We start from the raw sequence: 71,567 nt of genomic DNA, 5'->3' as shown, positions 1-71,567 counted from the left end.
TGTAAAGGTGGAGACAATATAAGTGGCTTATGAATGAAATTTGAATTTCATGGCCCAATATCATTTAGAGTCAGTAATTGAGCAATATGTGTTTTCCATCCCTAAATTGACTTCTGCTTATCCTGATTTGACTGGTGAAGCAGCTGGGTCACGGGAATGACATCAAATAATACAACCATACATGTGTTCCCATCAACTATTGTGTTGCCGCTTCTTTGCAGATACCAAGGTCCTACCAGCTATATCTAGGAAAATGAATAAAAAAGATTGAAATATATCCCAGAGGACTAAACAGGAGGCTCCTGCTAGACATGATATATTCCCGAAAGAGATTCCCCTCAATGGAAACAGGTTATAGGGGTATAGCAGTGTGCTCCAGAAGTGGGTCAGCTGTTGACGTGTTACTTATTTAATGATACCTTTGTTTTTTTAAGAAATAAAACACAAGATTTCTTTACACAATTAAAGCACAATAAACAAGAACCTGAAAAAGTTTCTAGTGTCATAAATGAAATAAAATTAATAGAAAACAAAGAAGAAAAAACAAAACTGATGCTTAAGTACTTTTTAGTTTGTCTTCTTCGTCATAAGATGCACCTGTATGTATGTTTGTGTGGGCTGCTGATCCTTCTCTTGGAACTTGAAGCATTTTGAAAATAGTTTTAAAGTGATTTGAAGAGTTTTTTTATTCTTAGTCCCAGAGACAGCTCCTTTATATATGCTGCATTTCTATCTAATACCTGAAGCAAATTCAGTGCCGAATAGAGGTTCAAAAATGCTTTTAGTTTTACTTATTCTTTCATTCAAATCACAACACCCAGCAGTGCTGAAGAACTTTGATTGTAGAAGCCTTCACTCATCACATTAACTCAGTGGATAAATACATACGTTTTACCAGGGAGGACACCAGAGATAACAAGTTACCATTCCTGGACTGTGCGGTGCTTATCGAGGAAGATGGAAGCCTCAACATTGAAGTTTACCGGAAGCCCACACACACAGACCAGTATCTCCTCTTTGACTCCCACCACCCTCTGGAACACAAACTTGGGGTGATCAGGACCCTACAACACCGTGCGGAAAGTGTTCCCTCTAAGGCAGAAGGGAAGCATAAGGAACACACACACATTAAGAAAGCCCTCAAAACATGCGGTTACCCCAACTGGGCCTTCATCAAATCAGCTAAGATGCACAGGAATGAAGGCCAAACACAAACTACAGAGAATGGGAAGGACAAGAGGAACAACATTGTCATCCCATATGTGTCAGGCTTGTCAGAGAAACTCAGAAGAATTTTCTCCAAGCATGACATCTCAGTATACTTCAAACCAAGTCACACCCTAAGACAAAAACTGGTTCATCCCAAGGACAAACCCGCCAAACACAAGATCAGCGATGTAGTGTATGCTGTTCAGTGCAGTGAAGAGTGCTCGGACCTCTACATTGGTGAAACCAAACAGCCTCTTCACAAACGAATGGCACAACATAGAAGAGCCACTTCGACAGGACAAGATTCAGCAGTACATCTGCATCTGAAGGAAAAAGGGCACTCTTTTGAGGATGCCAATGTCCACATTTTGGACAGGGAAAACAGATGGTTTGAAAGAGGAGTGAAAGAAGCCATCTATGTCCACTGTGAACAACCATCATTGAACAGAGGAGGTGGATTACGTCACCAACTTTCCCCCGCTTACAGTGCTGTCCTGAGCTCCCTTCCCAGACGTCTCAACCCCCATTCACACCTTTGTTCCAGTGACCTCAATAGGCCACAGGAAACAATGGAGCGGAGTCCTAAGTTGGTTTCAACTGAAACCACTGATTAAATATGACCCACGCCCCCTTCACACCTGGGCACATGTGTTCAAGCACATGATCAATAGAGGGTCATAACCACCTCCAGGGGACTACGCCCACAGGGGTTTAAATACCTGGGTCTCTCCACCATTTGGTTGAGAACTGAAGAAGCCTTTCGGATGAGAGGTGAAACGTCTTCAAGAAACAAAAAGAAGTCCAGTCGCCTTTTTCAAGCTCCAGAGGCTTACTGATCACTTTCCATCCATCCATCCACCCATCCATCCATCCATCCCTCTGCTTATCCTGTTTGGAGCCTGTCCAAACTGAGGCAGGGTTCAGGTTGCCAGCCTGTTGCAGGGCTAACACAGAGTGACAGACAACCATTCAGACCTATGGCCAATTTAGAATCACCAGGTAACCTAACCCCACTAAGTGCATGTCTTTGGACTGTGGGAGGAACCTGAAGAGAACATGCAAACTCCACACAGAAAGGTCCTGGCCAAGGTGGATTCAAACCTAGGACCTTCTTGCTGTGAGGCAGCAGTCCTAATCAGCATGCCCTACAGAAAATATTATTAGTATATTTAGTCACAAAGACAAATGTTTATAAAAAATATTGGGTTTTAATGAACTAACCCTTTAATATCTTGCCATCATAATTCATAAATAAAGCTGGACTACAATAGCCTGTGAAGGTGAGGGCTCATCGTATAAGCACCTGGAATTCAGAGGGCGGGAACACTTCCTGGCGTCTTGGCAGGGCCGGCGAGCTCTCCACCGTGAAGGATTACTGAAATAAGGCATAAGGATGTCCCTGTGATGTCTTGGATATTGCCTCCCGCTGGTGCTTAGCACAGCCTCGTCAGTCACATTTATGATTACCTCTGAGCTGTACCCAATCATAATTAAAGCGATGACATTCTGACTAAAGCACAGCTGACGATGAGCTGTGTCGCTGAATTGTGGACGTGACGGAGAGAAGAAAACTTTATCAGAAGAGCATAAAAAGCATGAAGCAAACAATATGTTTAGTGAGAAGGAAAAAAATGCACCTGGGCTATCAAAGGCTATTGTTCAGCACATACTAAAGAAAGGCAATTTGATGAGGGAAAAGGTGCAGGGAGCTGTTTCAGATGTGACCACTGTGTCTCCAGGGGGGTGATTTCTATTTCATTTTTCCACCACCAGCTGAATAATCTTCCTCTGAAGCACCTAATAGGAGTTCATAATTAAAACCAGATATGGAGAGAAGTAGGATGAACATGAAGTACTCTCCGGAGGATGGAGGGTCTGAACATGATTCGGCAACAGTGAAATGACATCTTTTTGTGAACCACAGCCAGTGTTTTGTCACAAAAATACAGACAATTTTTTTTTTAAATGTTTCAATAAAATAATCGTTCCAGGAAATCAAACAGCTGATTCTTGTTGTTCTCTATTCATTTTTTCCTCTTTGTCTTTACTGAAGAGGACAAAGATAATAACCATGACTTTTTACTGAGCATGTGAATCGATTCCTGCTCTATAAATTTATGGAGTATGAAGTAATGCAGTAGTTCTTCTTTAAAATCTGACTGGGAAAAAAAAACATTGAGCCCACAATCAGCTCCTACTCTCTGCAATTGTCTAGTTAATGTGGGAGTTATTCAAAGTAATGACAAATTACTCTAAAACTCTGATTCCAGCATGATCTGCACTGCAATCATTCAGTCAAACACAGCAAATTCATATACGGTTGTTTTTACGATGGTAATTTTTAGTATTTGGCTGTCAGAGCCCGATGCATGGTCTGAGGTGGGAATGCTGGAACATGTAACTAGTTCCCACAGCCAACAAACAGAAGGGAAAAAGCACTGAACACCACCTGATGTCTAAAACCTGAGAACAGCTAATGAGCGACAAGGTGCAGCGGGGCAGACAGGTGAGCCAAATCCAGTGATTAACTAAGGAAGAAAAACATGAATGATACAACCCAGCATCACTGCAGATGCCCATACACATTCCCATCAAAAACTAATGTCCCATCAGCTGATCAGCCCTCAATCTGTTGCTTAGACTTTAAAAACAAGGTGCTAGAGGGTTGGCAGGTATGTTACTGTACTTCTGTGCTCTTAGAATCCCCACTAAAACACTGTGATAGATAGATACATGTAGGGGCTCATATTTCTATGTATGAATATGGCCTGAATCACTTGCATGTATGGTGCATCTTTATGTTGTTGTGGATGACAGCTGCTTGTGGAAATGATTTCCTCTTAATGGGTTTGAATTGGGGATAATATCCTGCTGCTAACATAAAATCCTGATTAAACCTGTTTTTTTGGTTTTTAGCAGTGTTTGGTTCACACCAAGCTGCTTCATTATCAGCATAACGGCGGCTTCTTAAACTCTCTAAAGTTACATAAATACAGTTTAAGGCTTTGCAGTTTATCTACAACTAGATCTTGAATTCTTTTGGGGAAAGATTGTTTTTTGTTATTTTTGCAGCAATCTGCAGTCTTGTGTTTAGGGCATCTGCTTCTGCATAAAATGCATAATTTCCATCCTCTAAAGGTTCTTCTGTTTCCTCTTCTCCGTGAACCATGCAGCAGCCACTGCAGCTTGTTGTTTCCTGAATGTAAAGTAGAGCGGAGTAAGCATGTTGTATCACAGAAACTGTGTCTCTCACACAACCGGGTTCTTATCTGTTTAATGCACCACTCGCTAAATAATTTCTCACCAGGAAAGAAATGATAAATCACACAATACGATTATTGTAAAAAACCAGTCAGACATTCACAACAACAACAAGAAGAAAAGAGGCGTAGACAAGAAAATATGTGATTGATTTCCATGTATACCGACCGGGAGTTATAGATTATCGAATAATACATCATATTTGACTGCAGACAGGGCTAACCTTTATTCCTCTGCCAGAAGGTTTCCATGTGGTGCATGATAATCTATACTCATTGGACTGATGCTCCCCCATCTCTCTCTTGGTCACTGACTGCCACTGTGTGGTCATAAATATTTAACACAGTTCTGCTGCAGTCTCTTTTACTTTACAAGATTTTAAAAAATTAGCTTCCTGCAACCCACTTATCAGATCATAATACGGTGTACTGTAGCCACGACTGAGATAAATTAGAAACACTTTTATTGAAATATCACAGAAAGAGGCTGAAATATACCTGGGGAAAGACTCTGCTTTTCTTGTGGGCCAAAAATGCAATCTGCCTTGGCCAAATAATACTGTTGCACCAACAGCACAGCCTCCATCATCCATCATCATTAAAGAAAGAGGGAAAAATGAAACGCTTTAATGCTGTTTGATGAAAGCAGCCACTGGCAGTGTACTTCTTGTATTTCTGATCTCGTGTTATTGTTTGATGGCGTGTTTTACCCTATTCTCCTATAAAGCCGTGACACTCAGTGACAGTTTGGCTGACATGGCATCAAGTTTTGAAATTTAGACTTGGGCTAACATGTTGCTTTTCATCTTTTTCAAACATCAGTGAATGTCAGACTGTGGCATCAGTCAGGGATTTTTTTTTTTTTTTTCTAAAGCCTGTCATTTTTAAACCGCATCAGAAGTCCTACAGAAAGATCTGGGGCACCCAAATTTCAGCAGTCGCCTAAAAAGATCCGAATGCTGTGCAGCCATAATAAATACAGACCCACAGAATCAAGTTTTAGACTAGGTGACTTCTAAATGCTTACAGTGAACTAATAAATAATGCTCAGACTCATTCTTTGGCAGCAGTTGAAACTTTTCTGGAAAGTTTCAGACGTAATGCAGTTTCTAATGCTTTTAAATGAATTGATACACACATTATTTTTGCCTCAGTTGTACATATCCTGTGTGGGTGACACTGGCAGCACGCTGCGGTGATAAGAAAGCCCATACATGGGGCTCATCCCTGTGTGGCGGAAGCTCTCCACCTTGCCAAACTGTCGCAGATGGAAGAGAAGGGTGAGCTTTCGGGTCATGGTCCTGAGTGCCAAGAAGGAGGCCAGGATCTGAGCGAGCAGGAAGAGGAGATAGAGGGAGTGGACCGCTCTCTCCAGAGGAAGGATGATAATTCCTTCATCGGTCAGGAAGAACAGCAGCACTGGCAGCTGGAACATGAAAGACAGGAGCCAGAAGGCTGCCAGCTCTGGCACCTGATGACAGGGAGGAAAGGAGAGAAAATTTGGGTTGGTGCGCAGAAAACGATGAAAAGATACAGCAGTCGGCCATCAAATGCTTTGGTTGAATCCACACGAAAGCAAAGACAGACACACACACTAGAACTCAGTGGGCACTTGTAGCCAGGAGCTGACTGTTTGCACACGCAGGTAGAACACTTGGCTCCTTCCTCCTCTGTGTTTTTCAGGGTCCATGAAAGAGCTTTGTGTTATGGTTCAGAGCAAGATGGACTTGAATTACTTTTTCTTTAAGGTTGCCAATGTAGCCCAGATAAAGTCGAACCACCTCGATAACTGTCAGGAGGACGATCCCAGTAATGAGCAGAGCCTGATAGTACCCAGGAAGATAGAAGAACTGGAAAAAGAGAAGAGCTGAAATTAGCTTGTGTGGTCATCCACGAGGAGGGAAGACTGCGTGTGCTAGATTTCTGTAAATAGTTTTTTTCATAATTATTGACGAACAAGTTTTGTTTTTCAGAAAGACGGAGAACGTGGAGTTTACTGCTTATGTCTCTTTTACATTCATTTCAATGCTCCTCAGTACATGTTGAGGGACTTACTGTGGAGTGATTTTTGAAGGTACCACTAGATGGTGCCAAAGTCGCATTTTTTTTCAGTTGACGCACTGGTTTGAAAAGTGCATTTAGTTCATTAAAACCGTAACTTTTGACTACAAGAGAGATACTTACTAAATAATTAGTCACAAAACGCTGTCCAATAAAGGATCTGGTTATATTCGTGCATACTTATAGCTTTGGATCATCAGGAGAACCAACCTAAGTAATGTTTCTAAAGTTAAGAAGTCAACCTAAAACAAAGGATGTTCCAATATGTGAAAACAGTTTACAAATGTTTCTCTTATGTGTGTTTTATGGACTAATCTGGAACTAACCTTTACTTCCAGCATGAACACAGCTGAGAACCACCAACAGGGAAAGTAAAACATACTGAAATAGAGGAGCATTTGAAGGGGGAGGTGAGAAACCAGCTCATTGACCACTGCAAGGGAAACAACAGTACACAGAATCATTTAGTTGATACTGCTCACCACACTGTAATCAGTAACTAACAAACTGAAAGTAAAATTTGAGCTGCAGAAGAACCTTTAATAGTTGAAGTTACACAGCTAAAAAGAAGTGATCTTATTTTAAAAGATGAAAAAAGACCTGAAACTTTTTTGTTATTGACTTTAAGAAATATAGAACATAAACTCTTTTTCAGAATGTTCCTTGGTTATGCACACTGGTGATTTACATGAGAATATATACAGTAGCTATAGTAGTCTATACAGTACATTCCCCAATTACATGACACTGTACTGCATCATAATTATATTACAATGAAGTTCCAAGCAGTCTTTGGAAGCAGAAACTAACCAGATGCATCCTCTTGCTCCCTGGTGAAGTCACTGTCTGCTGTCCTGTTGTTTGTGAACACAGAGCCTCCCATATAGAGCAGACCCAGCGGCAGGTTTTCGGGAACAGGCGAGTAAAACACAGGCATCGTTGATGGAGGTGGTGACCATGACAGAACCAAGAAGTCGGGAGATGTACGAATCCCAAAATATGTTTTCAGTATCTGCTAATTCTTGTTGTCTGAAGTTACACAAATGCACAATACCAGGCAAGAAGAGATACAAGTGGACACATAAAGACACATGCAGGGAGGCACTGCTGCTAATCAGATTATTGGGAAGGAGGCGGGTTGAGGATTAGGCTGAAACAGTAGCATGGCAGTTTGCTGGACGTTAGTGTCCTTCTGTGATGCTCAGTTAATTAGATTTTCTAATTAATTAAATTAAGAAATTATGCTTATACTCTATTGGGATGTATCCATCTACTCCATGCACTGCATTTGAAACCTTTAAATTCATTATACGCATATTTAAAACAATAATTCACTCAAGCATAACTTTTTTATTTATTTAAATTTAGCAGATAAACACAGCGGCATGACGACTAACACTCTGCTCAATGCACCCGACCAACGAGTCATCAGAGTGGGGCCTGGCTTATGTTGGCCTTGGGGCCTCACCCGTCATTATTGTGACCAGGGTGCAGAGACAGCATTCAGCCACAAGGTGTCATCACAGCTCATCCCTTGGGGCGCGCAGGGGGAAATGCTGGAACTCCTCTGGCACCTCTTCCCCCTTCTTGGACCTCTTGTAGAAGCCGAGTGAGTCTAACAAGCTGCTGATCTCGTCTGCCTTCATTTTCTTCACAGGGACAGTCTGATGTGTGAGACACACACAGGATTACAGACATGCATCCTAAACTGGTACTTTACACTGATAGATGCAACATAATTTACTAAAACTAGGTTTTTATTCTAAAGTGTTTGGCCACTGCAGAGGTAGAGGCTCCTCCTGCATATATAATATTCAATAATTTAGTTTCTCCATATTTAAAGTCAAATTTCAATCTCCCAGAGGCCCTAAACGAAGCAAAAAACTAAACTCCCACATACGCTTTATATGGGAAAATAAAAGGCTTTACTCAAGAAAGCAGTAAAATATAGGGGCAGTTTATTTATAAATCAGTGTAGTGGCTCTTTTTACTTGTAGGCCAGCATTAAGAAAAATCATTGTTATCGGTTTTAATGGAGAGTTTTATTGGGCAATAAGTGCAGCAGGGGTTTTTCTACACCGACAAAAATAAATGTCTGTGAGAGGCACACAGTGTTCACAGTCACATCAGCTCTCCTGTCTCAGTACAGAAACACAACGCTCCTTTTTCCAGAATCCCCACTTCATATACTGTATGTATTTATTTATAACTCTTTCACTCATTCAAATACACTCTGCAACTTGGTGTCTGACAGATGATCTGATTTCAGATGTAGCAATATTCAAACTTCCCTTCATGAATCCTGTTTGACATCCTGGCAGTCGCTTGATAAGCTCCATCACACGGCAGCTGAGTAAGAGACCCCCTGTGCTCACTTCTCACCTTAACAACCTCGTCCTTTTCGTTATAGAATATCAGACGGGGTTTCTTCTCCTCTGACGAATCATATTCCAAGTTGTGGCTACACAGGAGAAAGCAGATCAAGGGAAACAGGTAGGAGGTGTTGTGAAGAACAAGGCATATCCATCTGTTTTGCTATTTTTAGGCTCACTTAACATGATTTTTTTTTTTTTTTAACTTGGAGCTCCCACAGAGCTGGCACTGAACTTGGCAGCTTGCTAGGAATAATGTTTTGTTTACAAAAGAGGTCATGAGAAAATCAGTAGTGATTTTTGTGCAAGGCTCAGAGCAAAGCAAAGAATCCTGAGGAACATAAAAGCAACACAAGGATACTATAAAGCCATTCGCTCCATGAGAAAATGATAGAGCTCAGGCATTTTCTTTATGCCTCATCCGACCACACTGGGAGCCTGCAGGGATGACAGGAGGCATTTGTTAAAAGAGCCTGACAAAGAGGACTATACATACCTCAATCTTTATGTGATCGAAGGTGCCAAAAAAGGTTTCATATTTCAGCAGAAAACAAACTGATGTGACAGCACGTGACCCATCCATCATCGTACCTATGATTTCTATTACTATGGCTTTAAACGATTTCCTTTAAAAAGCCATTGAGATAAAAGGTGCTTAATGCTGATTTCTGTCTGTACTCACCAGCAGTTTGGCTCTGGCTACAACAAACGTTTCTTCACCTGTTGTGTCGTTGTTAGCGTCGGATAACCTAAGAACAAAGGTGAGAGTCAGCACCAAGAAGGCCCACATCTTACTGTACGGCAATGCAATTTTCCTTTTAATATTTGGGTGCTTTAGTCTAAGTTACACCAGCAAAATGTAACTCTTTAATACTCTTGGACGGGTTTTTCAGAGTGGACAAGACCATGGCACACATCTAAAGGGGAGCAAGGCCCACCTGGGTTGACGTGTTTACCTCTTTCTTATGATTTTCTATCACAAATTCCTTTTAGTCTAAGAATTAGGTCAGTGGCTTGCCAAGTGGGTTACCATCATACACTTACTTGGCAACAGAGTTAGCTGTCAGAGTGTTTTTCTATATGTCAAAGGCTACACAGAGGGCCCCTGGTTTTATAGTTTATAGTTTCTTCCAGATCAAATATCACTGGGGGAACAGAACATCTGTACTCTTATCACTTTTTCCCATACAGTAAACTTGCAGGTGGTTAATGGTCACAGAGAGCCACAGTTCCTCCCTCCCTCCCCCAATACAGCTAACGCTTACAGGACTTAAACTGGTTCATGTCTTATGACTGAAAACTTGTTTGACTTGTGCACCAAAAACAATTTTTTGTTCTTCCTGTTTTTGTTTCTGTGTTTTTTGTTCTGCCATCTGTCCATCACAGGGATAACACAGAGTGATGATGTTAGCTCACATCCACATCTGTAACCTCAACATGTAAAAAACCCACACAGACTCAGGGAAGCACACAGAAAGGCCCCCACATCTCATATTTATTGCCAAGTAAGTTGGCTTGGTAATTACTGATTAACACAGAAGATGAAAGCAAGAGCAAATACTGCAAGTTAATTACAAATGCAAACATCTACAATTTAAAACAAACAAACAAACAAAAAAACAATTTGATGTCTAGAAACTTTACTATTTATGCACATATTCTAATGACATGGAGCAAAATTATAATTTATATGCAGCTTTAGCCACTTTGGGATTGTATTGGCTCCTAATAAATCCTTTTATCTGTGACAGCCAAAGTAGCTACCATACCCTACTTCCAGTCATTGTGCTAAGCTAAACTATTACCTTTCAGACATGACAGTGTCAGGGATCTTCACACGCAACTCCCTTCAGTCTCGGTCATATCCACTGGTTCTGCATTGTTTAGGATTTTGCACAAAATGTTTCACATTTGTTAAGTTCTCATATTTTCTAAATCCTGTAGTTAAGTTTGCTGAACAAAAACAGAAGCTCTTCTCTGATCCAGTAAAGCGACATGGCACCCAGTGTTTTTCTTTTTCTTCCTATGAAATGTTTAATACATTGTGCTCTCTGTGTGAAATCAGGCCTTGTGACAGCGTAGCGCGTTTGCACTGTGTTAACACCCTGGGGGAAGAAAACATCTCCAAATTTACCCAACTGCTTTGTATTGTGTAAAACTCAAATTCATTAGGTCACCATAAGAGGGCGGTAACGCCCACATGTACACTTCCTGGCAGTTTGGCGGGTAAAGTGTACTTCCAAATCCTAGCCACAGACAATTATGTTTCCAACAAAAATAAACCATTCCTGCCTGGAATGCTGAAGCAAAAACCATCTTGCTGTCTCTGTCTTTTCCAGACACAGAGCGCTGCAGTTCAGAGTCTCTGCGTGTACTGTTTGGGATTATGTGTCAAACAGCAATAAAACAGTCCCTTTTTTTTTTTTTTTTTGACAGGGTTTCCTCCCCTTGGCAGCTGCTCTAAGTCTGCATGCTTGTACCCTTGCAGGAATTTTATGTTTGCATCTCTGTATGATAAAGTTCCAGTTCTCTTTTCCACGATGCCAGCTGGACACGAAAGAATTTAAATATGCAGAAGGGAAAAAGGATGGCTGATGTAAGAGAGGAGGAAACACAATGAGTGGTGGGGGGTGGGGTGAGGAGGCTGACTCCCCAGTCTATACGTGTGGATGCATACCATATGTATTCACATTCAGCATGTTTCAGCTTACATCACGTGATGCATGCCAAAAGCGGGCTGTTGTTATTATTACTCTGCTGACAAAGGGGAAATGCAGTCATTAATAACTGGAGGGCTATGGAGCATAGACAGCAGCAACAAAGTTCATACTGAGCAACTTTTTCCAGTCGGAGTTTTAAAAATTGCAACTCTGGCAGCAGCTGTTAAAAGATCAAAAGCTACAACACCTCACTGCAATCCTGCCTCCTTCAGAGAGCTTGTTATAAAGACACTTCCTTTTTCTCCAAAGCACCGGATGCTGCCTACCAGCTGGCAACCAACAATTACTCTGTGTTTCTGCTCTCTTATGATGTGGACAGTTATTTGTGGGTGTTTGTGACAAATGTTTGACTCCTGTGTCTTCTCTGTGCTCTAATGTTAATATCTATTTGAATGTTCAAGAATAAGCAGAGGAGATGGATAAAAATATATCTTCATTAAGCTGTAAACATTCAGCTCTGTGTGTGTGTGTGTGTGTGTGTGTGTGTGTGTGTGTGTGTGTGTGTGTGTGTGTGTCTGTGTGCGTGCTTATCTGTCTGGAGCCTCGGGGCAGCTGCTGCAAAGTTTGATGTCTGCCTGCCTGCTGTGCCCCAGTCAGCTTATAAAAGAGAGGCAGCACTGAAGGAAGTGAAGGAGGATGTGGAGGACTTTTAAAAAGATTATGATGCTAATGAGCGTGCTCCACTTCAAACATACAAAAACCTTCCTGTACAGTAGCATCAAATAGTCTGGCAGAATTTGTTCACCATGCTACTTGCGTGACTCCTGGGCAACTTCACACCACTCAGAGGTTCAATTTTAGAAAAATATTACAGATAATTATGAAATGAAAACAGGAGAACCCAGGGAAATGTCTATGCGTGACTGTAACTGTGAGCAAATTTACGGCTCATGGAATAAATGAGAACGTCACCGAGTTTGATTTAGCTTGTGGTTTAGCTTGAACCTACGACCTAAAATAAGTGGCTCCAATTTTCTCCACTCAAGGAGGCCACAAAAGGCTGCGGACGCTGCCGGCCTTGGCAGAGAATTTATCTCGTACAGGCATGAAACACAAGGATGGTTCGCTGCGAGGGTCCTTGTTTGCTGTGTGATAGTGAATGTGAAATAGGATGGCTGCTTTTCATTAAGAGTTTTTAATACCTGATTGATTGTGTACAATTTGACAATGACTTGTGTAAATAAAAGCTTTTAATCAAGTGTGCGCCTTACATTTCATTTTGAATGATGTTTACCGAGAAATTCAGTTCTGATTCACTTTTATTCTTCTACGTCGAATATGAGTGAATAGAAATGCTTTAAAAATGAAAACACAGTTCAGTCTTTACCGTGGTTAATCATGCAGCTGCTATAAACAAGGTGCATATGGCACAGGGATCAATTTTTATACCAACATATTTTGTGCATAATATTTATCTTCAAGAATATAAACCTTAATGCAGGATAGAAAAGTATATTCTAAATCCTTACTTCAATATTTTTACATAAAGTAATATTTTCACAGTTTGCTTTCTTACAGTACTTAGTCTGTACGTGGTGATAGATGGATTTTAGCCACAGTCAGAGTAACTGTTTTGCTTCGTTTGAAGTAAAGGACAGATATAATTGTGTCTTTAATCTTCTCGTCTAACTGAAAAACAAACAAAACAAAAAAACCTCAACAAGCACATTTTCCAAAATCTTGAACTGCTTGTCTGAGTAGCCACCGTGATGTTACACATACAAACTTGACTAGAGAAACATACCTCTGTCTCTCCAAAAGGACTACCAGTACATTCACTGGAAGGAGTAACCTTAGCTAACAGCATCTTATTGACTTGTGGGAAAAAAAAAAATTACTCAGTATTTCATGAATCCACTGATTCCCATTCAAAAACGATGTGTGGTGTTTTCTGGTGCTATTACACTTTAAACATATTTCCATGATGGCTTCACATAACTGACTTGGCTACATCCTTAATGACTATCACACTGGCATTTCCATCTGGATCTGATGTAGCACCTTCGGTCTGAGCCCACCCATTTTTCCTGTGAGCAAAAGTATTGGAACATGTGACTTACAGGTGTGTTTTGTTGCCCAGGTGTGTCCTGTTACATTGATTATTCAATAAATAAACAATAATAATTAAACAATAAATAGCTCTCTGTTGATTTGGATTTTGCCTGTGCAGACTGTGCATTTAGTTAGAAGAGTAACGAACATGAAAACCAGAGATCTGTCTGTGGGTGAAAAACAAACAGCTGTGAAGCTGAGAGAAGATGGAAAATCAATCAGAGCCACAGCACCAACATTAACCACAGCCAGTACAACCGCTTGAAATGTCCCGAGGAAGGAAGTCGTCGCTAAGTAAAAGATATCGATGTCATGATGCCAAAAGCAGACCGTGTGGAGGCGAGGACCCAAATGCAGGACTCAGGAGCAGACAGTCATAAATGAACAAAAGCGAGTCTTTATTGTAGCTGGAAACATGGACAGAATAAACACGGAGAATAAGAGAACTAAGGAAAACTAAACTAACCAGGAGCCACAAGGGACACAGAGCCGCCCAGGACACAGACACAACAAGACTCTGATGATACACAAGGGGAAGACTGAGACACTTAATACACAGGAGGGTGATTAGGGAAGTGGAGACAGCCGGGGCAGAACACTGAACAGAATGACACTAATGAGACAAAGGCAAGTAAAACTGAACACAACACACAGGGAACAGGAGACTGTCAAAATAAAACAGGAAGAAACCAAACATTAGACAATCGTAGACTTGACACAACATGGGGAATACAACTAAATGTAGAACACACATGAGACAAGGGATGATGACACAGAGGGACGAAACAGACACTGGAACACAGGCACGGGGAAGACGAGGGGAACAAGGAACACAAGAATGAAATACAAAAACTATAACACACTAATCTAAACTGTAAACACAGTTAGGAAAACATCAGGGATGCAACGAAAAACAGGACCTCACAGAAAAAACACAAAACACTGGGCAATCGGCCCAGGACCGCGACAATCGAAAGGTAGACTGAGGAAAACAACAGCAGCTGATGACAGAAACATGTTAGTGCTGTAAAGAAAGACCCTAAAATACCTGTTAGTGACATCAGCAACAACCTCCAGACGGCAGGAGTGAAGGTTTCACAACCTGCTGTTCACAGAAGACTTCATGAACAAAAGTACAGAGGCTTCACCAGAAGATGGAAACTATTAATTAGCAAGAGGAACAGGAAGAACAGGCTGGAATTTGCCAAGAAGTTCAGAGACAAGTTTCAGAAACTCTGGGACAAAGTTTTATGGACTGATGAGACAAAGATGAACCGGCTAAAGTTTGGAGAAAGAAAGGATCTCCTCATGATCCCAAACATACGAGCTCATCTGTGAAACACAGTGGAGGTAATGTCATGGCTTGGGCTTGCATGGCTTCTTCTGGGATGGGCTCATGAATCTTCATCGATGATGTCACGCCTGATGGCAGCAGCACAATGACCTAAGAAGTCTACAGAAACATTTTGTCTGTCAGTTTAAAGAAAGATGCAACCAAACTTACTGGAAGATCCTTCATCATGTAAGATAATGACCCCAAACACACCTAAATTACAAAGGAGTTCATTGTGGGCAGGAAGTGGAAGGTTTTAGACTGGCCTAGTCAATCTCCAGACTCTAGAATGTAGTTGTTACAAGCAGAGGATTTGCAACTAAATATTAAGTGTAATTCATTGAAATGTTTTAAGTTCATCTGTTCCAGCACTTATGCTCACAGTAAAATGGGCGGCTTCAGACCAGAGGTGCCACCTTCTGAACTTTGTATCAGATCCAGATAAAAATACGTGGAAACAAAAGCTGAGATTCTGATCGTTTGTTTCCAGTTTACAGCAACAATAGAGGGATTGGCTTCACTGTTCCAATACTTTTGGAGGGGAGGGTAATTTGGTATCTACTGATTTTTTTTTTGTTTTTAACTGGAAGCAGTTTTTGTTTTGTCTCTCACTCCCCTTACTTACAGTACAGATTAGTATCCTGGACATGTGGGTGATTCTATAAAGATTCAATCATTATTTTCATGAAAAAAAAAAAGTACTGTGATGCATTTTGCCTCCTCGGGGGGAAAGGGTTCTTCTAAACACCATCTGGTTCATCAAAAGTGATGATGAAAAGTTAAAAAATAAAAAGCTTACCTGCAGAAACTCAAACTCCACTGGCAGAAAATGCAAATTAAAAACCTGAAAAAACTGGCAACACTCTCTTGATTAATTATGTGTCAAAAGTAGAGCAACGTTGATTTTCTCTTCTTTCTTTTGTGGATGCAATCATTTAAAGCTTTCTCCATCCATCCATCTAATCTCTTCCGCTTATCCTGTTCAGGGTCGCGGGGGGGCTGGAGCCTATCCCAGCTGTCATAGGGCGAGATGCAGGGTGCACCCTGTACAGGTCGGCAGCCTGTCGCAAGGCTAACACAGAGACACAGACAACCATTCACACCTATGGGCGATTTAGAGTGACCAATTAACCTAACCCCAGTAAGTGCATGTCTTTGGACTGTGGGAGGAAACCGGAGTACTTGGAGAAAACCCACACAGACACAGGGAGAACATGCAAACTCCACACAGAAAGACCCGGGCCAAGGTGGAATCAAACCCAGACCTTATAGATGTCATTGTAGCTGTGAGGCAGCAGTGCTAACCGCCGTGCCACCGTGCTGCCGAGCCTTGTATAAATAAATAAATATTTTTAAAATTGTATAAAAAGTAATTTAACTTGCAAGAAATTGTGACAATCCCAGAAAAAAATGTGATTGATGATGAATCCTTTATGTATTTTGTGCACTCTGTTGGTCACTGGTTAATCGCTCCAGTCTGACAGTTTGGGTGCAGGTGCTGTGACAACATATACAGTTGTGGTCAGAAGTTTCCACCCACTCACTGAGGGCATCAGTGTCACGGTGGGCTCATAATGATTTCTTTGAATGGTCGTACAGCACACATCTTTAATGACTTTCAAAGCTTTAAAAAGAATTGTGTGCACAAGTTTGAATTTTTTGTTTCTAATATACACAGGGTCAAATACATACACGCACTCACTTAAATCATTTCATAAGTGCTGAAAGTTCTACAATGTACTTTAGCTTGACAAGTCTATTAACTTCTCTTAGTGATCATGATTGACTCTAACTGGTAGTTTCTCTTTGCCAGCATAAAAATGACAGCACTCATTGGACTGACCACAGAACTCAGAGGAAGATCTACTATAAGAAGGAGCATTGTAGATTAACACGAGTTGGGAGGGTCTCTTGGAGCCATTTTTAAACAACTGCAGATTCCAAGATCATCAGTTCAAAAAAACTGAACATGAGTACAACTTATTCTGATGTGTCACTAGTTTTCCAAGGTCTGGAAGAAGACCCAAACTGTCACCCTCAGATAAGAGAAAATTGTTTAAGATGTTCGGGAACAACGCAGGAACCACCAAAGCTCAAGCCTGCCATGAATGGGAAACTTCTGGAACGTCAGGATCGCTGCCCACAGTGAAGCAAGTTTGACATGGCCGTGGACTGAGAGGGTGCCGATCAAGAAAGAATCCAAAATCAAGGATATCAAGCTCGAGTGAAATTTGCAGCTGCCCACACGGATGAGCCAAATGGCTTCTGGAGAAAAGTTTTATGGTCACATGAGACAAAAACTACAAGAAGTACGTTTGGAGGAGTAAAGGGGAAGTTTTCGAACCTAAGAACGCTGTACCAGCTGTCAACCACGGTCATGGTACCATCATGCTCTAGGACTGTTGTACTGCCCGTAGTACTGGAACATTACACAGTGTAAGGAATAATGAAGAAGGAGCACTTCCTCCAAATTCTTCAACTTTACCTCAAGTCAAGAATCAAGTTGAAATCAAGCTGTTTTTATTCTAATTATTTGAACTTAAATATAGTAAGGACAGTTTAATGTTAACCAAAGAATCTAACAACTTCTAAATACTGAATTAAAATTTAAAACAGGACCGATCAGAGTCAGCATCGAGCCTAACTGTTGCAAGCTGGTGACGCTCAGCCTCCATTTATCTCAGCCTCTAAATTGCTTAAGCTCTTAGCATCCAGATAGCATCTTTGGACCAATAAAGTGCTGCCAAATAGCCACGAAATCAGTGGTAGGATCACAGCAGAGGAGGTGATGGTCTTGTTTTCATGTATACTATTTCTGATAACAGCCGACTAATCATTTCCTTATTGTTTTAGTTCTGAATTAGTGCTGCATTGCTGAACAGCTTCAGTGTGTTTCATATGATTAAGAAACTTCTCAGAAGTGCCTGGCCGTCATTCTTTTGCTGTCTTAAAGTTCTTTATTTTATTTGCTAAATGTCCAAAATACAGTGAGATTAGATGAAATTTACTAAATTTAAATTTGTCTTTCACAAATGCAAAATGTGATGTTATGAATAATTTAAAGTTGCAGAAATATTTTTCACCCAAGGTTACTTGGTCCATTTCAGTACACTGAGTCTTTTGACATCATTAGAGGAAAGTTACAGCTGGGTGAGTATCGTGGATCTTATCCTTTGTTAGGAACTGGGAACCATTGCTGAGATGGCAAAAGGTGCTTGATTAATCACTGAAATGATACAGTCCTCCCTTGTGAACTCTCTGTTTCTTGAGTTTAATGGACAGTCCTTTCATCTATTGAGATTTATGACAATCTTCTGAGCTGAAACCTCTCAGCTCCACAACCTCGATTTACAAAATTCCTTCAACTTCTCTGCTTTACACTTTTGACCAACAGACAGTCTTTGATCATTTACAGGTTTCAAAGGGAGATCAACTTATTTTTATCTAAAAACATGTCTGGAAGGACATGTTGGGTTTGCTGACAGAATTTCTGCATACATAAAAGGCCGATACCGTGACCGTTGAAACTTGGACAGAATTGGGTGAACCAGCAGTGACAGTGATCACAAACTCTTATCAATACTGGTTTGGGAATGGATAAAGCAGGATAACATTCTGGCATGGCCTTCCCAACGCTCCGACCTCAACTTGATTGAAAATTTGTCGACTATACTTAAAAACTGGGTCTGTGCCAGGAAACCAACCAATTTAAATGAACTCTACCAATTCTGCCAAGAAGAGCAGCCAACTGTCCGGCTAGAATTATGCCAGAAGCTCGTTGATGCATCTGCTCGAGGTGCAACTGAGGGACATTTGATCAAATATTAGAGGGAGTGCGTGTATATATTTGAGCCTGTGTGGATTAGAGAAAATCCAAAATAAATCCAAACTTGTGCATCCAGTTCTTGTTTTGTTTTTTTAAATAATTAAATATGTATGTTGTACAATCATTCCACCCTGGAAAAAGAACCCCAAATTGCCGTGACATTCATGCCCATGATGAGTTTGTATAAACTTCTGGCTGCAACTTCATTCACACTGGTGTCCTACTGCAGTTCATCACACATCCCTGAATCCTGAACTCCCTCGAGGGGCAGAAATCAAAAAAGACAATCCATGTGGAGATCAAATATATATATCACACTGCTAAAGCAACAACAAACATCACACTGCTGTCCTCTGTAGTAACAGATAACTACAAGAGCACATTTTCAAGAGTAACATAGTGAGAGCTTTTGGCACTGTAAGTAGGTCAAGTAGGAATGTTTTAACGGAGATTTATTTTCAAAGTTCAACTGGAAACAGGATAAGGTGATAGATGGCAGTGGAATCATGACTGATGTGGGAAATGTTTGTCCTGGAGGTGGGAATTGGGTGAGGGTGGTGACGGGATTTGCCCCGATCAATGTCCTGTTACTGGCCACATCAGAGGAGCCGGTGGGCAAGCAAACAGCAAGCGCTGCTCCCCTCCCTCTAATCTGCGCCTCGGTAATCAGAAACACATGGCTCCACATAATGACCCCACTGTTGTCCCATGAAGCAGAACAAGGCTGTAAGGGTCACATATATGTGTCGCTGATGTGTATACACACTAGCACAAAGTCACAGTGATGGAAAATATATAGCTAACACTTCCTTTCACATGCCGGGGAACTGCAGTCACATGAAGTAAATAGATCCTGGCATCCATGTAGGCAAACAGTTCTGCTTTTTTAGGCTCTTACTGAAGTGTGTTCATCCAAACAGATTAGACGGGTGCCGATATCAGTGACTCGCTCTCTGATCGCACACACAAAAGAGATGCGATAAAGCAAATCTGATGTGGGTTGTAAATTGGAGAAATGTTTCGGCAGGGTGCAGTCAGTAAGCATGGCCAGACATGTTTCTGTGACTGCATTTGGTTTCAAAAATGGAGCGAAAGCATCTAAACAACAAAAAGCTGCGCAGTTTGTCGGTCACAAACAGGACTGATTTTGGGGCCGGCTGGGGTTCATTGCACAAAAACATAAACCATCTGTTTATTTTACTTGGGTTTGGGCGGACACAATGGGTCTTGTGATCATTTTCCATCCCAATATCTCTCTTTTTTGCGGCTCTATGATGGACTGAGTAAGAAGCAGCGGGGGAAAAAAAATCCTTTGGGTCAGCGTGTGGAATTATGTGAAAGCTGAAACCCCAAACCGTATTATGCAGTCTGAAGTCCCACTTTACTGTGCAGGTACTGGATGGATGGGACGGGGTGAATGGGGAGAAGGAGGAAGGAGTAAATGAAGGAGAAGGAAAACAGGCTACGGGCACAAACACAGGAGAAGAAGAGCTTGTTAAAAAGGAGAAAGAAATGAAAAAAAGATTCTGACTGATCTGCTTTTTATTAGCCATCCAAACCATGTCCCCTAATATGCCAGTTCCTTTAAGTTATGCTGACAAAGGCGGAAAAATTCAAGTTCTGCTGCTATGACTGAGATGCATGCGTTGAGCTCAAAGTGGTGTGAGAAGTGTCAGATAACGCAAAAACGGGTTTTCACATTGACTTTAAGAACAAAATCGAGATGTTTGTCAATCCCAAACTGAGCCCCAGCCAGTTTCAGCTCTTTTGACCTAGTTTCAGCACTTCACCGACTGCTCTAAGCATCTATTTGGGAGGTCGGCTTGTTGTGTGGTTGCTCTTAATTTGTGCATTAAGAGCGGCCTATTTTAGCTCCATGCCAATGCATGGAAGTCTTGGGTCTATTATAATGACAGTCTTAAATCGCAGAGTGTGTAGATGTCACTGGAAATCTATAAACACACTTGATGCTGGTGCCCCCCCCCCCCCCCCGCGGCCTGCCTCCCCACTTCTGGTTGCACGCTGACCTCAGTCTTCAGTGGTTTTGGCTCAAGAAAAGCACCAGCTCCATTTCCAGTAAATGTCATTTCATAGTTACTGCATTTCCACAGGGCTGAGAAACAACATTTAATGTGTAAGAAAGACTGCAATTAGACAGCGTTTCTCGCAGACAGACTGTCGACAGGGATAAGAGACGAAAAAAAAAAAAAGCCCATTTTTGAATCTCCTCTGGCCGTGTCTGATGCAACGGATCAGCCGGGGAAATGACAGCATTTGAGAAAATTGTGCAGACACAGTAATGTCAGACATTGTTTGAACACTCCAACAAAGAGCTACCGATCATTTGAACTTCAATCAAAAAGTTCATGAACACTGTGAGCATTTCAATAATAAACTTTAAAATCAAAAGAAGAGATTAGCACAGGCTGTTCCTTTTCTACGTGACCTCCTGCTTTTGCTGCTGCTGTGCACCCATGCACACAGACAGTACACGTTTCTTTGCCATGAATACTTCTCGTGAACGTATTCGGACGCTGAAAAACTGCTCGTGACTCAGGCCGTGGCTGAATTAATATCTTCAACCACTTTTAAGTGTAACTCGACTCCACTTTCTTTCTGCTTTGCATTGCAGAAAATATTTGTCTTTTTCCCCCTCACTCATAAATTTCTTTCTTCCTTTCCTTGCAGGGACTGAAATGGCTACCAGATGTGGTTCCAATCTGTTCCCGTTGCCATAGAGACGCAGGGACTGGAATAGGTTTTTTGAGTCCAGGGCTGTTGGCTGACTCACAGGCCTGAGTTTTAAAGCCTCGCTGTTTCTACAGACATGGCACACTGAGGGCGCCCCGGCTCCGAGTTATGTTTAGACTGACAGCCAAGATGTCACTGAACCCCCCCACCCCCCTTCCCACACGCCTAACCCTGACTTTTTGACCAAGTTTTGCATTATCCACTGTAGTTGCTCCTTTATGTTCAGCACCAAGTCAATAAATGAGTAAAAAAAAAAGACTTTTAGCTGATATGAAAAAAGCCAACTTCCATAACTGTAAGCCTCTTCTACTGGTGAGCAGCAGGCGCAGAACTCCATCAAAAGTCAAACACATGCTTAATCAACACAGTTTATCCTGCGATGCTGTGCAGTGGTGACACGCAACGCTCATTTCCAATCTGTGACTTTGCCACAACATGTCAGGGATGAAAAGACTGAGAACATGCTTCGGTATGCTCAGCGGAGAATCTTTTCCATCTGCGAGCCGAGGACGGGCAGATGGAGGCAGTTGTGCTAACATTCTTTTGTGTTCTAGCAGTAAATCTGACTTCAAGCTGGTGTCACATGAAAGATGGCTGTTTGGGGTGGGGGCGCTCATAGTGAGGGTGTACAATTCATTATGCAGTTTGGTTGACAATCCGTACAGGAAGTTAAAAATCGATAAAGGGAAATCAAGGTTGCGGCCAGCAGCTCTGTGGTTCTTTAAGCCTAATGCCAATATCAGCATGCTAACATCTGCTAATTAGCATTAATTAGGCAGATATTTGGTCATGAACCAAAAAACTAAAGTACTGGACAAATTTCGTTTTTAACCCAAATGACTTTGCCAGATGGAGTGATCCACACTGCTGTCAAAGATCCACATGGATGAAACTAAAGAAACCAAACTTCTGCATGCATCACACATATGTTTGCAGCACAGCTGTGAGAAGAGCATCATGTCAAAAGAGTAGAACCCTTAACAAGACCACTTCATCTTCTGGTTCCAATTACCCATCACATGACCTATCCATCCATCCTCATATACATCCATTCATCGCCCTTCACTGCCTTGTGGCCCAGTTTTTACTATATTCCTTTTCTCCCCTCCAAAAGAGGACACATATGCAGCGCGTGATTAACTCCTTAACACAGAGTTTCCACTGTTTTTCCTTCATGAAAGAAGCTCTTGTCCCCCCCATCCTGAAGGAGCCAAATTGACAGTCTCCTGGTTCCCTCGGGGGTCTTTGAAGAGCCGCTGTGATCGAGTGACTCTGAAGAACATACTGAGCAGCCTAATAGCTTAGACTTAAACGAAAGGATAAAATATCAATGAATCTGGTAAGGAGAATATAACAGAAAATTTATATGGCATATTACTAAATATATACATTTTCACCTCATTGTTTTTCTAGTGGACTGTACGCTGGAAAAAGACAATAGAAAAAGAAGCCAAGAGGAGGTCGTGATCCCAGAAGACACAAAACAGAACATAATGACTGTCACAGGAAACTGATTCAATGAGGACTGGTCTTTAAGTTCTGGTTTCTCTATAGCTACATGGATTGCTTTTTTTTATTCCAAAGAAGTAAATGAGGAAACACCAACCGAATAACCATACACAAATGGAAAACAAATCAAAACTGCTATAAACAAACCACAAAAGACAAAATACACCTTACAGTCAGTAACGTTTTTGCAGCTTTTTAGGCCCTTTTCTACAAAAATGCTCTGAAAGACAAAAAAAAAAGGCACATACCAGTCAGATAAAGATGGCCACTTCCTACTGACACAACATTATGGTCAAAAGTATATGGAATTGTTTCAACAGTGGTATTATAGTAGGACTGTACAACCCTTTCTGTATGAGTTAGTTAAGGAACACAAAGGTTACAGGTTTCCTCTGCAGCTATCAATGCCGTATAATTACACTCTGCGTCATGCAGTTAAGTTTTACATAAACAGAACATCAACAGAGAACAATTACAAAGCCAATGTAAACTTGACGGGAGGAAAGCTCATACTCCCAGTTTGCTCCAGAGCCCAAATCAGGCAACAAAAGAAAACAAAAAAAAAAGAGAGAGAATGCAACATGAAAGCAAATTCGATGACATCAAGGAAAACATACAGGCACCTAAAAGGTCATATAAGCACAGCTTACAAAGATAATAAAATTTACACAATGTATACAATGTTGAAAAAAAAAAACAAATAACCAAAGAAATGTGTTGTACCTTGATAAAAATACAAAAATAGCAGAGGATGTAATGGAAACATGTCAGTGGCACATTGGCAAATCTTTCTGCTCATTTTAATCCATTATCTATTATTTATGTTGTGGCTCTTACTTTCAAGTGTGCATCTGAAAGAAAAATGGAAGCAGTCCAGTTTAAATATTCCATTCCACCATTTTTTTGGTGTATGCATTGTAGGATCAACACCTGAAATACAGATTGGTAATAGCTTTAGGTAAAAATAGCTTTTTTCGCTTAAACTGATCCTCAGCTGAGGCAAATTATAAGACCCGAGTACCATTTATTCTTACAGTCTACACCTTTTTATTTCAGCGTGAACCTGCTAGCTTACAATAATCTGATTCTTTAAGGTAGAAAACATTTTCAAAAGTACCCAGGTGGCATAAAACAACTTAAATTGAAATGGGGACACCTTTAAAGTGATATCAACCTCACTTTTTGACTAAACTGAGAGTGCACAGAGACACACGGCAGACTTCTTCTTCTGTAGTCTGATAATATTTTTTACAAAACTATCTATTACTTCGGACTAAAAATGATTCTCGATCACACAGAAAGTAAGTGAATTGAATGCGATTTATAAGCATGAAATAAAGCGAGGGGAGCTTTGGGGGTCCATTTTTGGTTTAGTGGTTTAGCTGACTGAATAAAACATACAGTAAGAGCACATTCTGGTGGCTTGGTTTAAGCAGACGTATGGAAGAGGTTTGTACAGCCCTTTTTTTTTTTACAGAAATATTACATAACTTGGTTGGGATTTAAAAGACCATGTATATAAAAAAGTTTAACAAAGGAGAGCAAAAGGCTGAAAATCCCTAAATGTTATATTTTTGTATGGAAAAGCATTAAAAGCAGCAATAACACTCAGTCAGGACTTAAATCTGTTTCATAAGTGTGGATAATTTAAGTTCTAAATGTAGCATATTGCATATGCCTGTGTATCAAAATTAGATCTTAAGAATAACACAGCTAAAAGCTTGGAGAGTAAAAAGTAAAAATTTAAGATATACTTTATTTGCTAGAGATGCTGTTCTGCAGCAAATACGATATAAATTAAAGTGTTTCTTTTAACAATCAATATTAAAGACCCTCATCTAAAAATCATAACACGAGAAACGAGGATTATATCTTAAACTCATTCCGGTGCACATTTGTATTTGTGCACGTCGGTGCATCTAAATGGGGAAAAAAGTAGCTCTGCATCCTGTGAGGATCACATTTTGTAGTTATTCTTAGTACCTTTAGCACCTATGGAGAGCTTATATAAAATAGCTATTTTTCTGACACCTGAATGGCAAATTAATTATGCACATATAAATATGTCTGCAGGCAGAGATGAGGAGGCCAAGCAGTTTAGAAGGCCAGAGACACTGCATCAGTTTAATCCAATCATGTTAAACCTGCGGCTGCAGGGTCACGTAGGAAAGATGTGTTTTTGCCTACTGCAGCAACCCCGGGGGGGGGGGGGGGGGGGGGGGGGGGGGTCGACCTGAAAATGAGGCGCTGAGTCCAAGCACCAAGTTTGGTTTCAATGCATGACAGAATTGTTCAGACTAGGTGTGTCCAAATGCAGAGGCTGCTTCCTTGGAAGGGTGCAGTCCTTGAATTTGGACACACCTACAATTCTGATGACCACAACGAGCAGACAGAACAATCTCAGGACGTTTGTGAGGCTTGGTTTTATATTATCTCTCTCCACTGTGGTGAAGATTGGAAACAATAGACATTTAGATAAAGTCTAATATGGTGGTCAGGTGCAGTTTCTCTAAATGGGGTCTGAAATTCATGGAACTCTTTTGGTTTTAATAAATCAAAGCATAACAAATCAAAAATGTGTGTAATAACTCATTCACTGCTTAGCCAAAAAGATCATTGGTGTCACGACTTGAACACTTGAACACTACCTGATCCAGGAAATCCAACTATACCTCTTTTTTCTTCTAAGATGCGGTTCTATAGCTGGTGCTAAAGTGTTTATTCACTGAGATGAAACTTTGACTGGGGACAGTCCTCTGTCCCTTTTTACAGACTGTGCTATTTCCAAACTTTTTATGATACAGTGTAAGGGTTACCATAAAATTCAGTGGTAGAACTGGAAGAAGAAGAAGCCTTATGGATGTCTAAGCATATAAGCATACTATAGTGGTGGACATACTGCAGAGGACAAGAAAAGAATGAATTTGGATTATGTCTTTGCACCACTGCTCTTACAGTTGTGTCCAGCTTAGGCACAGGTTGTGGTGTGAGGTTGATATATATATATATATATACTTGTTATTTAAAAAAAGGACTCTTGAAATGTAATACAATGATGTATATAGGTTCTTATAATGCACCTTACCAATATGACTCAACTGTTCCTCTTGATTTAAAAGCACTTCTTACTCTTGACTGGTCCTGGAGTCGCCGCAAACTCACACAGAAAAAAAATTACAATTCCTTGACTGAAAAACTACGTGGTGGTTGAACTTCCAACAAATTAATTTTAGAAAATCCATCACAAACTTTGTGCAATTTGTAGTTCAAAACACTTATTTTACCACCTGAGGTGGCATGATAGCTGTTTTTTGCTGTGGCATTTTACTTTCAGATGTATCCAAAGTACCTTCCTTGCCTTTCTTCCTGGGTGGCTTTTTTATGGGAGTCTTCTTTGGCATAGGATCCAGTGGGTCCCCTGTCCTGGAGCCGTTCAAGTCCTGCTTTTCCGGGTTCTTGGCTTCAGAGGTCCCAAGGGTGGTTGTTACAGGTGCCACCATCTTCTGGAGGCTACTCGAGGTGGGCAGCTGGGGTTTGGTAGAGCCTTGCTGGCTCAGTCCAGTGGAGCCGGTTCTCTTGGCTTTCTGTGGAGGTGTGGGCTTCTCCCGATTTACCCTGGGTGTGGAGAGACCGTTGGTCTTTGTCAGTCCTGTTCCCTCATTTCTGTTGATGCTTTGGGTTTTTTCCTTGAGCTGAGCGGCCAGCAGCGTAGCAGCCTCCGAGTTCATATGAGGGTGGATGACCTTTGGGCTCTTGGGTGGCTCCTTAGGGGTCTGCTTTGAACTGTCAGCACTTTTCTTTTCAGGTGAGGAGCTGTGAAAATTACTTATCTTCTTGAGAGCATTCTGAACAACCCCATTGATGTGCTCCATGTGACTGGGACTGCTGTGGTCATCCCCAGACTTTTTACCTCGCTGAGGTTTGTGTTTGCTAGGGGAGCCGCTGGCATCTGCCTCCTTCCCCTCCTGTACTTTCTGTTGGTCATGATTCTTTTCTTTAATTTTCTGCCACTCTTCACTCTTGGACGAGCCATCACTTGAACTCCTCTTTTTCTCCTTTGACACTGCAAGTGCCTTAATTCCCCCCTGCTGCTCTAGCTGGGGAGACCCTGTGGTGTTCCCGTGTATCCACGACACCTTGGGTTTAGTGGATGGGTCTGGTGGCCGTGGTTTGGGCTTCCCAGGTGAAGGCGGCGGCTTTCCATTGCGCTTGGCCTCTAGTATAGGAGTGCCATCTCTATCCTTGCCACTGCTCTCATCCTCCTTGGACTGCTTGGAGAGGCGGGCGACAAAGGCATACTGGGGCTCACCGCCTTCTGTTTTGGTCACATTTGTGTCTTTCAGGGAGGTGTATTCACCTGCGTCATCTTCATCAGGGACAGATTCTGACTTCTCTGCTGCTGGGCTGGGGCTGCGCTTGTCATTCATAGACTCTGTGGATCAACAGATATTAGTCAAGGATGCTGTTTGTTTATCTTTATAAACATACATTGCTTGACATGATTTCCTGGCTTACAGCATGTTTGCTAGTGCTTGTCTATATTACTAACTGTATATTACTGAAATTATACACACACACACACACACACACACAGAGAGAGAGAGAGAGAGAGACAACCCCCAAAACAGGAACTGTTTTACATGTGGAGGCCACTCACATTTGTCACTAGGTGTCAGTGTCATGAGGCTATACCTGGACCCTACAGAGGTCCCACGGGTAGTCCAAACATCAAGGATGGCACATCAGTGTCATCACCAGAAGGTTTGCTGTGTCTCCCAGCACAGTCTCAAGAGCATCGAGGAGATTCCAGGAGACAGGCATTCCCCAAAAAAGGTCCTGAGCCCATCAGCAGGACCGGTATCTGCTCCTTTGTTCAAGGAGGAACAGGACAAGCACTGCCAGAGCTACAAAATGACCTCCAGCAGTCGTTGGTGTGAATGTCTCTGAACAAACAATCAGAGACAGACTTCATGAGGGCCCGAAAACCACTATTGGGCCCCATGCTCACTGCCTGGCACCGTGAAACACAGATGGCATTTGCCACAGAATACCAGAACTTGCAGGTCCACCACTGTGCCCTGTACTTTTCAGATGAGAGTTTAACCCTGAGCACATGTGACAGATGTGAAAAGGTCTGGAGAAGCCGTGGAGGATGTTATGTTTTGTAATATCATTCAGCAGGACCGGTGTGGTCTGGGGATGCATAACCATGGAGGGATTCGCAGCCCTCTACAGGCTAGGCAGCAGCACCCTGACTACCATTAAGTTTTGAGGTGAAAGCTTAATACTAAATCCAATACAACACCTCTGAGACGTTATGTTCGGGTCCAACCTACACCACCAGGTTGCACCTAAGACTGTCCAGGAGCTCAGTGATGCTCTGGTCCAGATCTGGGAGGAGATCCCCCAGGACACCATCCACTGTCTCATTAGGAGCATTTCCTGACGTTCTCAGGCATGCATACAAGCACGTGGGGGCCATAACTTTCATTTTTGGGGTGTCTTGAATTCAGCCCTCTGTAGTTGACATTTTCCATTTCCACAAAAGTGTGTGCCTATATGTGTGTCTATAAAATACAACAAACTGAAACGATTTTATGTTCAGACCTGCATATCGGAACTAAACTATTTGCTACATCTGTGATAATTACCTTCTAAAATAGAATTTCATCACTTCCAGTATAGAAGGGAGATTTTAGATTTTTTCCTGTTATCTAAAGACTCATATCTTTACCACTTCATTTGTTTATACACACACTTGAGCTGAAATTATGCACAAACAAACAGAACCAATCTATACATCTCTTTTTAAACAAGATATATGCCAATATTATGAAACTTTTTGCTCAGAATCCATTTTTTTTTAAAGTGATCCAAAACACACAAAAAACATGCTAAAACTGGTTAAAGCATCATGCATCCAGATTAGGAAGTGGCAGAATGGGTGTTTTTCACCAAATGTCAAGGATTTAGTCACTGGATTTGTGCAAAATGCTGACCGGACCATTCCATTTCCTGTTTACACGCTCCTATCCGAACTTAGAATGCATAAAAGCCAACTATTACTGTAAGTATTAGAGATGTGAGTGAGTCACTGCACGGTCACACTGGGGAACTTGATTTCTTCTGTGTGTGTGTGTGTGTATGTGTGTGTGTGTGTTTCTGTGCCCCTAACTCAAAGACAAATTGTGGATTTACGTGCGTCATAGAAGGTAGATACACTGTTTATTTATTCCTATGATTACTCACCTTCATGTGGAACGCAGTAAACTGGCCCCTCGTCTCCACTCTCAAAAGAAGAGAAGGACCCCTGGAATGACCAGGAGGAGGGGGAGTGCTGCTCGGCCACAGAGGGGGGTTCAATGAAGCTACAGTTGAAGGTGTTCTCCGGGTCGTGGTGTGCTACTGAGAACAAAAAACAAATGCAGAAGCCAAAAGGTCAGTCAGAGGGTTTTTGTACTGTGTTACAAGACAAACAGTCTGTTCTCACTCAGTCTCGCAGCAACGTCACAGAAAGCACTGGTTTAACTAAGTCAGACTAAAACTGGGTTTTACATGTGAGCTAACAAATGCTCTGATATTATGGGTTTCAAAAAAGCAAATGTTGATATTTTTATGCAGCTTTTCACACTCTGGTAGCTGGAACTGAACACCCACAGATGAAGAAGTCCAGGTTTTTCTTACAATTTGCTTCTTAGAGGGTGAAGATACAGATTTATGAGGATACATCATGAGGAGGAAACAAGTCTGTACACCTGCCAGTCTGTACATAATTATTTTCCCCAAAATTAACAAAGAAATTAACAAGCAACACTTAGTATAATACATATTAGTAAAGAGCTGAATGCTAAGATAAAATGTTGCAATGATATGTGATGGCTCGCTGTCTCTGCTGATCACTTCTAGTATTTTGTGGGTTCAGCAAAACGAGCCACAAATAGGTTCTTTATCTTCCACCGACTCCTCTTCCTCAACCATAAGTAGGTCAAGTCATGTTTCCCTCTCACAGTCTCCCTTTTGCTCTCTCATTCTTCCTCCCGCAGACGCTGCAGCGTTCTGCTAACCCTTCAGTCTCAGGACAGCTGCGCTTTCTGAAGGGTACTTAGGCTTAATCTTCCCATCTGGTGTGAACCAGACTAAACCGTACTGGGTGTTAACTTGCATGACCAACCACATCAGATGCTCCTGTTTATATTCCTGATGACACATGGGTCCGTGAATTTGTTTAGACCTTAGATAAACCTTCTATGGAAAGAATCCCCTAACTGTACCAGGACCCGAGCCAAGAACCAATCATGGCTCCTTAGATGTTTTTTGATTATACCTAAAACGATTTCCTACTTTAAGAGATCTACAGCTTGATTTTTTTGCAGACTCAGTGATGGTAAGAAATGCATGTCTCTATATTCTCGCTGCAGTTTATTTATAGTGTTTGATGTGCATACACATTTAAAATGTTACAAAACAAGAAAACCTAGAAGACTATCTGTTAGGGGTTCCTCTCCCAGTATAGCCGGTTTAATGGTCACCATGAAGCAGTCTAAATTTTATTCTCTTGCTTCCCGTGTGCATCAGTGCGGCTCATAACATGTGACTTTCTGTTGAACCTTTTGTGCTTTCAACCTTTTCTCTAATAACAACATGACCGAGTCGTGTTTTTTCCTTTAGTTGCGGAGTTTTATCCAGATTTCTAGTATCAAATGGAATTTTAGGTTCCCACTTTAGATCTGTTTTCAAAGTCTAGCTTTAAGCTTAGAAATACGACTCATTTCATGATTTTACACCGATCTAAAAACAGTTCTTGTTTCATCAAAACAACCAGTCGAACTCTCTGAACTGCATACTCAGATTTGGGGGTCTATTGTCTTGTTTTATGCTTTGAGTGATGAATGTCAAAACAGTTGGAACATGTCTGTATCACCTACGAAAGTATGTGAAGAGGTCATAACAGAGGACTGATATCAACCTGCTCTCACTATATGTTCTGCTAATGTTCTGCTAAACATGCAATAAATTGGTCATGAGCCAAAAATACGTAAGACACGGTATGTGCCTCACGTACTTGCGCTGGGTCCTCACTGTGCAGCAGCAGGCAGACAGGCACAGACTGAGGAATGCAGAGCAGCAAAGATTTCAGTCATGTTACTCAGCAGTCTAACACATGGGCATTTTGCGAGATTGCTTGTATGCAGTGATGAACAACTGCTGCTCTTAAAAGCTGCTTGGTCCAGACTGCGAGTCTAGTGAGGATGATTGCTTTGCTGACTGGACGCCGCTGTGATCCCTCCCTACACGAAGGTCAACACACAACAGGGCATTATTGACCTATCTCCGCAACAGAGCTCCACCACCAAAGTTGCTCGGTAGGGCGGTGGTAGTCTAGAGGGTGTAACAAGAAAGCTGCTACATCAAATACCTGCTCCATCTCTGGAAACCTGTGCATGGAATAGTAATATGATTCATCAGTAAGAATAGGAACAAATATGCTTTAGCCTAAAATAGTGTGGTCGAGGGTGCAGAGCTAGCATACAATATAGCCTGTAGCCATTCGGACACTCCATTTTTGCTGAATGAATATACACATCAGAATGACACTAACCGGGTCATTCTATTAAAACTCAAAGTGTGATTTTGAGAAATTTTTCCGCCTGTTTTAGTCCCAACTACACTGTGAGTATTGCTGCAAACACATTTGCAATCCCAGCCCAACTTTGCCTGGATAAATAAAGAAGGAAAAAAGCAGTTGGTGCTGGTCAGAGCATTCATCCATGAGGAAGCATTTGGACACAGAGGAGGCAAGGAACGCCAGGCAGACACGAATGTGCAGGGTGTGGAGTAAATATGCTCAGAAAGGAATGCTAACCTCCGAGCAAACAGCATTAGTTTCACCAAGAGGGAAACAGGTGACAGTGTGTTTATGGAGCTTTTTCGGTGAGGCTAACTTTGCTATGAGTAAATACTATCCCCTAATTCAACCCTGACTTCTAAAAATCTATTTCCCATACAAATACATGCGGCATTTTCAATAATAATTTCAGGAAAACAAAGAGAAATTGATTTTCTCTCTAACAAAGTGTCACATTTTATAAAAGAGGGAGGTATGTGGGGGCATAATCTAAAAGAGAGACTATGGTTCAGCTTCCACGAGAGAAAATTGTTTTCTGATTTTCACTTTTTTGGACTTTTAAGTTTTGTTTCCGCACATTACTTTATTTATTTTCACTGATTGCTTATAATCTTTAATACGATGGAAACATGAACCACAGAGGACATTTTCCCACCATGTTCTGCTTTATCAGGTCCTCAAATGACGGGCAGGAAAGCAAGAGCTTAAAAGGCAAATACAGGCTGATTATAAACCTTTTTGTGATATTCCACAAACAAACTGAGAATGGAGTTCAGCTGCATGGGAAGACAGGACTAACCTTCTCTCTGTGTTTGGTTTTCATTTTGTCTTGCCACATCTGTTGCCACTGACCCTGATGTGGATAAATCACAATTCTGACACTAGCTGGGGTAAATTTGACCACTTCCTGTTTCCAGCCCCATGGCCCCCCTCTGGAATGTGTGTGTGTGTAGGACTGTGTAACTTCAGTTGGCAAACCACGCTTCCGTGAGCAGCCCAAAAGAAAGCAGGGTAGCAAAGATTTGTACAGGACAAACCAAGTTTGACTTAAAGTCTGAGCGCAACATTATTTTTTCTAAAAATGTTGAAACTTTGATTGTTAAAGACCTAAAATGGGTTTTTCTTTACTTACAGTCTTAACAGATCCATTTATCTTTATGCAAAGCTGCGAGTTGCAGTGCAGAATTTGTACTTATTCACAAATAGGCATTAATGTCTCACAGCACGATGACACAGGGGGCACAGTCCATGTGTTGTATTTCCATGAGGCATAATGTGGACAGATTATAGCTCAAATAATCAGTTGGAAAACTGAGAAAACACATGCCGCTCAGACATTATGTTTTAACCCCTTATTCACCACACTGACTTCACAAAAATGAAATTTAAAGCATCAGTTTTTTTTTGCAGAAAGCTCAAATCAAAGCAAAGTCATGAAGATCTGTCACTGATCAGCCATTCAGTCGTTCAGTCTACAAAATGTTACAAAATACAGAAACATGATCGAGTGATTAATCATTTTAGAATCCGCAAATCTCATGTCTATACTTTACTCATGTTCGACAAACATTATCAATCTTCTACTTTAGTTAGAGAAAAAACTCAATTACGGCTCCTGAATAACTTTAAACACTAAGAAAAATCTTAAAAACATTGGAAATTTCATTAAAAAATGCTGCCTGATATACTGTATATATGAATATGTCAGTATATCGCAACTTGAATTTTTACTATCCTAAACAAAAACAGCCGTAATACGCTGACTGCTCCGGTGTATTTCCTCTGTCTGAGAAAAAAAAAAGAAAGCCTGGGGTCACAAACACATCTGTCACACACCACGAGACCTCCACATGGAGCAGCAGAGCTGCAACATCCATCCAAACAGTGCAGCCTTTGATAGCTCGTCACTCACCACATGCCCCCCCCCCCCCCCCCCCCCCCCCCCCCCCCCCCCCCCCAAACAACCACTGGCTTTCTTTTAATAACACAGCCTCCTCCTCAGCACAAGAAAAAATGTCTAGTGAAGAAGATGATGGAAAAGAGTAAAGAAAATAGGGAGAAAAAAAGCCCAAGTTTAGGGTTGTAATAATATGAACACATGGCATCTGACGCTGCCAAGAATAATAACGGGCTCTAAAACCAGTGCATTCTTTTCAAATGAAACCCCACACTCGCCTGGCAGCCACCGTACACTTTTCAACCCAGTTCACCTTCTAAGCCTAAGGTAGCACTAAAAGAAAATGGCAAACATCAGTGTCACTGTGTACATGATGTTAAACTAAAAGCATTTAAAAGCACTGATGAGCAGTAAAACAGTTTTTATACCATCTGGCATCTAAAACATACTGCATAGAATATCATTACATTCACAAGCTTTTATTGACACTAATAAAAATACAGATTTCAGCAGACTGTTGTAGAAGCATCAGAGAAATCAATGACACAGAATAAAGCAGCTTCTGGTAGCGCTGCGGTGGATAGAAGAAATAGTTTTGGGGCTCACCGACTACTTTGGGCAGTTTCTGTCGCCTCAGTGGAATACGGGGAAGTTTAGTGCTGATTCTGCTGAATCGTCCACACAGGATCCGTTTGGCTTTTTTGCTGTTGAAAAGGGATGACGCCATGGAAATCCAAATGAATCATTCAAACTAGGCATTTTAAACCTGGCCCTCTGCCTCTTTGAGGGCTCGGGGACCGCTCATATTGCTATTCGCAATTTAATGTCAATATATAAATGCTCTCGAAATACAATTTATGTGCATTTATTCATTTAAAAACCTGTGAGAAAACGTGCAAAGAAAATATTTTTCTCTGTTTTCATAACCAGGGCAGGCCTCCTAATAGAAACTCAAACCCTCGGCGTGGATCGCCGAGGTGAAGACACCCGTCTGTCACTCACTTGTGGTTGTCTTTGTGTCGACAGAGGCAGCAGCAGCACAGCAGCGAGAGCAGAACAATCAGTAAAAAGGAGACCAAGCTCCCGGCTGCAATCACACCCATCCGCTGGTTGGGCTCTGAAAGACAAAATGTAGGGAACGGTGGGTGTGCCATAACGGTGCCAGCTTCAACAAATAGTGCTCTCGGTCATGACTAAGATGACTCTGGCATTTAGTAAATTATTACGAGTTAATATCAAATCACATTAGGATACCACAATATAGGGTTTAGCTCATATATAATTTAAAACCACTCCTTCTTTTATTGTTGATTTTCTGCAATCAACTTCCTCCTCTCGCCCCTCTTCTTCATAATTCAAAGATTTATTAACATCCCTCCCTCTTCGAGTGGGATACACACCAAATACAATCAGCGCAATGTTGCATAATTACAGACAACATTTAGCACGGGCAAGATGAGAACCAGAGGAGAAGTAAAATGGGGGGGCGAACAGCAGTGACCCTCGGGGTTTTATACTGTCACACACGTCTGAGATGGATTGATGAGCAGTCTGCCCTCGACATGCTGTCACTGCTGATTTTGCAGTGAGGTTAAGGTAAACGTTATATGAGGTTATCTTATCACTGAGCAACCTGCCACCACCCAGCATATCCACTGTCCAAAATTCTTGCTATCTTTGTGTGTGATATTCTCCATGTCTGCCTCCAATAATCTCTTTCTAAACAGTAATTTTTTCTCTGTTCTCTGTGTCATTCCAATTCCTCCTTTTCCTTTCCTTTCCTTTCCTTTCCTTTCCTTTCCTTTCCTTTCCTTTCCTTTCCTTTCCTTTCCTTTCCTTTCCTTTCCTTTCCTTTCCTTTCCTTTCCTTTCCTTTCCTTTCCTCCATCCTTTTTCTTTTTTTCCTTCTTCCTTCCTTTCTCTCTTCTGTGGCTGGACAGGAACAGAGCCAACAAACACAACCATAAAAAGGACACCAGTCAGGTCTGGAAACACAATCAAGGCCCTTTAGCGTCCCACTACACACACTGACCTAAATAGATGTATTTGTTGACACTCAGCATGTACAGCCAACTATTAGAAATTGAATATGCAGGCAGCGCTACTGGCATCTAATTTACAAATAAACAGTTTAGAGCATTTGAATTCTTTTGGTGTGTTTGCAGCATAAAGTAAGAAATATCTGTTCAGTCTCACAGTGGGTATGTTATTAGGAAAAGTCACAAACCGCAACGCGTCAGTTTGCTCTTATAATAACGAGGACTTACGGAGATAGCAGGCACCAGACACAGGATCACAGTTCTTGTCATGGCAGGAGCAGATCTGGTTGCAGTTGATCCCGTACTGGCCGGGCTGACAGGTCATATTGCAGCTTGACAACAGAGAAGAAACAAAAAACATTGGCTTAATGTTGAGTCTGACTAACGGGTGCAAAACACAGGACAAAGAAAGAGAGAAGGGATGAGTAAGCTCTTTGTTTTGCTCTGCGTTTGACAGAATTTTGCTTTATTAGTTCAAACGCATGCATCAAAACACAAGCCCAACCCTTTAATTCCCCAGATATATAAATGTGTGACAAATATCACAATAACACATTCAGCCCTTTCCCATGGCATGCTGTACAGCTATCAAGAGCATAAACATGATCATTTTCATTTATGAGGAGTCATTTAACTTACTATGTGCCATAAAACCCGGGGTCACACAGGCACTCTCCGGTAACAACATGACAGATGCCATTAAAACAATGGCTGCAGTTGTTTTCACAGTTCTCACCATACGTGCCGTTGGGGCAGCGCACCTCACACCTGTCATACACAGATTGTCTTCATTACACATAATGTAATTTTCAAGCTTAGACGTATGAGTCATTGTCTTTATCACAGTGCAGAAAATGGTATTGTAATAGCTCACAGTTAAAGCAGTTAAAATGGATGACTAAACAACAAAATATCATCCTCTTTCCTTTACACATTTGTGTGTGTGTGTGTGTGTGTTTACCTGTCCCCAATCCAGCCAGGGTTGCAGTGAGAACACTTGCCATGAATGGGGTCACAGTGGTGACCATCTTTACACGTAGGGCACACTTCGTGGCAGTTTTCACCAAAGAAGCCCTTGGAGCAGAGCTGATCGCACCGAGTCCCATTCCATCCTCTGTCACATGTGATACAGCTGCCCCCAGTCACCTTACAGGGCTGCTGGCCTTTGCAGTGCCCACACCTGGCGGCAGCCAACGAAACAGTTATTTTTTTGTCTTGTTCCAAAAACTGATCTTAATGTGATGAAACAGCTCAGTGATCAAAAGCACGATGAAAGCAGCTGCATTAGTTTGTTTTACACTGCTGCTCTAATCGTTTGGAGGAGATAAACACTGAACCGTAGCGCTACAATTGTACTGCATGTTTACTGTGTTATGTGTGGGCTGATGATTGATTGTGGGACAATGTGAATGTCATCTCTGGCTTTATCATTGCTCCATTAAGTTACATGTTTAGATTTGAGATTTTAGATATGCAGTCCTCTCAAAACCACAAACCAAATATATAATATGGATCAGTCATGAAAACTCAACATCAGGCATCTGCAAAGCTCCTGGTTTTCTGTGTCTGTAATGGTACATTGCTTTCTGTCTTTTTTTATTTAGTTAGTTTTCCCACCTGTTTCTGCAGTTTTGACCATAGAACCCAGCAGGACATGGCTCCCTGCAGAACTTCCCACGGTACCCAGGCAGACAGGTACATGAACCATCAGCCTGGTTGCACTTGCCATAGTGGCACTGGCAGTTTCGTTCACACCGTTGGCCCCACAGCCTCTCCCTGCACTGGCAGCGTCCCGTAAACTGGTCGCACGGTGAATTGTTACAGTTACACTGAAGTGCACAGTTCCTCCCAGTCCAGCCAGGGTTGCACAAACATCGCCCCGTCACCACATCACAGACAGAATTGATGCTGCAGTAGCAGTTGTTGTTGCACTGAGGACCCCAGAAGCCAGGATAGCACGTGCATTTTCCCGTGTCTTGGTCACACTTGCCCTTTTGGCACAGACACGCATTCTCGCATTTAGGTCCCCAACGATTGTGGTTGCAGGTACACTTGCCGGTCAGGTCATCGCACTGGCCATTGGGGTAACAGTTACACTCCCCCTTGCAGTCAGGTCCCCAGTACTCAGCAGGGCACTCTGTTAAAGGACAATGTTATCAGGAAATGTGGAAATCCTTCTGAAACAGAATGAAAAACTACAGCCATTCTAGGAAAACTGTGAGGTTATACTTGGGTGGAGTATTGCTTTGAGCTACATGCTAATGTTAACAATATCAATGTTAGTAAGTACATACATATATATATATATATATATATATATATATATATATATATATATATATATATATATATATATATATATATATATATATATATATATTTAATGTTAAGCACACTATACCCTTCACCATAGTCACATTCTAACTGTGTATTAGTATTTATTATGCAGTTATTTGGTCATAATCCAAAATCTTGAATCATGAAATGTGAATACCATTTTTTTGACAATCCTTTGACAACTTAAGATTTTCTGTCTACAACAATGTGCTGGAAAAACTGACTGCCAACAGTGCTATAACACTGTTATTTAACATGAAAAACGTGGCTCTTAAATACCATAAGATTAAGGCAAAATGTAAAATACAATAAAAAAAAAATTCTTACTGGTGTTACAGCTAGCACCAAAGTATCCGTGACGACAACGACATTCATTTGGCCTGACACACACCTCGTTCTCCTTGCAGGTGAAGTTCCCGTCACAGAGGGCTGAGGTGCAAAGAACAGGCCACATTATTCTGCTGCCGTGCACCATGAGCCATATGACATGCTGCTAAGTGTTAGCACTATATACAGTACATACGTGTCAGGCATTCATTTCCTAGCTGCCCCCATCCACTGCAGCAGACTGATGTTGATGATCTGGGGGGGGATTCAGAATGAGAAGGGAAAGATGAAGCACTTGATTAAAATAAAGTAAAACAAATATATTTCAAAGTGGCAACATCCACACCCAATTCCTGCTTCTTTGATTTTGCACTCTTTACTGATGCAGCTCATGCCAAATTCTGCAAATGTAAGCAGGGCACTGCACATATGCTGAGCACACTGTTGTGTAATTGTCTCAATATGGGTCATTCCAATTTCTACAAGACACATATGCTCAAAAGCTGCTAGCTCCTGAAGCTGTGCAGTTCATCAGGCTTTTTTTTTATTTTTTAGCTTTCCCCAGCCTTTGATAGAGTGTGAATATTCAGAGACAATATTTTGCAGACAAGTCTTAGGCCTAACAGGAAAGACGGCTGGGTGTCCTCTTCCTCCCAGGCCTGTGACCTCTGTGGGGCCCCTGCAACACGTCAGCTTCCCCTAAATTGTTTGAAGATGGCAGTTTGGGAAGGGAGCAGTATTATCTTTTTACTCTGCCAAAATAGGCACGTGTTCATTGGTCAAACCTTCGGATTATTTGACTTGTATGAAAATAAATTTTGGAAACTACGTTTGTTTTTTACGTCATTTTATTTAGAATTTTTTCAAGTGTGCTGCTGCAAATTCTGACAAATTATAATCAACCTGCTTTGTTAACCTTAAACATTAATCCAATCCATGCCAGAATTCAGAAAGAGGAATTACTAATAATTTACTGTTTATTGGAATTAATTTGCTCTTTGGATGCTGAAGGCCTGTGTGCCTTCCTTTACTGCAGAAAAGAATCTACAAACTTTAGCTGAAGACTTAAACAGCTGCTCTTTCACTGTTCTGAAAATAGGTTTTCTGCATCAGTGCTGCAAACTTTACAAGGCCAACAGATTTTTTTTTTTTTATTGTTGTCAAACATTTTTAAGAACACTTGAAGTTAGAAAACAAAGAGCATTGAGGGCCAGTAATTTTAGGCTGTGTTCAATTCCAGCCAGATTCAGCAGCTGATTTTCCACTATGAGGACACATGTTGGAAATGCTGAGTATTCGTGATAAATAATGAACTACTTCCCTCTATTCATGTGATTCAAGGCAGAAAAACATACAACAATAAATGTATAATGGATGGGGGGGGGGGGGGGGGGGGGGGTGAGTAGTGAGTTCAGTGTAATGAATGTTGAAAACTACAAGGAGGCTAAAATGTCAAACTCGTAGAGCAGTGGAGGATATGACTACATTTATCACACTGAAAACTGCAGAAAGCACTAAAATCCACTCGGCCAGTGTGGTTTCTGTTCTTGCAAATGACAACATGTTTCCAAAAAGAAAAGAAAACTCTATTGGATGACAGCACAACTTCAGCTTTTGAAGAACAGCTGCTGATTACTTTCTTTCTGAGTGCACAGGAAAATGCAGTGTGTGGCTTTACAGATAAGCTATTTTCTTTCTTTTTTTTCCCAGATAAACTATTTTTGGTCCGAGAACATTTGCAGCGCAAGAAAAGTATTCAGTTTTTGTTTTTTTAAGCTCATCCATCCTAAATTATCCAACTACAAGTGCATGGTTACTTATCACACATTGTTTTGAACATATTGGAAAATGATCCCTGGATTACATTTGCTGTTTCTGGCCTACCATAATTACAAAATTGACATCAGTCCAACAAGCTTGGATACTGCAGTCAGCAATTATGGACTTGGATGCTTTTCTTTTACACAAGTTACTTAACGTTCACAGGCTCAGGAGATCACCAAGAAATGTCTTCAGGGTAGCTTACTTTTGCTTTAATTGCTTTAAACATAACTGATTTTCACCGCGAAATATTCCATTTTACACTAAATCCTTTCATGTTAGCATTTTATTAACTCTCCCAAAATCTAGTTTTTAAGAGTGCATTATCAACCACACTATCAAATAGTGCCACGAGTGCTGTAAGGGTCTATAAGAGCGCCCTCTTCAGAGCAATATAAACACTTCTGCTCCAGATGTAGCCCACACATCTGTATAGCTATCCTTTTCTTTAATGGGCTCCTCCTCCTGCTTTGGCTTCACCGAACAGAGAGCGCGTTATATGTAGGGAGAGGAAAAAACAGGCGACGTGACACAATGCATCAAAAAACACAGTTCCTAAGCTCTCCTGACATAAAATACAAATATTTTACAGACTAAAGACGGCGGATGGTTTCATAAAGTGTTCGGCGATTTTTCACTTCATTGAGGACCACTATAACGCACAAGGCCAATGGTGGAAACAACAGAATTATTAAGTTACGCATGTTTCCATTTTAAAAAACATTTTTCCATAAAAGAAATTGAAAAATACTTGCAATAACTGCTTATTTCCCAACTCTTACTCAGCTGTTTTGAAAGAAGTTCCCATTTCCAAGAAATTGAGAATAAGAAGCAAAAAATATCAGACAGAAAACTTACTGAACACTCTGATTTGCAGTAACAACCAATTCAATAACTCCCATTTTCTTCTGCATGCTTACCCGGGTACTTTGCACACATTCCTGCCTTTGGGGTTGAGTTCTTGGCTGAAGCCGGAGCAGAAGAAAAGACAAAGCACCGCAAGAAAAGTAAAAGAGTGCTTTACTTCCATTGTACAAGCAGCAACATCCTTCTAGACGCCGTATTTATTCCGCATTACTCTCATCCAAAAGTTACGACGATCGGGTTTCACTATACTTTACGCACTCCAGTTTCTTTTATGCACAAAAAACAAAGGCGCATCTCTTTTAATAAGACTATTAAATCCTCGTAAAGGTGTTTTAAAAAATCTCGCAACTACCTACGCCATCGAGAATCTTTGCAAAACTGACCAGCGACAGCTGTTCCAACCGCAAAGGAGAAAAAGTCCTAAAACCCAAACTTGCAATCACAGAACTCTCAGTGAAGGTTTTTTTTTTTTTTCTCCCGTTGTGTTTCTTATTCCTTGAAAGGGGCCATAAGGCAAATGCCTTCAGACTCAAAATGAATTAAAAAAAAAGTTTTTGCCAAAATGTGCAGTCCAGAGAAAGTGTAGACTGTTGATAATCTTTATAAAAGTAAAATCAAATTAAACGGAGGACCGCTATGTCGCTTTTTCTTCTCGAAGGAGAAGCGCTTAATCCGTAACTTTGGTCCTCTCTTGCGCTCTCAGGAGTGGCAGAAGGGAAATTCCTGATTTGTTACTCTATCTTTGGCTCCGTGCGCCATGCGTGAGCCACCAAATTTACATAAGCCTGTGCGCAACAGGGTCTGTTTGAACGGCGTGGGTTAAAAAGGAAAAAAAGGACAACAAAAAAACAAAAAAAACGATTTTAGATTATAACTATGGAGGTAATTACACTGTGAGGACACTTAGTGTTAATGATATTGTCTTTATTATCAAAACATAAGCACATAGATCACTTTAGACTCATCATAAAAACAATCTGATTTATAGATATGATTTTGAAAAGAAAAAATATTTTCACGAAAACGCATTTTTAAAGTAGTTTTTTGATTGATGGCTCGTGTGTGAGCCTTAGTGTGGCAGCTTGAGGGGGCAGCAGTGTATTATTCAACTGAGACAATAGCTCCCCCATCCGTCAGCACGAACGAAGTGACGCTGACAGCCTGCATTAAACCCCCTGAATTTAAGTGCGTCGCATGTAAACTGAAGATATCATGTTTATGCTTTTATTTTTTAACAGACTGCAGAACAATACGCGTGTTTCACCCACTGTTCTTTATGCAGCCGCGTGCTCTGTGGATCTTTGGGGAGAGTTTCACTAAGTTGCATCTCACTCATTTACAAAATGTTTGGGCACACGTGCATAATAATATTTACTGAAATGATGGAAATCCCACCTAAAAACAGTAATGCAAAAACGGATAAATACAGGTGAAAGAGCAAAGTTTTACTTAAGTAGAAGTTGGATACATAGGCTAGTTATCATTAACCAAATATATCCTCTGACGGTGATCATGCAAAATACCCAATTTCATAATGTAATATTTGGAATACCTAGAACATACATATATATATATATATATATATATATATATATATATATATATATATATATATATATATATATATATATATACACACACACACACACACACACACACACACACAGATTTATCTAAGCAGACATTCAGAATCATAAGCAAGATACTTTATTAATTTTAGGGTTAAAATTGTTTTATACGACATTGTTACTAGTTGAATGGGGCTTATTTTCATATTCTTAGGCTGCCGCCATTTAATCCATGAGTCTAATGCCATTATTACACAGTGAAGCCTACAGACCTACTTAGAAAAATGCCAAACGTGTGCTAAAGTAAAAGTTTCGTCGCCGGCGGTACACTTCATGCTAACTCATGTTTTCCACTGGAGTGAGAATGATTAAAAATGTTGCCAATAAAATAATAATCTCCATGACAACGCAGCGTGCACAGACACGCGCGCAGTGCGAGTGATGCGGAAAACTTTGGGAGGGAGGCACCGCGTCACTGCCAATTCACCAACCGGGTGATGCTAGTGTGACTGTGGGGCCTCGGTTTGTTTACACCGTAGCGTGCGCGGCTAGCAAACACAAATGGTGTGCTAACTTCACCTCTGCGTTTCCATCCGTACCAGCTGTCCGCTCATGTTTTACGCCAAAACCCTATCAGCCCTGACACGGGCGAGGGCGGACATTCAATTTAAACGGTTACTCTTGCACCGAAGACTCCGTTCCACCGTCACCTCCACCTCGACGGCCCAGACGGAGCGTGACGATGTCAGAAGCCGCGGCGGGTCAGAGTGTCCCGGACGGTCTGGCAGGGGAGGGAGAAAGAGAGAAGGCACCTCAGCCGCCGCCTCCGCTGCTAATGAGATCTCCGTAGACTTTGAGCAGACCCGGGAGGCTTACAAGAGCAAAGACTCATTAGAGCTGCTCAGAAGTTTGGTGGTTTTCAAACTTTGTTCCTATGACTTCCTGGTTGATAAAAACAAAGAGGTAATGAGGTGCTGTCTCACCGTGCAGCCGGGCAATTTAACACGAGATCTGTTTGTTTAATGTGCCTTTAGATGTTCAGATCACTTTGTCTGTTAAAGGTGAGGATAAATACTGAATTACGCGCGAAATGTCCGCATAACAAGGAAATGACACCATCACAGAAAAGACGGGTGTACGAGACGCCGGAGCACACTAATAATACTATACTACACAATATTACTACATTTCAATTCCTACTCTGCTACTTTTTACTAATAAATGCAGCATAGGCATAACTGTTGACATTTTTTATACATATACCTATTTAGATCAGCCATAAGTTGTGTTTAAGATAAACAAAACTTTAGTCATTTATCAGCTGGTCAAATTTGAACCACCAAATTGTTTTGTATGCTATATAAGTTCTCATTTGAAGACATAAGGCAACTGTTCCCACTCCACCCTTAAGTGCAATGCACACATCTCAAATTTCAACCTGTTTTCCGAGTATGCAGTCCATGTTACATAACCTCAGCTGTCATGGTATTTTAGTGTAACGTGTACATACAGGCTATTATGTAAATCTATAGGGCACAAGGCAGTTTCCATTCAGCAGAGACTTATTTTATTTTAAGCAAATGTGCTGTATGCATGGGAGTGCAGTGCTCTAAAAGACGTCCAGCATGGCACACCTATTAAATATTTACATAATCAGTGGATGCAATGTAAAAGACATTATGAAAGCACAAAACTTAATGGAATTAGTAATGAGAAAATGTAACAGCCGCTCCCTTTTTGCTTAGTGAATTTCCCCATTGTGGGACTAATAAAGGAATTTCTTATTTCTTATCTAGATAATGCATTTGGCTAAGAAGATTCTTGGCCAGAAAGGCTTTGACCAGTTCATGAAGATGACATTTTATGGTCAGTTTGTGGCTGGGGAGGACCACAACAACATCAAGCCACTGATTCAGAAGAACCAGGCCTTCGGCGTCGGCTCTGTCCTGGATTATAGTGTCGAGGAAGACATCAGTCAGGAGGAAGCGCAGCAGAAGGAGATGGAGTATGAAAGTTCCACTGTTACCTTACTTAAAAATACAATAGAGTCCACCCTGTTGTGCTGATAAGCATTGTTCCCTCACATAAAGAAGGTTTGGGGTGTTGGCCCTCCTGTCTTTGGGCCTGTCTGGGTGGAGTTTGCATGTTTTGCATGGGCCTGTGAGTTTTCTCTCAGTGCTCAGGTTTCCTCCCGCAGTCCAAAGGCATGTATGTTGGGTTAATTTGTGATTCTAAATTGGCCGTATGTGTTAGCATGGGTGATAGACTGGTGACCTGTCCAGATTGTATCTTGCCTCCTGCCCAGTGTCAGCTGGGATAGGCTCCAGCACTCTCACACCTTGCCCAGAAGCTGTTGGATAATGTCAAAGATATTACACAGTGATGCGCCAGTTTATTAGGCAGTATCTGCTTTGTTGATTGCTGTCAGCTTATTAAATTTAAATGACCTTCACGTATTGCAGTGGCTGATATTCGCTGTGTCTGATTTAATTTTGTAGTCTTGATTTCTTGGATCCAGTTTCCCTAATTTGTTTGTTTTCACACCTGTACTGCAGCCCTGAACTTTCATCAAACTGACCCAGCAGAGCTGTATGTGAGGACTGCACATTTAACAGTCTTCAGCCTGCCAGCTGCCTAATAACATGTCCGTGTACTGTGTAATGCACCCATGTGAGAGTAGAACAGTTAATTGCATACCCATGCATCGACCATCGCCTAAACCAAACTGAGTAATTTCAGTTTCATGAACACGTGTGACGGTTATTATTTCCTGTTATGCTCCACAGGATACAGGGCAGTTGTGGACAATGTCCCACCTTAACTCTCCTGACATTGCCTGGAGTTCATTTGAACTGCTATAATGTGGTGAAAGAGTGAATAACTTCAAAAAAGTTATTTCTTTATAATGAAGGTGATTGATTTTTTTTTTCCCCTTGCACAAAATGGGAAAACATTGAATCAGCCAGACATAGAAAATTGTTTCACTCCTAAAATTACGTACGATTACTATCAAAGGAAAGATGAATTATGAGCATGCTTGTCTATATTACACTTTTTTTTTGGGGGGGGGGGGGGGGGGGGGGGGGGGCACTAAAAAACAAACAAAAAAACATCTGTAGCACATTTTTGGTGTGTTTTATTGCAACCATGAGGTAGATCTTTTTAAAGAAAGATTTGTGGGATTCCTAGGCTGGAACTGGCTGGCTGAAGAGGCTCTCTCACTTGCCTGGTATTGCTTGGTGCAGTCCATGTGACAGAATTCCTGAATGATCTGTGAGCTGATCTAAACTTGGACAAGAGTGCAAACCTTATGCAAGCAGCATCTCTGCGGGCAATAGCAGGACTTTTACTTTAGTTACAGCTTTGGGCATTCATGCATTATGAGTAATGCATGAATGCCACTTTGGTTCCCTTTGGAGATGTTTCAGAGACAAATCAGTAGAGAAAAAGGAATATTTTCATGTCTTTTTCTTTGAAGTAAAAATGACAAATGTGCTTGTCAGATATACTTAGCAAAAATATTAATATTCAGGAAAAAAAGGCTGACCTTTTAAACCTCCCAGAACATCTTCTAAAGCTCCGATGTGATGAATAAAGGGGGCAGTGTAGTCAAATATCTTATGGATAAGTCTGCTGACAGAGTGACAGCTGACAGCGATGTCATCTCGGGCCACACATAATTTCCTGTCTCTTTTTGTTGTGCTATCACATGCTGTGAGGTCATAAAGCTCGTAGGTAAGCCCTTTACTATAAACCTTCTCTTACTTTAACTGCGTATATATTTTTTAGACCCCATCACTTGTAACAAGATGTCATGGCACTGCTTTGATATCCTTTGTGTCGGGAATGTCTGCTTAGAAACATCAAGCGAGGTATCAAATCTGAGCCTAGAAAGGTATTGTTTGCCAAACATACACCTTCAAACATTGAGAGTGTAGGACAAGGCACATTAAGCCAGCTTGATCTGAGACAGCAGGTTTGACAAGCTCTGCAGTCATATGTCAAGATAGCAACAACATTAGTCAGTTTCTTGCAAAAGAAGGAAGATACTGTATAAGGAACAGAAGCAAATCCGGGCTTGATGTCGAGCGCATGATATTTACAATGACAGCCTTTAGATGTGCAGGCCATCTATACTAAAAATACAGTCCCGATTTTACACCTTAGCTTTGACAAATGCATGCTTTTGAAGGCCAATGCTAACTTTTTATTTTTTAAAGGAGCTGGATACCAGCGTTTTGTGCTAGTAGGGAAAATATATCCCATAACAATAATGATAACCAGTGTCCCTAAAATGATTTGCAAACATGATACAAAATAAATCTCATTTGACACCTAAACTGTCCAATGAAGCTAACTTACTTACTTAATTACACCTAAACTTCACCAAAACAGTGACAGGAAACATCTCTATAATTTTTAAGTTTAAGCAGATTGTACATAAATCACTTACACACACCAAGGAATGACAAAAGAAAAACAGTGCGGTATTAGTTAGTGTCAGATGGACTCCACTGCTGGTTTTGCTTTTAAAAAGAGTGCCTGTCAAAAGCATGCAAAGTTAAAAGAATAAGGCTCTTTACTTTTCCTGGCTTTGAAGCCTCTTGATGTCTCTGATGTCCAGGACGCTTACTGTTTAGTCATCTGTTGGGTTACATGAGCTCCCCGGTGCCTTATGATGAGGGGGGAATAGGTCAAGTGTGGCGTGATGCAGCAACTCTCCTCTGCAGGGGGTGAGCAGCAGCAATTCAGCATAGCGTCACTAAACAGTTCCAGCCTCGAGCGTGCCACTGCCATAAGGCCAAAATGTTCACAGAAATAAGTGCTAGTTGCCTAAATTCAGGTCCAATTATCTTTATCCTTTTATGTTCCCTCTCTTTTAGCTCATGTGTGTCTGCCGCAGAGAAAGAGAACATAGGTAAGCCGCCTTATTGTCTTCTCATTTTGGTCAAACTGTGCGGTATGATGTAATTAGAAGTAATGTCATGCAAATGTGCTTTTCATCCACAGGCGAGGAGCAGAGAGAGAAAAAATATCAGGCGCACAGACAGTTCAGCGACCGTCGTGGGGGAGTGACCGGAGCCCGCACATATTTCTATGCTGACGAGGCCAAATGTGATCAGCACATGGAAACCTTTATCAAATGCATCAAAGCGTCCGGTGGGCAAACACAGAATAAGCCACACTTGTCTGTGTTTGCATTGAAATTGTAGTTCATGATACCAAATGTCAACATGTTGTCCACTTTTATCTTAGGCTTTGTATCATTTCATTTATTTTACTATTGTGTCGCACCCATAGCTGGGAGTTCAATGGACGGTTTTTCTGCTGTCAAAATGACGGCACTAGGACGACCTCAGTTTCTGGTAGGCACTAAGGAGCGATGAAAAAGTTGGCGTACCAATTTAGCCGATAGTCTTGTTGAATGACACTACTTTTTTTTTCATGAAAGCTGCAGTTCTCAGAGGTCCTGGTGAAATGGCGGCGGTTTTTCACCTTCCTGGCATCACAGCAGGATAAAGACAGCTTGGAGGCCTTAGAGCAGAGGCTGGATCTGACACAGCTGCAGGTAGCATTTTTTTCTTTATCATGTGTTTTCCTGTTGATGAATTATGGTGATACTTGTGTAATCTGTACCAAATATTTCATCTGGTCTTATGGACCACTTGTGCATTTACATGTATGCTGTGCAGTACTTTAAGTCTGTATATCCTCATAGGAATTCTTGACCAATCTGGGTGCAAAAGGTGACTTTTATGGCTGGTTTACAGGAAGGAAAGAGGACTCTACAGGGTAAGGCAGACCAGACTTCCCAAAAAATATCCATGAGTTGCACAGAGAAATATTTCATTACATATGAAGCAGCTTTGCAAGAGAATTGATTTATTAAAAATGGTATGGAAGTATTAAACTAATATTATTTTATAAAGTAAATACACATTTAAACAGGATATTCTTAGTTTATGCATTTCGTAATTTCTACAATTATTTCTACAACATTTAATATAAAAGAAAATCAATTCATTTTACTTATTGTAAAACAGATGGATGGAATTATCAACACTTTCTTTAAACATCACAACATCCATGTGGTAGTGAGAGAAGCTATAGCTAGAAGTATGCACTATACTGCCAAAAGTATTCACTTGTCTGCCTTCACACACACATGAATCTGAGTAACATCCATCCTTAATCCAGAGGCTTTAATATGATGTGGGCCCACCCTTTGCAGCTGTAACAGCTTCAACTCTTCTGGGAAGTCTTTCCACAGGTTTATATGGGAATTTCTGACCATTCTTCCAGAAGCTCATTTGTGAGGTCAGACACTGATGTTGGAGAGAAGGCCTGGCTCACAGTCTCTGCTCTAATTCATCCCAAAGGTCTTCTATCAGGCTGAGGTCAGGACTCTGTGCAGGCCAGTCAAGTTCTTCCACACCAAACTGGCTCATCCATGTCTTTATGGAGCTGCTTTGTGCACTGGTGTGCAGTCATGTTGGAACAGGAAGGGGCCGTCCCCAAACTGTTCTCCACCAAACTTTACACATGGCACAGTGCAGTCAGACAAGTACTGTTCCCCTGGCAACTGCCAAACTCAGACTCATCCATTGGAAAGCCAGAAAGAGAAGAGTGATTCGTCACTCCAGAGAACACATCTCCACTGTTCTAGAGTCCAATGGCGACGTGCTTTACGCCACTGCAGCCGATGCTTTGCGTTGCACTCGGATGCACTTCATGGCTGAGTTGCCGTTGTTCCCAATCGCTTCCACTTTGTTATAATCCCACTAACAGCTGACTGTGGAATATTTAGTAGTGAAGAAATTTCACAACCGGACTTGTTGCACAGGTATCATCCTGTCACGGTACCACACTGAGCTGAGATGGGTGAGCGAATAGTTTTAGCAATATAGCGCATCTTTGAGTTAATCTTTAACAACATAATTAGCCAGAAAGTGGACAGTAAGACCCCCCCCCAAAAACAAAAACAAAACAAAAACAAAAACAAAAAAAACTGGGAATAGTTTCACCAAACGCTGTTCGTGTAATACCTTCCCTCCTTTTCCCTGACAGATGCATCGACATGCTTGACTGGAACAGCCTAATAGATGACAGAACAAAGATATCAGATCTGCTTCTTGTTCCAAATGTGGAGGTCAGTATCACAGAGTCCTGAAAATCAGAGTTTTTGGTGGATATACAAATGATTAAATAAAACAGTTACCATTAAAAATCATATTATTATATATTTCTAGCATTAATCATTGGAGACTAGAGTTGACTTGCTGCTGTATTTCCTGCTCCAAGCTTGATTTGTGTACAGTTTATAACAGGCAGGAGACTTTAAGTGTCAGCAGCACCTGCTGAGCTGCCATAGGCTGTTGTTATTGATCCATTTATGTTTTTTTTTCCCAGTTGTACTTTCATTTCAATGCTATTAAATAAAGTTGAAACAAAACAGTAATTAATTGTGATGACATTTGAAATTATGATTTCATTACTAAGTGGTTATTTGCTGTCAGGCTGCCATTGTGAAAATTAAGGGCTTTGTGCAGTTTAAAGGTGCTTAGTTTGAGGGTTTTTCTATAACCACACCCTGAACATAAAATTAGATCAGTTACACATCTGTAAACAGCCATGTGGAGTTTTATTTACTTAAAGCCTCCAACCTTTCGTTTTTCCACCACACTTTGGAGTAAATTGTTGGAATTTTTAGTGTGAATTCCTCAGCCCTGGGTTGAAGAATCCGGGCATGTTTGATTCTGCATGCATCTGTGATCTTGAACTCAGGCCAGCTGATGGTTGGATAAAGTGTGAAGCGCTAACAGGTGTCATGCTGCGTGATATTTGGTCCATTAGCATTTCACAGTGCACTCTCTCCTGGGCTGTTCGCATAGGAAGGTACGTTGAAGCCTCTGCTGGAGAACTTCACTGTGGAGGAGGAGCAGCAAATGAAGAGGATGTTACAGCGCGTAGATGTCTTGGCTAAGGTAATTACATGTCAGCGGCAAAGACTGATCACTGCACAAACACCTGCAGCTCAGCCAAATGTGATGATGAACATGTTTTTTTTATGTTTATCAGTTGAATGGGATTCTTTTGCACATTGCCTTGCAGTCTCTCTTGCTTTTATTGCATACACATAAACTCATTAATATGACTAGATATTTGCCTTCACTATATAGCTACTGTACTATGTTCTCTAAAAGCTATGCTAGTGTAACTATAATAGTAATAATAATAATAAAGCTAGGGGATTATTTGTGTTTGGGAGTAGGTGTTTGAAATTCACAGTGTTAAGAATCACTGTTTCTTTTGTTTCACTTGTTTAATTCAGAAAATGTTAATTAATTCAACCTTGAAGACTATTTTTAATGAAACACTAGGATACCAGATAATTTTACACCAAATTAATTAGATCTTTTATGTTCCAGCATGCCCTAGAGAGCGGTGTTCGTTTGATGGTGGATGCAGAGCAAACCTATTTCCAGCCAGCTATCAGCAGACTAACTCTGGAGATGCAGAGGACTTACAACAGAGAAAAGCCTGTCATTTTCAACACCTATCAATGCTACCTAAAGGTCAGGACCTACAGCTGGCAAAGAACAGATCTTCAAAGCTGTAAAAGTCTGATAATGCTTTGCCCATTCAAATTGTTGCTGTGCCGATTTGGAGGAAGCTCTCAGCTCACGAGACACTGAACTTTTTTTTAGGTTAGTAATAAACCCGACACGTTCCAGACAGATCCAGCGAACAGTTGTTGAAAAAAGCAAAAACACAGATGGCGATTCCTCTCTTTATTAATGAGATCCACTGACACAGCCGTTGTAATTTTTATCATAGAAAACATGCTGTGACAGGTCCAAATGCCAGCGTGTAAACAGATTTCTATTAGTCAGTCAAGCTGGGCGTGAAAGAGTGACATGACAAAGATGAGAAAATAACAGTGGTGGAAATATGGTGTTTTTTTTTAACATGCTTTATTTTATTTGCAGCATTATTATTATAAAAAGTGTATAGGCTCATGATAGCGTCACCTAAAATGTACAGAATTATTAACATACTATCTGTTGGATAGAATATAAGTTTATTGTGGAGTTCTAATGTTGCTGGTATTTACAGTGATGCGAGAAACCCAGATTCTCCTTATGGTTCAGTAGATTGTAGAAGCACCTTCAGCAGCGATAACTTGAAGTCATTGCTGTCTCTGTGACTTTATCAGTCTCTCAGATTGCTGTGGAGGAATTTTGGCCTGCTCTTCTTCACAGTGTTGCTTTGCTTCATTTTCGGGCCTTCGTTTACGCACAGCTCTTGTGTTGATTGAAAGTCCATTGCAGCACCTCGATTCTGTTGCTGTTGTGGATTTTCTAGTGTGCTTGGGATCACTGTCCTGTTGCATTAATCAGTTTCAACCAAGCTTTAACTCTCAGACTAAGGGGCTCATATTTGACTCTAGAATACTTTGATATGCAGAGGAGTTCATGGTTGACTCGGTGACTGCAAGATGCCCAGGCCCCGTGGCTGCAAAATCACCCCTCCACCACCGCACTTTACAGTTGGTGTTTGTGCTGATACACTGTATTTTGTTTTTACCAAATGTGGTGCTGTGCATGCTCTCCATTCTGATCTCGTCTATCCAAAGGACACTGTTCCAGAGGGCTTGTGGTTTGCTATGATGCAAACCTGAATCCTGCTACCTCGTTCCTTTTAGAGAGCTCTTCCAAACAAGCCACACTTGTTCAGTCTTGTTGTCTCGGGGTCTTTGGCCCCGAGTTCTGAGTTTCTTTTTTAACTTCCTGTATGTATAATATATTCTTGAGATTAGAGTTTTGGATTTTGGAGTTTGTGCTGTTTGGTCATGTTTAGTCATTTCCTGTTTTACTCTGTTAATTCTTGTCTTGAGTGTTTTGCATTCAGTTTTGCTTCCTTTCTCCTCTCAGTTAGATCCAGCTGTGCTCCCTGGTGTGTCCGATCTCCTCGTTACCCCTGGTGTTTATATTGCCCGTGTTTCCTTCTGCTTGTTGTCGTCAGTAGTTCCCTTTATGGTGGTGCGTCCGGTTGTTCCTTGTTTCATCTTAGGATTCTATGTTTTGGATTATTAGCCTTGTTCTGCTCCAGGAAAGATTTTGGACTTTGCATTAAAGCAATTTAAACTTTATGCCAGTGAGTCCTGCACTGGGTCCTTCCTGCCTGCCACACCGCCTGCCTCGACACTTGTTCTAATTGTGCTCTCATGGAAGTTAGAGTCTGAGATGTAGCTGCTGGGTTTTTTTGCAGTTTCTCTGAGCGTTGCATGTTCTGACTTTGGGGCGAATTTGCTGGGAGGTCCACTCCTGGGAACATTGTGCCATTGCTTTAACAGACATCTGAATCCTTCAGACCATCAAAGCCCACAGACTTGTTGCTGATGGTCACTTAATCAAGTGCACTGGTTTATCAGCTCCTGGCTGCTACTTACCCTGTTAATTCCTATGGACACAGTAAAGGTGCTCTTTATGTAGTCTTTCCTTTTCACATGACTGCATAAAGAAACAGAACTCTAAAATGATATCATACGGGGACCTCTCTGGTGTTTTACAGGGTTTGTCTTCCATAGTCTGTTCTCACAGGTGGTCATGTCATCTGATTTATTATAGTAGGTGGTTTAGGACAGGTGACCCAAATTAAGTAGACCAATCTTTCTGTATGTAAGAATAATACAACTACATCATAGCACATTTCCACTTGTATAAACATGGGAGCTTAATACATAAAACATATTTTAAAACTGGGACCTAAACTTGGAGGACTTGATTTTCACGGCTCCTTGCTCCTCCCTTTCTGTTCTGCAGGAGGCCTATGGCAATGTAACGATGGATGTAGAGCTGTCCCGGCGTGAAGGTTGGCATTTTGCGGCCAAGCTGGTGCGCGGGGCCTACATGTATCAGGAGCGAGAGCGGGCTGAAGAGATTGGATACGAGGACCCCATTAACCCTGACTATGAGTCAACCAACAGGATGTACCACAGGTGAGAGCCAAAGCTCGTCAGTTTGTTTAAACCTACACGTGCAGAGTTTGAACTCTCTGCCAAGCCGAGCTCTCATTTCTTCATATTCACAGAGACACAGTCTGCTAACCGGAGAACAGAATTAAAGTGGCATCCTTTTAGGCCCCAGCTAACACCACGGGGACGTATTCTTTTATTTGGAGTTCCTGCATTCTTGTTCTTGTGTCAACAAGCTTCCGTCTCAAGAGTTTGATAAGATTTTGATGGAATAATATAATTAATAAAGAACAAAGTCAGGCTGTCTAATTGAATTCAGTTTGAGGTGGATTCTGAATATGTATGTTAAGCTGTGCTACCAGAGAAACACATGAACAGGGACAGATTTCTGCTTCCCTTCTGTAAATGTTTGATGTTTATGGAGATTTTTATAGTTCAACTTTATAATAATAGTCCCACACCTCACAATAAGCCTGCCGGTGAAATAGTTTTATTTAGATGTGTCATGAAACAATCTTAAGTACAATATGCATACAATACAACTGCATAAAGGTTACTAATTCCTCCTTGGAAGATAAACGATCAGATTATTAAGACTGTGTCTCTCGTGTGTCTTTGTGTTTGTGGAAGGTGCTTGGACTATGTGTTGGATGAGATCGCACTCAACAGGAAAGCAAATGTGATGGTGGCTTCCCACAATGAAGACACGGTGAAACACACCTTAACGAGGTACGTTTTAAGCCGTATTCACTAACTTGAAACTATATTTTTTTCATACAAAGGTGCATCTGTATAAACCTGCTCATATTTTTTTCTTGCGCTCTCATTCAGAATGAACGAGCTAGGTCTCATTCCCACAGAAAACAAGGTTTACTTCGGTCAGCTACTGGGCATGTGCGATCAGATCAGCTTCCCGCTGGGTAAGAAAAATACAGAAACACACAACTCTGCAATGTCCAGGCACCAATCTGTCCTGTCATAAACAGTAAGAATAATTTTGACAGCCAGCCTCTGTCGGAGGCAGATACACCCCCGATGCTTTCAGCTGTGTGTCACAAGACCTTTAAAGTTGCACACGTGTACCTCACAGGCTGCGTGGACTGCAAGGAGTGCACATGTAGAAGTCAGTCTGTATGACATATGAACCGAGTCACCTCAGTATTGAACAGGCCTCTTAACGAAGTGCCACTGCTGGCTCTCAGCACTTTGTCAGTCAAAGCTAGACACGGTGGCGGCGGGCAGCTGTCTGTCAGTGTGAGGCCGAAGCTGACACAGCCTTGACCAGTACTGATGTAAACAGACAGACGTGTGTTTTTCGTTGCTTTCTTGAGGGGTTGAGCAGTCAGCGCTGCTTGTGAATCCTGAAACAAGAAAGAAGACGTTTTGGTGGATTCATTAAAACAACATTTATTTCAGCAGATCTAAAGAGTTGAGCCCTGGCAAAGCAGTTATCACAGCGTGTGAGCCTAACTGACAGACAAGAGAAGATGTCAGTGCAAATGCTGCAGCGTTGCCCGATTAGACGGATCGTAGCAAACATTCAGTGAGCGATACCAATCAGGACGATGCTTTGATGTATTCTCTAGTTTGTCCAAACTAATCTGTAAAAACTGTGTTCTTCTGCAACTGAAACGAGTCTGTCAAAAAGGCTTTTTATGAAAAGCTTTTGATAATATTGGCAGATAAATAGAGAAATAGTCTAATTTGTCTGCATTTATCAGTGCTGTTTATGTAGTATGACCATATATCGTGCCTCATGACTCATTTTCTTTTGTTTTCTCCCAATCCTGTTTCACTCCAGGCCAGGCAGGCTTCCCTGTCTATAAGTATGTCCCCTACGGGCCGGTAAATGAGGTAATGCCCTACCTGTCCCGGAGAGCGCAGGAGAATCGAGGCTTCATGAAGGGAGCCCAGAAGGAGAGGGAGCTGCTTTGGAGGGAGCTGAAACGTAGACTTGCCTCTGGAGAGCTTCTTTACAGTCCGGTGTACTGAAAGCACAGAAGAAGAGGCTTAGTAGAGATTATTGACGGTTTCATTCTCTGCTTGATGTTTGTTGCCATGGCTGTCTGTTCTGCCTCTCACTGAGCATACGTCCTCGTTAACTCTTTGTTTATGTCGCCCTTTTTTTCTCTGTCCCACTGCTGTTTCTCAGCATACTGCTCCTGGCTGATTTTATCCACCTTCACCTCATCCTTTGTTCTCCACCTCTGCATCCATAAGCATTTCTCATTTTGTCTTCCCACTGTCTGTAGAGCTGTAATATCCATCAAATGGGCATCTTTACTGCTCCAAAAGGACTCCCTAAAATGTCAACAGGACTGGGCTGGGCATCTTTTTTTATTGCTCTATTTGTTTTCGAGGAGGACGGGAACAATAAGAATAACGGGCTAGATTTAAATGTTAGCAAAGTAAACTATATATGTATATGTACTGTATATATGCATTTCAGCACTTTATATATTACTGTATATTTGAGATTGTACTGACAGTTTTAAAACAGTGCCGGTTTGTGAGTAATAAAGAAAGTTAAATCGCCTCCTCAGACTGCATCTCTCTTCTTCCAGGAGTACACCACCTTTGTTATTGTGTTCACTAAGAGAAGCTTTATTTTTGCTCTTTGAGGCAAGTGTTCAATACTCATACGCTCCAAATCGTGCTTATTTTTTTTAAAATCTAACTCATTCAGAGACTTACCAGCTCTCCGGCCATCTGTGCCAGCTCAGCCTCTTATAAGCAAATTTGAGATTTCTTTTTATCTTCATTCTTGATCAGCTCTGTCTTTGGTGTTGTCTGCCGTTATTACAGTAGAAGAAGAAGAAGAACTTTGTCACGTACATATACGTGTAGGGAAAATCAAAATTAAGGGTCTTGTTCAAGGGCCCACAATGATTTTTCTCCTCTAGGCCACAACACAATAATGTCAACATAATAATTTTGTCATATTATTAAGGTTAATTACATATTTTCTTGCCTTTATATTGATTCACTGGATTATAGCTCAGTTCCTCCTCTGGTTTTGGGTGCGTTTCTGTAGTTAACAGGTTGCATGCCGACGACATGCTGGTGGAAAAGTTGACGTGTAAATCTGGGTGTCTGTGATAGTGGGCTTACTGAGGCTCTGTCTCCTTGTTTGCAGCTTGTTGTTGTGGGCACTCTCTGTCTTGTTTCTCCACCTTGACTGATCTACAGCATGCCCTTATCCATTTTGGGTGTCCATAAAGCAGCCTAAATCTGGTCTCAGGAGACTGAAAGCCTCCTGAATCTGGCATTGATATCTGTGTTTCTGCTCTGTTTGACAGACTTGATCTCTTTGAGCAGACAGACCTCAGTGCGGCAGAGCGCCGTCTTTTACATTAGACGGCCCACTCCGATTCCGACTTGTGACCAAATAAATATGTTTGAGGCAGATTATATTTGCTATTTTTAAATCTCACCTTATATACTTGAGAAATTACTCAATTAATGAATAGAAAGTATATGAATAGCAAAATCATGCATGTTTTTTGACGTCCTTGACTGAAATGCTGCAGCTTTGAACTATTTGTACAGCTCGAGTTGTTTGAGGTTTTAATTTGGTGACATATTCTGCTTGGTTATTGATGTACAATTAGTATTTGAGTCAGAGGGTAACCAAGCTTCATGATAATTATGGCCTTGTCATTTTATGAGAGCAGTCAGTGCTCTGTAGACCATCATTTAATTACCCAGGATGCTATGCTCAATACAGATCACAGAAATTGGATGCATTAATCATTACTCAGAAGAAACTTTAGTGGCTGTTCAGTTTTACTGAGGCAGAGCGCCACAGAGGTGTCACTGTTGCTGTGCTCTATCAGTTTAATTAAGAATCAAGTCTACCTTTTGATGTAAGATGTGCCTTTGGGTATACGTTTGCCAATAAATCCCTTCTGACGGGACAGCAGAGTTTTTCTGGTTATCGTCGGTAGATTCAGACGACACATTAAGAAGTGAAAAATTCTGCACCAGTTCTAAGTCACTCAAAACTAGCATGAGCAAAGCTCAATAACACTTCTGTCTACATTAAATCACACAAGAATGTAATAAAGTCAGCATGGACTAATTTACTTTATGTAATAAATGTTGACATTGTATCATTCAGGATGTGATGTGTGGTATATGTAACCAGTGTCGCTGGGCTGTTGATTCCACCATATCTGACTTTTTAAATTGTTAGCTCGGTTGTGCCCTTGGCGCGGTAGTTTTAATTACAGCCCACAGCAGGCCTGTGTTTTTCTCACACAGTGACAGGTTTCATTTAAATACAGAGAGAACATCATTTTTCAGGGACGTAACTTTGGAAAGTTTTGTTTTTCTGTAGAACAATGGCTGGATTGCATTGCTGCTGCTTTCCAGGCGCCACTTAAGCTCTAATCAGAATTTGTGTGCCAATAGATAAAATGACAGTATGGTGGCTTTGAGCCACCCAGGAGTATTATGTATTTTTATCTTTTGACAGCAAACTGAGAGATTACTGGCTCACAGTGCACAAAATAGACTAACTAGGCCAATGCACATTCACTTCACCATAATCATATCCTCGGTTATAAGATAATGTTCAAATTTAATTCAGTCCAGGAGCAAAATTAGCAAAATTATACTGTAAAATACAGTAAAAACTTGGTTCATTAAAAATTAGAAATCTTGAAGGGCAAAGGTGGAAGCAAGTTTCCAGTTTTCAGCGCTCTTTTATCTTTATATACAGTCTATTGTAACAACACCTGACAACTAACATTTAAAGCATGTTAATTATTTGTGGTTCAGCAGGATGTTGGTGAACTGGAAACAGGAAAATTAAGTTTGCTCTTTTTAGATTTAACGGTAGGACGTTGGCTAAGATGTCTGAATCCTTCTCTACTCCCAAACAAATATCGTTTAATAAGGTGGAAATAGAGGGAGACTGCAGAAAGAAGACTTCCAAGAATAGACAATAGACTGTATTTCCTGACATTGCACCATAATCACAAGATCATTTCTACATGGCCAGTCAGAATGACAAGCACAGTATAACTCAGCATCAGTGAAAATACTGCCTGACATCTTGTCAATATTTTATAACAACATCTGAGACAAAGTTGGCTCAAATGTCTAACAAGGAGGAAGGGCTGTTCGCTTTCTGCAAGACACTGACATTTCCCAGTAAAATAATTGACAACGCTTAACAAGGTATGTCTAAAATCCTAAGTAATTACAGCAAAACAACTATGTAACAAACTGGAAACTTTGCTGGTTAGTCCGAATTAATGAAAACCCCACACATGGTTTCTGAAAACTACTTAATAGGCTATCCTCTACAGTCGGCATACATTTTACAAATGTACTTTAACATTTTTATGCTTTGTTTTATTTTTTTTGTTGTAGATGACCTTTAATAAATAGTTCAGTGGTGAAACAAGCAAAAGCAAACTAAAATGCAACAACTAAGGAGTTACACTGTAACATTCAAGACCCAAAAGCAATAAACACTGCAGTTAAATTCCAATAACATTATTACTGAAATTCATGCACAGATGCCAGTCAGCATAATAAACAAATTCAACAGAGAGCAAGCAAGAGGCAGATTAACATTATTAATAATGAATGAATGCTTCCCATGTCTTTTCCTACTCGCTCATGGTAAAGGAAAAATGTGAAGGGGAATTCATAAGAACACTGGCTGCACTTATGCTATACTCCTTAATAATGTTATTAATGTTGTTTATATGGGTCTGCATCTTAGATACTTTGCCCCATGACTTGTTGTTTCATGCAGGCTTCATAAATGAGAACAACCTAGAGAAAAATGTAACTTTATTGCCAAGTTTGGACTTATTATGGAGCAATAATATAAATAGCCCTCTGGTGGGTTCACCACCTGCAGTAAGCACCATAGGGGTTGGATGCAATGTGTTGCACGGCAGTCAAGGGTGGAGGCCCTGGTGGTCCGATCCTTCACTGTTGAAACTAGCTCTTTGGTGGGGAAAGACCCTGAGCTAGTTCATGAGGTTGAGAGACACTGGCTAGATATAGTCAGACGCACCTAGGTGCATGACTTGGTCTCTGGAAAGGGGCTATACTCAGTTCTAATCTGGAGTTCCCCTCGGGGAGAGGCAATGGGCAATGGGCAGGGATCAGTATACTTATATTCCATCCATCTGTTGCCTGTAGATTGAGGTTTTCCCCAGTGGACATGCTGGTTGCTTCCCTGCTTCTTCGGGTCAGGGTAAATGGGCAAATGAGTATCCAGCCTTGTTGGAGTCACTGGGTGGGGGGCTGGAGAGCTCCCAACCTGGGGACTCCATTGTACTTCTGGGGGACTTCATTGCTCATGCAGGAAACAACACTGAGAACTGGAGGAGTGTCACTGGGAGGACCGGCCTGCCCGTGGTGTTCTGTTATTGGTCTTCTGTGCCAACCACAGTTTGTCTATAATGAACACCATGCTGGTGCTCATAAGTTCACATGCTACCAGGACACCCTAGGTCGCAGATCGATGATCAAATTTGTAATAGTTTCATCAGATCTAATGAAAAGAGTAGCTGAGCTGTCAACTGATCATCACGTGGTGGTTAGTTGGATCGGATAGCAGGGAAGGATACTGCACAGGCCTGGCATGCCCAGATGCATAGTGGAAATGAGGCGTGCTACATATAGAGCGGGGTTAACTGACTGAACACAGCGGTACCAAAAAAAAAAAAAGATGGGAAACAAAACAAAGGGCTGAAGTGAAAATATGTATAATTATATGATATTGATACACTATAGATGTTTTTACTTATTTCTGCATAAAAGCATTTTAATTCAAAGCTAGCTGCTGTTAAACAGTGTGTCCAAACTTTTGTCTGCTACTGTATGTTACCCCTGAATGAAGATTATTTTAGCTATGGATAGCTAAAATAAGGTTCTTGTGTATGAGTGAGTATAAAAATGGATGAAGGGATGGATAAGTAAGCCTGTGGAAATCAGCTTAGGCAAAGAGCTATTTCCCAATCCGGCATATATTTAAACGTCCTGGTGGACAACACTGGGTTTCAGCAGAGTTTATTTGTCTGTGAATGTCTCCAGCTGCATCTGCTGTTTTTACTGCTCATCTGCATAATGTGAAACTCTTGCAGGCTTACCTAACGTCACCACCTGTCCCGTCAACTCATGTTCATGTTCACAGCTATCTCCCCATGGACAGCAAACACCAACAAACTACGTTTTTACCAAACTGCGTGCAGACAATTAGTGCTCGTTAGTTTTTTCTTAAAAACGTGCGGATCCATGGGTAGTGAAATAGTTGGTTGACCTAACTAACCAACTGTTGGTCAGTTCTGCCTTTGTTCATTTGGCTCTTTAGTGATGCTTTTCCAGTACTTTGCTTTTATTACAGTTGGAAATGAAATGAATCTGTGTGTTCGTCACAGCCACTTAGTGAGAAACATGATGAATCACTGAGCTAAGATAAACCCCAGAGCCCAGACCCGGTCTCACACTGAAGGAATCCCCCCGGCCGCAGCGAGCTCTGATGTGAACCAGTGAGTAAACAAATGAGTCGTAAACACAACAGATGGGCCCTTCGATGAGTAATCTCATTGGCCCATATAGAGTGGCAGAAAGGAGCGCACATGATCACAAGCACTGAAAAGAGGGGAGTGATGGAAAGTTTGTATTTTTTCTGTCTTGCCTGCTGTCAAGTTTGCATCATGGAAACACTTTTTTTTTTCCCACACACCAAAGCGTCACATCTTCCTGCTTCTATCGGTGTCATCGCTGTGCTATCAAACTGAAATCACAAAAAGAAAAAAATGTCATCTCCTGAGTGGATTTGTGTGGCAGTGTCGGCCTTTATCACAGTTTTTATGGGTGGTGTGTGTGTGTGTGTGTGAAAATTTGAATGCAGATAACATATCAGACGCCTCACACATCCCTGAAATTAATTTTTTTTCTTTCAGTCACTCTGTCATCACTGACTGGCTTGTGTTTTTAGTAATCTCATTTGGAGGCGAGTAAAGCTCCCCAGGAAGAATTAAAAACACAATGACTCTGACAGCAGCCTCCACAGTCTCTCCCTGAAAGTCACCAGTTAAGGGGAATGACTTGATTTCTTGGAGTTTCTATCTCCTCTTTCTCCTTTTGTTCTGTGCCAATGAATGGCACCCTTACATTACAGATCATTAAACCACTTTCATTGTCTCTCTTTGAGATGCATGCTGCTTTCTCTTTGTAAGCGATAAGCATGGTGCAGCACAAATGAACGACGACTGCATTAAAAAAAATAGGGAAGCTCTGTGTGTGTGTGTGTGTGTGTGTGTGTGTGTGTGTGTGTGGAAGAGGAAACTGCTTAGAGAATACCCACAGTGTGGAAAAGGAGCAGAGCAAGTGATCTGTCACAGCTGCTGGCTTCACCGCCTCTTTCCTGTTACCCTGAAAGCACAGATATCCTACCATTGTCTTCAACGCACACATGCAAACAGATGCACACATCGTGCATTACCACAACCTGCACATGTAATTACATATGCATATACAGGTGTGGAAGCAAACATGGAAACAAAGTCACACAATTTATGTACCGATTGTGTGTTCCCACAAATACTTGCAGGCACGCACACTTTTCTTCCCATCAGTTCCCACATCTATCAGTGTGGGGTGAGAGATGATTTGAAGCGGCTCAATGTTTTGATCATTAGTTTGGGCTCATGGAGTGCAGCAGAAGTGAAAAATGAGACTTCTATCTCATGACCACCTGTTCTTTTAATAAGAAAAATAACAATTCCCAATCGCAGGATGGATTGAACCTGATGCTCAGGGGGAAAAAACACAGTGTGTGTTTGCACTTGCATGCATTCCAGTTCAATTCTGCCCGTATATGAAATCTACATTAGAGCTAGGATAAAGTAAATGCTCAAAGTATGAAGGTCATACAACAGATACTGCAGCCTGTAAGGTATTTCTTTCCTGCTCATCTCTCAGATTTGCACAATCACAGCTGAGATAGGAAAGTTTTTGTTACTTAAATTAGTAAATATTCTTGCTAAGCTATGACATTATTTTAAAGAAAGCTCCAATATTACACTCTTTATAGTTGCCTTGTGTCAGTTGGGCAAGGTAATTAATTTTTTTTTCCTTCTAAAGGGCTCTGCAAGCTTTGGTTTTGTTACTGTGTACTCTGCATCATCATCATCATCATCATCATTATTATTATTATTTGTTTAGATCTATCCTATGATTATTATATATTAAAGTACAGATTGATTTACTGTACTCATAAAATATACATTTGCTTTATTTAAAATATTCATATAATTTATGGTTCTCTTTTCCTGACCTCTTGTTCTTCTGTGATCTCTGACCTCTGAAAGAAGTAATGAGATGTTATGAATTGATTCCTTAAACTAAGACTTAAACACGACTCCAGAGATGACTGGACTTGATTTAGTTACAGAAAATTTGTTCAAGATCTTTTTATAATTTGTACTGTGAGAGAAATCTGCTGTTCCTGATAAAAGTCCCCACAGACTGGTATGCATACATAAGTGTGGCTTTATTTGTTTGCATGTGCATTACTTGAAGTTATGTGTTTATATATGTCTAGAGAATAAAAAAAAGCATCTTACCAGGCAAACACAGCATGTTCTTCTTGGTTTGGGGATCCAATTGTGGTGCCAGAACAGTAGGGGAAACATTTACGCGAGCAGTGATGCTGAGATAAAAGCGGAGAGAGGGGAGCAGATAGGCTGGTTATCTTGCTGCTCTACAGTGAGCAGACAGCAGTGATCAAGCAGATTGGTGTTTGGATTTGCTGGCGATAACACTGAGTTGCTTTTCTGAAAGCAGCAGTTAACCACGTTAAACTGAACTTTATGGGTCTGACCCATTTCTGAAATCTGGCTATTCCCTCTTTTTTACTGGCATGACTCGATACCAGGGGAAAGAGGAACATATTGGCTACATTTAACTGACATAACCAACTTTTTACACCCAGAGCCATATCAGCTTAGAGTGGCACCTCCGGTTCATTTGGTAACCCTACTTCTTTGTCTCTGTTAATGTAGTTTGGTCTACTTTTCAGCCTTTGGGGGGAAATACTCGTGAGACTGCTTGGCGAACCCTGAAAATGATCTGCAACATTTTGAACACTAAAAACAGAAGAAAAAAAGAAAAACAATATTATTGTCTGAATAGCCACAGTCTTCTGATCATGAATGTTTCAGTTTTGTCAGAGAGGGAGTGATATTTATCCTGAAGTCCAACATCTTTCAGCTCATTAGGCAATTACAGTACCGTGTGTCCAAACTTTTGATTGGTACTGTACAGAGGGGAAAATAAGTATTTGATACACTGCTGATTTTGCAAGTTTTCCCACCTACAAAGATAAGAATGGAGAGGTCTGTAATTTTTATCATAGGTACACTTCAACTGTGAGAGACAGAATCTAAAAAAAGATCCAGAAAATCACATTGTATAAATTTTAATTAATTATTAGAATATTAATGCATGAAATAAGTATTTGATACAATAGAAAAAGAGAACTTAATATTTGGTACAGAAACCTTTGTTTGCAGTTACAGAGGTCAGACGTTTCCTGTAGTTCTTGGCTAAGTTTGCACATTGCAGCAGGATTTTGGCCCACTCCTTCATACAGATCTTCTCCACATCTTTCAGGTTTCAGGGCTGTCGCTGGGCAACATTGAGTTTCAGCTCCAAAGATTTTCTATTGGGTTCAGCTCTGGAGACTGGCTAGGCCACTCCAGGACCTTGAAATGCTTCTGTGCGTTTCGGGTCATGCTGGAAGACCCAGCCACAACCCATCTTCAGTGCTCTTACTGAGGGAAGGAGGTTGTTGGCCAAAATCTTGCGATACATGACCCCATCCATTCTCCCTTCAATACGGTGCAGTCATCCTGTCCCCTTTGCAGAAAAGCACCCCCAAAGTATAATGTTTCCACCCCCATGCTTCACGGCTGGGACGGTGTTCTTGAGGTTGCACTCATCCTTCTTCTTCCTCCAATCACGGCGAGTGCAGTTGATACCAAAAACCTCTGTTTTGGTCTCATCTGACCACATGACCTTATCCCATGCCTCCTCTGGATCATCCAGCTGGTCACTGGCTAACTTCAAACGGGCCTGGACATTTGCTGGCGTGAGCAGGGGGACTTTGCGTGTCCTGCAGGATTTTAATCCATGACAGCATAGTGTGTTACTAACGGTCATCTTTGAGACCATGGTCCCAGCTCTCTTCAGGTCATTGAGCTGGTCCCCTGTGTAGCTCGGGGCTGGTTTCTGACCTCCAGACTCATCCTTACCCCACGAGGTGAGATCTTGCATGGAGCCCCAGACCGAGGAAGACTGACAGTCATCTTGTGTTTCTTCCATTTTCTAATAATTGCACCAACAGTTGTTGCCTTCTCACCAAGCTGCTTGCCTGTTGTCCTGTAGCCCATCCCAGCCTTGTGCAGGTCTGCAGTTTTGTCCCTGTGTCCTTAGACAGCTCTTTGGTCTTGGGCACAGTGGAGAGGTTGGAGTGTTCAGGTCTTTTTCACACACAATTACCTGTACCTGTGTCTTTTATACAGGTAACGGACTCAAACAGGTGCAGTTAATACAGGTAATTAGTGCAGAATAAAGAAAAACTAACAGGTCTGTGAGAGCCAGAATTCTTGCTGGTTGGTAGGCGATCAAATACTTATTTCATGCAATAAAATGATCTTTTTTTTTTAGATTCTGTGTATCAACTACTTTTTTTCCCCACTGTATATAGGAAAAATAATTTTTAAAAAATGTAGTAAAATACTGCATTCCCTATGATGTGGTAGAAAGGAGCTGCAGTGGCTTTATAGTTGATATTCTAACCTGATTCAGCTCAGTTGAGGATTGCTTGAAGCCAAAATATTGTTTGCAGATTTAGATAACCTATGCATGTAGCTAACTGAGAGATTTCTTATCACAGCAGAGCAGGTGAGTCTACAGACATTAGCAAACATCTGGCTTGCACTGCAGTTTCTAGGGGCTTTCAGCAACAGCTTCATGCTGTCATTATAAGCCACTGTGAGTCTCCTCAAGGTGCCTTTTTTGTAGCAACACCAAAGATTGGCAGCATACAGGCAGGTACAAAAAACCATGTCTTCATAGATACTCTACAAGAGCTAAATTTAAGAGCCAGCATATTTATTTATGTATATAACAGATAATATTGTCTATTCTCATGAAGTGAAAGATCATGGGTCATTTAAAGCCCTAATTATTTATCATTAAAACCAGGAAGTACATTTTTTCATGCTTTCTTCTAATAATTATATTTTATTCATCTTATTTGCATTGTTTTTGATGCCCTAATGTTTATTATATAGCAAACAGATTCCCAGTGCCTGTTGGAGACCAGCGCTATATAAACACAAAAATCTGCCTGATGCAAACCTAGAAAACCAGAATTCTCAAAAGGAAGCCAGAAACCCCTCTTTGAAACAAATTATTTGATTTTTTTTTTCATTATTTATAGAATCAAAAGCCTTAGAAGTCTCAAAACATATAAACATTGTAGATTTTTTCCTGTAATAATAATAATAATAATAATAATAATGATCTAAAATTCCTTTTAAGGCTAAAATGCACATGTTCACATTTAAAGCCTGACTATCAGAGGTAGATGTTTAACACTATACGTAAATAAAGGGTTAAAAGCTGTAGGTGTGAAAGTCTCCAGACTATTTAGTTCACCAGCTTAATCTTTAATAACTGATGAAACAGATAAAAACATGTCTGAAAATCCAGTGAAACAAATAGGTAGCAAGATAGTTACATTACCTTCTAAGTGTCAAGGACCTCTTATAGTAACCACAGCGTTATTCTCCCTGTGTTCAGTATCTAATTTTGTTCATGTTACAGTGAGAGGGAGCAGCAAATAGAACCTGACTGAAAGGCTAAAAGACACAAATATGGTTACAAAGTATAAAAGCACTCTGCAGGAGAGCCCCAGAATATGAGTTAAAGAAATTTGTTTCTGTAATGAATAGAACTAATTTGACTCAGAACATTTAAAATCACAGGTCCGGTCTTTCATTGTGAAGAAGCTGATTTAAGAGATGCTATAGAGAATATACAGCAGCTCCATTAAATAGAGTTGAAGAGAAGAGCAATTGGAGGTGAGCTGAGAGCCGTGTCAGCAGTATTAACTCACTTTATCCTAAAATATGAATAATTGCTTGGTTTATTTTTGGGATGATGAGTCAGAGATTCCCTCCCTATTCTTATACAACCGCAGGCGGAACGTGAGGTGGCAGCTTATGAGAGCTCTGATTATGTGGGTAAGTCTGGCACATCTTTATTGATTTCTTCTTCTCCCGTGTGTTCACGTAGGCTCCACTACATAAAGGAGGCGTGTGAAGGGGAACAAATGGACATCTCATCCGCTCTCGGTCAGTGTTTAACACCCACGCCTCGACTGAAGCCTCCATGAGATGATTTCTATATGAGGAGACTGAACCCACACATTTTTGCCTCTCCAGATGCTCAGTAGGGGTGAGCCTTTGGATGTACGCCCAAGAAAAACATACTGTCACAGGGACAAACACCAGGGGGCAGTAGCAGTCTTCAAGGCCCCTCGATGAACCTCGACCCAGCTGTGTGCATGTGTGAGTGAGAGAAAGGGATCCTCAGCAGCATCTTCTCCACAATCCTCAGTCCTAAAAAGCCTTTTAAAAGGCTGTATGAAAATTCATCGTGCTTTCAAACTGACCTATTTTGGGAGATTGGTTGCTTAGCTTCTCTGAAATTTTCCCTTTTTTTTCCCCTCACATATTCTCTCTTATCATGATGAGGATTTTGAGAAGACAGAAGAAATATTGGCAAGTTGCTGGGGCAGATTTAAACACATGGAAGCACCAGCACGGTTTGAGATTGCCTGTGCTAAAAATAGAGCTGTAATACCCAACATATCTCTTATTTTCCATGAATTGCCTAAAGAACATATGGCAGTTATGCACCCACACACAGCCAACATGTACACACACAGAAATATTGCACATTCTTCCTCTTCCTTTCATTTTTTTTTTTTTTTTACTCTTTTATGCCTTTTCATAAAGCTTTTTTGGACATCCAAAAATGCCACCATCACCAGCACTCCATTTCAGGAGAAACGCACGTAGTAAACAAAGTAATCCCCTCCTCCATGTTTTAAGGATTAATATCATATTTATTCATAAGCTTAGCAGCAAGACTGCTGTCGTGCTACACACATTCACAGACGGACATGCGCAAATAACCATTAAGTGTCATGCGGGCCGGCTCAAACACACGTGTCCTTGTCTTCTTTTCGTGATGACACGATGTGTGGGTGGCACATTGATTTGGTCCAGCGAGAGAGAGAAACAATCAGATCAAAGAGGAAGTCGAGGTGGGGGGGGGGTGTTGGGATGGAGAGGTGAGGGTGGTGGGGGGGTGTTGGGATGGAGAGGTGAGGGTGAGAGAGAGAGAGAGCTCTTCCACTTTGACTTGATGGATTTAACTCTCATTCAAAGAGACAGACTTATGACACATGGGAAAGAGATTCGCTTTTCTTTTCTTTTATCTGCGCTACTAGCGTCTCTTCTGTGTGCACAGCCCACTCAAACGCACACATACATTTTTGTAAACACACCTTAAACTCTACAGTCTCGGCGCTGCACACAGAAACTCACAAACCTCAAGCACTCATCTTTCCCCCTTTCCCTACTTTTCTTCCATCTCCCCATCTTTTCTTTCAGAGGTGGCTCCAACTAAAAACCTCAGGGCTCAGGGGTTGCATTAGGGAGGTCCACTGTCTGCCGTCCCCCCGATCACTGAGCAGTAGGAAGGGTTTCAGGACACTACTATCTATCTGATTGCCTGTGTGATAAAAGAATAAAGCTGTTAAGAGAGGAGGAGAAGACGCAGTAAGGAGGGAGTGTCACCATAACAGCCTTTGGGGTGCCATAAGTTTCCCTCCTCAGGGGCAAGATTGTGCGCTTCTGATTTCCCTTCATGCTCAGTAGGCAGAGTGATAAGTCACAGGGAAAGTGTAGGGTGCCTCCAGATAAGTGTTTGTGTGGTATCTTGGTGACATTTTGTTCACGACTGTGTGTGAGAATAGTGTGTTTACTGTGTGTTTGCCTGTGGTCCCAGGCGAGGATTACCTTAGCACTCATTATCACTCATGGTGAAGATCATCATTACAGCCCTGCATGGCCTAGCATGGCTCCCCTACCTCCCTCCAGTAACTCACTGCTAATACCCACACTGCTCTGAGACACTGTAGAATGCAGCTTGCAGCAAAGGGCACATACTGCACATAAAACGAGGCTGCCTGCACTGATGCTTGGTCTCCATCAGGAAAAATGCCTAATATTAACTATAAGTTAAACACAATCATGCAGTGAGAGCACATGTGCTGAAAGCCAGCAGATGTGTGTCTCTGTTGGTATTGTTTCATCTGAGTGAAAGCTGCTTACAAGCTGCTCCAGCGGTTTACAAATCTGTCTCTGGAAAACAATTCCACTTCCACAGACCTCCCTCTCCCTCACACCCATTGTTCTCAGTCTTCTGTTTCCCAAGTGGGCGTTACAGCAAGCTCACCCCTCGATCTTACTCTCTGGATCAGATTCATTCTTGCTTGATAGGAGCTACATAACAGATGAACTGCTTTTTGTGATGCACATTCTGGGTGTGCGGAATTCACTGCATCTGTATATTATTGATCATACAGTTAATAAATTGCAAATTGAAATGTTTGTAGGACTCACAGGTCGTTCCAGTTTGCATTTAGACTGATGTTGGACTTTTGCTCATTACAGCAAACTCTCCGGCTGATTGTTGCCTCTGTCCACCTACTCGGTCTTATTAGACTCCTCTTCTATGTGCTGCATGTCTTGTGTGATTTGTCTTTTAATCTGGATTTCTTGACTTGCTGGTGTGAAATTAGCTCTTACATACCGAGCCACCTTTCCACTGCTACGTTTTCCGCAGCTTCTCAGTTTGACTCTGTTTTTCTCTCTCACAAAGGTTTTTTTTGCCCCTGTTTGTCTGCGTCAGACTGCTTGTGGAAATTCATTGAACTCTGAGTTCCCTTTCTTCATTTAAAGGCACTTTTAACAACAGGGCCAAGGGTGCCGGAGCTACACAATCCTCTGATCTCCAATAATAGATGAAATCTTAAAATTTTCTTTGATGCTATTAGTAGTAGTATTATTCCTGCATTACCTGCTGCAGTTGTTTTCTTATGTGCAAATTGCAATAATTTCCTGTCTTTGTGAATAAAAGATTTTCAAGCCAAAATTGGCTCATTTAATTCACTGCATGTTTCGTGACCATATTTAAGTCCACCAATGTGAGTGAGATGGAAGAAACAAGTCTACGAAACCCTCATTTTACTCCCTTTGACTTTTAACCCTTTTAAAAAAGAGCTAAGCACCCGGTGTTTTATTTTAACTCTATTTTATACCTTGTATCTAATTATTCTGCTCAAGAAGTAAATTACACATCTCAAACAGTGAGGAGGAAACCCACAATGAAATCATGAAATGCACCACAGAGAAACTTTTTCCTCCCTTTTTACTATTTGTCAAAAAGTAATCTTGAAAACGGGAAAGCTGTCATCTGCTTCTTATTGCAAGTTGAAATATAGACTTTAAAAGTACAGCTGTATTATTATTCATGAGTGACATCAAATCACATTTCACCTACATTTTAGTGTTGACAGAAGAAAAGTGGTGGGATGTGAATAATAATGTCATCTCAAGAGCTTCTGATTATCCTGCTGCATGCCTGGAGAATAATAAGACTCACCGGCCCCCATAGCCACACAGAAATACTACTAATGATTTTCATCTGCTTTCAACATAGTTTAGTGAGAACTTGAGCTGTGAAACACTCTGTTTTTACAGCTTGGCCCACAGCCAGTGAAACTTTTAGACTTCCTTATGCTGTAATGCACTGATTTTGATGGATGAACTTCAATCACTCATCCAATAACATCAGCATAGAGGCACACACTCCGGGGAATATGTTCTTGGAGCTGATCCTGCTCTCTTTAAATGCAGAAAAACATAAAAGAGAAAAAAAAAGGCCTTCAAATGCTTTAAAAGCTGATTTGATGTGTGATGTTGCACACGAGAGTAGAAAGGGAGCTAAAGGGCAGGGAGAAGGCAGCGTCGATGATCATCGACGCTGCCTTCTCAGAGATTATTATGAACAGAGATTTGACAGTGACATATAGAGGCGGTCTTCATGGAATATACTTAAACATTTTTTTGGTTGTTTTCCTCCCTTTTTTGCTTTTCCTTTGACTTTAAATTTCCCCTTACGCTGGCACAGCTCCGTTGGAAAGGAGCGCCGAGGTGTGGCTGAGGTGTTCAAGACTATTTTTAAATGTAAACAGAGGCATTCACGGCCACCGAGTCACATCTGTCTCTGTCTGCAGATCTGCCTCCTCCTGACTTTTTTTTTCCCCCACACATAGCCCAAAAATATTCACAGACACGCACACTCAAATACTCAATGTCGCTCTCTATCCCATCATCCCAATTCACGCTCCCTTTCAGATGTTTAATCACTGCAGAGGATTGTGGGACACAGTGCTGATAGAAAAAAAAAGTAACAAAGCTGAGCAGATATTGGCTGTGCAGTAGTCGACTCAGATTCCAGTCTCAGCAGTGCCAACCTCAGCTGACCTTGAGGCGTTGTTAGAGGGAGATATAGAAAGCTGTCTGCCTGTCTGGCTCAGCAAGGGGCCTCCCTCCTTCTTTCACAAACAAACACGAATACACTCATCTCGCAACCTACTTGCTTTTCAATTTCCTTTTCTTAACTCAAGCTCATGTAAAAGTATACAGTGTTTTTTCTAATCCGCCCGTTATACCGTCTCCCCCTCTCTCTCCTTCTGTCACACACACTCATACACACAGCAGACTAATCTCATCACTTGTAACACGTAGCGGAAATGAGTCTCTCTCTGCCATTACCAGCTGCCACATGTACCACAATCTATTGCACATACATCGATCAGCTACAACATTAAAACCA

The 71,567-nt window shown here is 41.2% G+C and overlaps 4 protein-coding genes across 5 annotated transcripts; 1 reads left to right on the top strand and 3 right to left on the bottom strand.

Moving 5' to 3' along the window:
• Positions 1-4,388: 4,388 nt before the first annotated feature.
• Positions 4,389-7,617, bottom strand: LOC115785866 (transmembrane protein 17A). 2 transcript variants are annotated; one of them, XM_030737781.1, is made up of 4 exons: positions 7,341-7,617; positions 6,857-6,963; positions 6,206-6,319; positions 4,389-5,940 (listed from the first exon to the last, which is right to left on the bottom strand). In XM_030737781.1, exons 1-4 carry the CDS (start codon positions 7,465-7,467, stop codon positions 5,620-5,622), a joined length of 669 nt encoding a protein of 222 aa, XP_030593641.1. In that variant the 5' UTR covers positions 7,468-7,617; the 3' UTR covers positions 4,389-5,619. The 2 variants fall into 2 exon arrangements, with proteins under 2 accessions (XP_030593641.1, XP_030593642.1); XM_030737782.1 differs by lacking the exon at positions 6,206-6,319.
• A 243-nt stretch (positions 7,618-7,860) lies between these two features.
• Positions 7,861-9,747, bottom strand: selenoe (selenoprotein e). The gene is made up of 4 exons (XM_030738339.1): positions 9,585-9,747; positions 9,264-9,340; positions 8,913-8,991; positions 7,861-8,194 (listed from the first exon to the last, which is right to left on the bottom strand). The coding sequence occupies exons 1-4, from the start codon at positions 9,690-9,692 to the stop codon at positions 8,051-8,053; spliced, it is 408 nt and encodes a 135-aa protein (XP_030594199.1). The 5' UTR covers positions 9,693-9,747; the 3' UTR covers positions 7,861-8,050.
• Positions 9,748-25,410: 15,663 nt separating this feature from the next.
• On the bottom strand, positions 25,411-41,706 carry scarf2 (scavenger receptor class F, member 2). Its single transcript, XM_030738283.1, has 11 exons — positions 41,060-41,706; positions 38,515-38,573; positions 38,319-38,420; positions 37,272-37,791; positions 36,616-36,834; positions 36,294-36,422; positions 35,883-35,986; positions 34,619-34,733; positions 34,223-34,320; positions 29,343-29,498; positions 25,411-27,525 (listed from the first exon to the last, which is right to left on the bottom strand). Exons 1-11 carry the CDS (start codon positions 41,167-41,169, stop codon positions 26,369-26,371), a joined length of 2,769 nt encoding a protein of 922 aa, XP_030594143.1. The 5' UTR covers positions 41,170-41,706; the 3' UTR covers positions 25,411-26,368.
• A 1,292-nt stretch (positions 41,707-42,998) lies between these two features.
• Positions 42,999-56,081, top strand: prodhb (proline dehydrogenase (oxidase) 1b). Its single transcript, XM_030738474.1, has 14 exons — positions 42,999-43,537; positions 44,371-44,579; positions 47,458-47,492; positions 47,585-47,734; positions 47,876-47,940; positions 48,027-48,143; positions 48,294-48,367; positions 49,643-49,724; positions 50,467-50,559; positions 51,004-51,150; positions 53,401-53,576; positions 54,183-54,281; positions 54,384-54,472; positions 55,354-56,081. Exons 1-14 carry the CDS (start codon positions 43,187-43,189, stop codon positions 55,542-55,544), a joined length of 1,878 nt encoding a protein of 625 aa, XP_030594334.1. The 5' UTR covers positions 42,999-43,186; the 3' UTR covers positions 55,545-56,081.
• The last annotated feature ends 15,486 nt before the right edge of the window (positions 56,082-71,567 follow it).

Source organism: Archocentrus centrarchus, chromosome 9 (genome assembly GCF_007364275.1).
Source record: "Archocentrus centrarchus isolate MPI-CPG fArcCen1 chromosome 9, fArcCen1, whole genome shotgun sequence".
Classification (NCBI taxonomy): domain Eukaryota; kingdom Metazoa; phylum Chordata; class Actinopteri; order Cichliformes; family Cichlidae; genus Archocentrus; species Archocentrus centrarchus.
This window is presented reverse-complemented; position numbering and strand designations above follow the sequence as displayed.

What these genes read in the sequence shown, in the direction of transcription:
- LOC115785866 (XM_030737781.1), bottom strand. Translation starts at nt 7,467, where the DNA reads ATGCCTGTGTTTTACTCGCCTGTTCCCGAAAACCTGCCGCTGGGTCTG. An exon ending in GGAGCAAGAGGATGCATCTG is followed by an intron (nt 6,964 to 7,340) that starts GTTAGTTTCTGC and finishes TTTCCCTTGCAG; the next exon opens with TGGTCAATGAGCTGGTTTCT. An exon ending in TGTTCATGCTGGAAGTAAAG is followed by an intron (nt 6,320 to 6,856) that starts GTTAGTTCCAGA and finishes CTCTTTTTCCAG; the next exon opens with TTCTTCTATCTTCCTGGGTA.
- scarf2 (XM_030738283.1), bottom strand. Translation starts at nt 41,169, where the DNA reads ATGGAAGTAAAGCACTCTTTTACTTTTCTTGCGGTGCTTTGTCTTTTC. An exon ending in AATGTGTGCAAAGTACCCGG is followed by an intron (nt 38,574 to 41,059) that starts GTAAGCATGCAG and finishes ATCCCCCCCCAG; the next exon opens with ATCATCAACATCAGTCTGCT. An exon ending in TTACTGCGTTCCACATGAAG is followed by an intron (nt 27,526 to 29,342) that starts GTGAGTAATCAT and finishes GTTGATCCACAG; the next exon opens with AGTCTATGAATGACAAGCGC.
- prodhb (XM_030738474.1), top strand. Translation starts at nt 43,187, where the DNA reads ATGTTTTACGCCAAAACCCTATCAGCCCTGACACGGGCGAGGGCGGAC. An exon ending in TGGATCTGACACAGCTGCAG is followed by an intron (nt 48,144 to 48,293) that starts GTAGCATTTTTT and finishes ATATCCTCATAG; the next exon opens with GAATTCTTGACCAATCTGGG. An exon ending in GCGTAGATGTCTTGGCTAAG is followed by an intron (nt 50,560 to 51,003) that starts GTAATTACATGT and finishes TTTATGTTCCAG; the next exon opens with CATGCCCTAGAGAGCGGTGT.